Source organism: Perna viridis, chromosome 10, assembly GCF_037379345.1.
Source record: "Perna viridis isolate PV_CMFRI_1.1 ecotype Kerala chromosome 10, ASM3737934v1, whole genome shotgun sequence".
Classification (NCBI taxonomy): Eukaryota; Metazoa; Mollusca; class Bivalvia; order Mytilida; family Mytilidae; genus Perna; species Perna viridis.
The window spans coordinates 14931667-14986902 of NC_142454.1; the positions used below are offsets into that span (position 1 = coordinate 14931667).

General features: G+C 32.7%; 3 protein-coding genes across 10 annotated transcripts; 1 reads left to right on the plus strand and 2 right to left on the minus strand.

Annotated features, from left to right (window-relative positions):
• Window positions 1–19597: 19597 nt before the first annotated feature.
• On the minus strand, window positions 19598–25022 carry LOC148604679 (spermatogenesis-associated protein 4-like). The gene is made up of 6 exons (XM_088549678.1): window positions 24874–25022; window positions 23999–24128; window positions 23688–23806; window positions 23219–23378; window positions 22733–22925; window positions 19598–22300 (listed from the first exon to the last, which is right to left on the minus strand). Exons 1-6 carry the CDS (start codon window positions 24948–24950, stop codon window positions 22197–22199), a joined length of 783 nt encoding a protein of 260 aa, XP_088405804.1. The 5' UTR covers window positions 24951–25022; the 3' UTR covers window positions 19598–22196.
• A 2487-nt stretch (window positions 25023–27509) lies between these two features.
• LOC148604680 (histidine--tRNA ligase, cytoplasmic-like) lies at window positions 27510–42799 on the minus strand. Of its 4 annotated transcripts, none has more exons than XM_088548237.1 (13): window positions 42660–42799; window positions 39421–39510; window positions 38380–38499; window positions 37639–37734; window positions 37033–37158; window positions 35379–35486; window positions 34380–34478; window positions 33631–33852; window positions 32365–32437; window positions 30511–30692; window positions 29860–29976; window positions 29046–29192; window positions 27510–28593 (listed from the first exon to the last, which is right to left on the minus strand). In XM_088548237.1, the coding sequence occupies exons 1-13, from the start codon at window positions 42756–42758 to the stop codon at window positions 28504–28506; spliced, it is 1569 nt and encodes a 522-aa protein (XP_088404363.1). In that variant the 5' UTR covers window positions 42759–42799; the 3' UTR covers window positions 27510–28503. The 4 variants fall into 4 exon arrangements, with proteins under 4 accessions (XP_088404363.1, XP_088404365.1, XP_088404362.1 ...); XM_088548239.1 differs by lacking the exon at window positions 42660–42799 and adding an exon at window positions 42025–42135; XM_088548236.1 differs by lacking the exon at window positions 42660–42799 and adding an exon at window positions 40985–41205.
• LOC148604681 (18S rRNA (guanine-N(7))-methyltransferase-like) lies at window positions 41215–49741 on the plus strand. 5 transcript variants are annotated; one of them, XR_015915832.1, is made up of 3 exons: window positions 41215–41310; window positions 44661–44758; window positions 49081–49741. XR_015915832.1 is itself a non-coding variant. In XM_088548242.1 (2 exons), exon 2 carries the CDS (start codon window positions 43651–43653, stop codon window positions 44407–44409), a length of 759 nt encoding a protein of 252 aa, XP_088404368.1. In that variant the 5' UTR covers window positions 41243–41310; window positions 43516–43650; the 3' UTR covers window positions 44410–44513. The 5 variants fall into 5 exon arrangements, 2 of the variants coding, with proteins under 2 accessions (XP_088404368.1, XP_088404367.1); XR_015915831.1 differs by lacking the exon at window positions 44661–44758 and having other exon boundaries at window positions 41229–41310; XM_088548242.1 differs by lacking the exons at window positions 44661–44758; window positions 49081–49741 and adding an exon at window positions 43516–44513 and having other exon boundaries at window positions 41243–41310.
• Window positions 49742–55236: the final 5495 nt, after the last annotated feature.

Genomic DNA, 55236 nt, shown 5'->3' on the forward strand with positions numbered 1-55236 from the left:
CATTGAATATTGTGAAATTAGCATAGAAGCCTATGGAAAGTGGAATTGGTGGTTTTTAGCCTTAAGTTGAAGCAATGGCAAAATGAAAAGTTTCTTGAAATAGCTTTAAACTACTTGAAGATCTTGTTAACTTTGCCATGAGAGGAATACACTACAAAAATCCTTCAAAATATGCATTTTTTTAAGTTATAGGTCCAAATTATGGAAAATTGGTCTTTTTGGCTTATTTTCATGTCCTATCTTGTAAAAAGTGTAGAAAATTTAGTAAAAATATCAAATATTAAACTTTGAGGGCTATATTTACCTAAATATGGTGGTAATAAGCACTTGAAATCAAGTTTTGTGTAGATTTGAGCAAAAATTAGGTTAGAAATGAGGAAAAACTCACTTTCATTACTGCGGTTAAGGCCATATCAGCATTCCCCTATGGCAACATGGAAAATCCATTACTGAGAACTTTTTTTGCTTTAGGTGCCCTTTACTGGTCATGTTTTAATGTGAAAACACTGTATTTACAAATGTAAAGCCAAATATATCACCTTTTGTGAAAATTTAAAGATTTAGGATTTTTGACATGTGATCAAGAAAAAGGGGGAGGCATGTCAGAAATAAATTTTTAAAAATAGACCAATTTCTCAGAAAATGATTACTTTTAAAACTATTTCTTCATTAATATTGTTAAAAAACAAGTTGTGATTGATATTTTTTATTTGAAAAGTCAGAAAAAGTTCTTTGCAAATATTTAATGCATTTAAGTATGGTAGAATATTGTCACTTTTTTGCTCGCACAACTTGGTTACCCTATATTTAAAAATCAAATATTTAAAAAAGTGCTTGTCACATTTCACTGAAACTTTGCAAATGCATTCAGTATGTGTGTAGGAAGAAACCTGTATAGTTATTTATTTTTTCTAAGACAAAAAGTGACTCTTAAGTTGAAGCAATGGCAAAATGAAAAGTTTCTTGAAATAGCTTTAAACTACTTGAAGATCTTGTTAACTTTGCCATGAGAGGAATACACTACAAAAATCCTTCAAAATATGCATTTTTTTAAGTTATAGGTCCAAATTATGGAAAATTGGTCTTTTTGGCTTATTTTCATGTCCTATCTTGTAAAAAGTGTAGAAAATTTAGTAAAAATATCAAATATTAAACTTTGAGGGCTATATTTACCTAAATATGGTGGTAATAAGCACTTGAAATCAAGTTTTGTGTAGATTTGAGCAAAAATTAGGTTAGAAATGAGGAAAAACTCACTTTCATTACTGCGGTTAAGGCCATATCAGCATTCCCCTATGGCAACATGGAAAATCCATTACTGAGAACTTTTTTTGCTTTAGGTGCCCTTTACTGGTCATGTTTTAATGTGAAAACACTGTATTTACAAATGTAAAGCCAAATATATCACCTTTTGTGAAAATTTAAAGATTTAGGATTTTTGACATGTGATCAAGAAAAAGGGGGAGGCATGTCAGAAATAAATTTTTAAAAATAGACCAATTTCTCAGAAAATGATTACTTTTAAAACTATTTCTTCATTAATATTGTTAAAAAACAAGTTGTGATTGATATTTTTTATTTGAAAAGTCAGAAAAAGTTCTTTGCAAATATTTAATGCATTTAAGTATGGTAGAATATTGTCACTTTTTTGCTCGCACAACTTGGTTACCCTATATTTAAAAATCAAATATTTAAAAAAGTGCTTGTCACATTTCACTGAAACTTTGCAAATGCATTCAGTGTGTGTGTAGGAAGAAACCTGTATAGTTATTTATTTTTTCTAAGACAAAAAGTGACTCTTTATAAAGGTTACAGACCACCAATTCAACCAATGAGCATTTGGAACGTACGCAAAAATAGTCCTACGCAGAAATTACCCCTGTTCCTCATAGTGCTGTGAAAAAAGTTCTCATCTTATTTAAAAAATTTAAACAGTTTCTGAAAGGAAAAACATTTCTGTACATTTTATAGGTGCATTTTGCTTCTTGTGATGTGAGGCCTAATCTCCATAATGATTTTTAAATATACCCCTATCTTGTGAAAACACTGGGATTTCCCATGCTATTTATAGACCCTTCACTTCTGGTGACCAGTACTGCACTGCAAGTCTGCTAACCCCACATGCCATTCTGAGGATTGTGAGCTGACATATGTAGAATCATGCTGATATATAGTCCTCTGCAGGTTAAAGTTAAGGTAAAGTCCAGAGAAGCCATTGAATATTGTGAAATTAGCATAGAAGCCTATGGAAAGTGGAATTGGTGGTTTTTAGCCTTAAGTTGAAGCAATGGCAAAATGAAAAGTTTCTTGAAATAGCTTTAAACTACTTGAAGATCTTGTTAACTTTGCCATGAGAGGAATACACTACAAAAATCCTTCAAAATATGCATTTTTTTAAGTTATAGGTCCAAATTATGGAAAATTGGTCTTTTTGGCTTATTTTCATGTCCTATCTTGTAAAAAGTGTAGAAAATTTAGTAAAAATATCAAATATTAAACTTTGAGGGCTATATTTACCTAAATATGGTGGTAATAAGCACTTGAAATCAAGTTTTGTGTAGATTTGAGCAAAAATTAGGTTAGAAATGAGGAAAAACTCACTTTCATTACTGCGGTTAAGGCCATATCAGCATTCCCCTATGGCAACATGGAAAATCCATTACTGAGAACTTTTTTTGCTTTAGGTGCCCTTTACTGGTCATGTTTTAATGTGAAAACACTGTATTTACAAATGTAAAGCCAAATATATCACCTTTTGTGAAAATTTAAAGATTTAGGATTTTTGACATGTGATCAAGAAAAAGGGGGAGGCATGTCAGAAATAAATTTTTAAAAATAGACCAATTTCTCAGAAAATGATTACTTTTAAAACTATTTCTTCATTAATATTGTTAAAAAACAAGTTGTGATTGATATTTTTTATTTGAAAAGTCAGAAAAAGTTCTTTGCAAATATTTAATGCATTTAAGTATGGTAGAATATTGTCACTTTTTTGCTCGCACAACTTGGTTACCCTATATTTAAAAATCAAATATTTAAAAAAGTGCTTGTCACATTTCACTGAAACTTTGCAAATGCATTCAGTATGTGTGTAGGAAGAAACCTGTATAGTTATTTATTTTTTCTAAGACAAAAAGTGACTCTTAAGTTGAAGCAATGGCAAAATGAAAAGTTTCTTGAAATAGCTTTAAACTACTTGAAGATCTTGTTAACTTTGCCATGAGAGGAATACACTACAAAAATCCTTCAAAATATGCATTTTTTTAAGTTATAGGTCCAAATTATGGAAAATTGGTCTTTTTGGCTTATTTTCATGTCCTATCTTGTAAAAAGTGTAGAAAATTTAGTAAAAATATCAAATATTAAACTTTGAGGGCTATATTTACCTAAATATGGTGGTAATAAGCACTTGAAATCAAGTTTTGTGTAGATTTGAGCAAAAATTAGGTTAGAAATGAGGAAAAACTCACTTTCATTACTGCGGTTAAGGCCATATCAGCATTCCCCTATGGCAACATGGAAAATCCATTACTGAGAACTTTTTTTGCTTTAGGTGCCCTTTACTGGTCATGTTTTAATGTGAAAACACTGTATTTACAAATGTAAAGCCAAATATATCACCTTTTGTGAAAATTTAAAGATTTAGGATTTTTGACATGTGATCAAGAAAAAGGGGGAGGCATGTCAGAAATAAATTTTTAAAAATAGACCAATTTCTCAGAAAATGATTACTTTTAAAACTATTTCTTCATTAATATTGTTAAAAAACAAGTTGTGATTGATATTTTTTATTTGAAAAGTCAGAAAAAGTTCTTTGCAAATATTTAATGCATTTAAGTATGGTAGAATATTGTCACTTTTTTGCTCGCACAACTTGGTTACCCTATATTTAAAAATCAAATATTTAAAAAAGTGCTTGTCACATTTCACTGAAACTTTGCAAATGCATTCAGTGTGTGTGTAGGAAGAAACCTGTATAGTTATTTATTTTTTCTAAGACAAAAAGTGACTCTTTATAAAGGTTACAGACCACCAATTCAACCAATGAGCATTTGGAACGTACGCAAAAATAGTCCTACGCAGAAATTACCCCTGTTCCTCATAGTGCTGTGAAAAAAGTTCTCATCTTATTTAAAAAATTTAAACAGTTTCTGAAAGGAAAAACATTTCTGTACATTTTATAGGTGCATTTTGCTTCTTGTGATGTGAGGCCTAATCTCCATAATGATTTTTAAATATACCCCTATCTTGTGAAAACACTGGGATTTCCCATGCTATTTATAGACCCTTCACTTCTGGTGACCAGTACTGCACTGCAAGTCTGCTAACCCCACATGCCATTCTGAGGATTGTGAGCTGACATATGTAGAATCATGCTGATATATAGTCCTCTGCAGGTTAAAGTTAAGGTAAAGTCCAGAGAAGCCATTGAATATTGTGAAATTAGCATAGAAGCCTATGGAAAGTGGAATTGGTGGTTTTTAGCCTTAAGTTGAAGCAATGGCAAAATGAAAAGTTTCTTGAAATAGCTTTAAACTACTTGAAGATCTTGTTAACTTTGCCATGAGAGGAATACACTACAAAAATCCTTCAAAATATGCATTTTTTTAAGTTATAGGTCCAAATTATGGAAAATTGGTCTTTTTGGCTTATTTTCATGTCCTATCTTGTAAAAAGTGTAGAAAATTTAGTAAAAATATCAAATATTAAACTTTGAGGGCTATATTTACCTAAATATGGTGGTAATAAGCACTTGAAATCAAGTTTTGTGTAGATTTGAGCAAAAATTAGGTTAGAAATGAGGAAAAACTCACTTTCATTACTGCGGTTAAGGCCATATCAGCATTCCCCTATGGCAACATGGAAAATCCATTACTGAGAACTTTTTTTGCTTTAGGTGCCCTTTACTGGTCATGTTTTAATGTGAAAACACTGTATTTACAAATGTAAAGCCAAATATATCACCTTTTGTGAAAATTTAAAGATTTAGGATTTTTGACATGTGATCAAGAAAAAGGGGGAGGCATGTCAGAAATAAATTTTTAAAAATAGACCAATTTCTCAGAAAATGATTACTTTTAAAACTATTTCTTCATTAATATTGTTAAAAAACAAGTTGTGATTGATATTTTTTATTTGAAAAGTCAGAAAAAGTTCTTTGCAAATATTTAATGCATTTAAGTATGGTAGAATATTGTCACTTTTTTGCTCGCACAACTTGGTTACCCTATATTTAAAAATCAAATATTTAAAAAAGTGCTTGTCACATTTCACTGAAACTTTGCAAATGCATTCAGTATGTGTGTAGGAAGAAACCTGTATAGTTATTTATTTTTTCTAAGACAAAAAGTGACTCTTTATAAAGGTTACAGACCACCAATTCAACCAATGAGCATTTGGAACGTACGCAAAAATAGTCCTACGCAGAAATTACCCCTGTTCCTCATAGTGCTGTGAAAAAAGTTCTCATCTTATTTAAAAAATTTAAACAGTTTCTGAAAGGAAAAACATTTCTGTACATTTTATAGGTGCATTTTGCTTCTTGTGATGTGAGGCCTAATCTCCATAATGATTTTTAAATATACCCCTATCTTGTGAAAACACTGGGATTTCCCATGCTATTTATAGACCCTTCACTTCTGGTGACCAGTACTGCACTGCAAGTCTGCTAACCCCACATGCCATTCTGAGGATTGTGAGCTGACATATGTAGAATCATGCTGATATATAGTCCTCTGCAGGTTAAAGTTAAGGTAAAGTCCAGAGAAGCCATTGAATATTGTGAAATTAGCATAGAAGCCTATGGAAAGTGGAATTGGTGGTTTTTAGCCTTAAGTTGAAGCAATGGCAAAATGAAAAGTTTCTTGAAATAGCTTTAAACTACTTGAAGATCTTGTTAACTTTGCCATGAGAGGAATACACTACAAAAATCCTTCAAAATATGCATTTTTTTAAGTTATAGGTCCAAATTATGGAAAATTGGTCTTTTTGGCTTATTTTCATGTCCTATCTTGTAAAAAGTGTAGAAAATTTAGTAAAAATATCAAATATTAAACTTTGAGGGCTATATTTACCTAAATATGGTGGTAATAAGCACTTGAAATCAAGTTTTGTGTAGATTTGAGCAAAAATTAGGTTAGAAATGAGGAAAAACTCACTTTCATTACTGCGGTTAAGGCCATATCAGCATTCCCCTATGGCAACATGGAAAATCCATTACTGAGAACTTTTTTTGCTTTAGGTGCCCTTTACTGGTCATGTTTTAATGTGAAAACACTGTATTTACAAATGTAAAGCCAAATATATCACCTTTTGTGAAAATTTAAAGATTTAGGATTTTTGACATGTGATCAAGAAAAAGGGGGAGGCATGTCAGAAATAAATTTTTAAAAATAGACCAATTTCTCAGAAAATGATTACTTTTAAAACTATTTCTTCATTAATATTGTTAAAAAACAAGTTGTGATTGATATTTTTTATTTGAAAAGTCAGAAAAAGTTCTTTGCAAATATTTAATGCATTTAAGTATGGTAGAATATTGTCACTTTTTTGCTCGCACAACTTGGTTACCCTATATTTAAAAATCAAATATTTAAAAAAGTGCTTGTCACATTTCACTGAAACTTTGCAAATGCATTCAGTATGTGTGTAGGAAGAAACCTGTATAGTTATTTATTTTTTCTAAGACAAAAAGTGACTCTTTATAAAGGTTACAGACCACCAATTCAACCAATGAGCATTTGGAACGTACGCAAAAATAGTCCTACGCAGAAATTACCCCTGTTCCTCATAGTGCTGTGAAAAAAGTTCTCATCTTATTTAAAAAATTTAAACAGTTTCTGAAAGGAAAAACATTTCTGTACATTTTATAGGTGCATTTTGCTTCTTGTGATGTGAGGCCTAATCTCCATAATGATTTTTAAATATACCCCTATCTTGTGAAAACACTGGGATTTCCCATGCTATTTATAGACCCTTCACTTCTGGTGACCAGTACTGCACTGCAAGTCTGCTAACCCCACATGCCATTCTGAGGATTGTGAGCTGACATATGTAGAATCATGCTGATATATAGTCCTCTGCAGGTTAAAGTTAAGGTAAAGTCCAGAGAAGCCATTGAATATTGTGAAATTAGCATAGAAGCCTATGGAAAGTGGAATTGGTGGTTTTTAGCCTTAAGTTGAAGCAATGGCAAAATGAAAAGTTTCTTGAAATAGCTTTAAACTACTTGAAGATCTTGTTAACTTTGCCATGAGAGGAATACACTACAAAAATCCTTCAAAATATGCATTTTTTTAAGTTATAGGTCCAAATTATGGAAAATTGGTCTTTTTGGCTTATTTTCATGTCCTATCTTGTAAAAAGTGTAGAAAATTTAGTAAAAATATCAAATATTAAACTTTGAGGGCTATATTTACCTAAATATGGTGGTAATAAGCACTTGAAATCAAGTTTTGTGTAGATTTGAGCAAAAATTAGGTTAGAAATGAGGAAAAACTCACTTTCATTACTGCGGTTAAGGCCATATCAGCATTCCCCTATGGCAACATGGAAAATCCATTACTGAGAACTTTTTTTGCTTTAGGTGCCCTTTACTGGTCATGTTTTAATGTGAAAACACTGTATTTACAAATGTAAAGCCAAATATATCACCTTTTGTGAAAATTTAAAGATTTAGGATTTTTGACATGTGATCAAGAAAAAGGGGGAGGCATGTCAGAAATAAATTTTTAAAAATAGACCAATTTCTCAGAAAATGATTACTTTTAAAACTATTTCTTCATTAATATTGTTAAAAAACAAGTTGTGATTGATATTTTTTATTTGAAAAGTCAGAAAAAGTTCTTTGCAAATATTTAATGCATTTAAGTATGGTAGAATATTGTCACTTTTTTGCTCGCACAACTTGGTTACCCTATATTTAAAAATCAAATATTTAAAAAAGTGCTTGTCACATTTCACTGAAACTTTGCAAATGCATTCAGTATGTGTGTAGGAAGAAACCTGTATAGTTATTTATTTTTTCTAAGACAAAAAGTGACTCTTAAGTTGAAGCAATGGCAAAATGAAAAGTTTCTTGAAATAGCTTTAAACTACTTGAAGATCTTGTTAACTTTGCCATGAGAGGAATACACTACAAAAATCCTTCAAAATATGCATTTTTTTAAGTTATAGGTCCAAATTATGGAAAATTGGTCTTTTTGGCTTATTTTCATGTCCTATCTTGTAAAAAGTGTAGAAAATTTAGTAAAAATATCAAATATTAAACTTTGAGGGCTATATTTACCTAAATATGGTGGTAATAAGCACTTGAAATCAAGTTTTGTGTAGATTTGAGCAAAAATTAGGTTAGAAATGAGGAAAAACTCACTTTCATTACTGCGGTTAAGGCCATATCAGCATTCCCCTATGGCAACATGGAAAATCCATTACTGAGAACTTTTTTTGCTTTAGGTGCCCTTTACTGGTCATGTTTTAATGTGAAAACACTGTATTTACAAATGTAAAGCCAAATATATCACCTTTTGTGAAAATTTAAAGATTTAGGATTTTTGACATGTGATCAAGAAAAAGGGGGAGGCATGTCAGAAATAAATTTTTAAAAATAGACCAATTTCTCAGAAAATGATTACTTTTAAAACTATTTCTTCATTAATATTGTTAAAAAACAAGTTGTGATTGATATTTTTTATTTGAAAAGTCAGAAAAAGTTCTTTGCAAATATTTAATGCATTTAAGTATGGTAGAATATTGTCACTTTTTTGCTCGCACAACTTGGTTACCCTATATTTAAAAATCAAATATTTAAAAAAGTGCTTGTCACATTTCACTGAAACTTTGCAAATGCATTCAGTATGTGTGTAGGAAGAAACCTGTATAGTTATTTATTTTTTCTAAGACAAAAAGTGACTCTTTATAAAGGTTACAGACCACCAATTCAACCAATGAGCATTTGGAACGTACGCAAAAATAGTCCTACGCAGAAATTACCCCTGTTCCTCATAGTGCTGTGAAAAAAGTTCTCATCTTATTTAAAAAATTTAAACAGTTTCTGAAAGGAAAAACATTTCTGTACATTTTATAGGTGCATTTTGCTTCTTGTGATGTGAGGCCTAATCTCCATAATGATTTTTAAATATACCCCTATCTTGTGAAAACACTGGGATTTCCCATGCTATTTATAGACCCTTCACTTCTGGTGACCAGTACTGCACTGCAAGTCTGCTAACCCCACATGCCATTCTGAGGATTGTGAGCTGACATATGTAGAATCATGCTGATATATAGTCCTCTGCAGGTTAAAGTTAAGGTAAAGTCCAGAGAAGCCATTGAATATTGTGAAATTAGCATAGAAGCCTATGGAAAGTGGAATTGGTGGTTTTTAGCCTTAAGTTGAAGCAATGGCAAAATGAAAAGTTTCTTGAAATAGCTTTAAACTACTTGAAGATCTTGTTAACTTTGCCATGAGAGGAATACACTACAAAAATCCTTCAAAATATGCATTTTTTTAAGTTATAGGTCCAAATTATGGAAAATTGGTCTTTTTGGCTTATTTTCATGTCCTATCTTGTAAAAAGTGTAGAAAATTTAGTAAAAATATCAAATATTAAACTTTGAGGGCTATATTTACCTAAATATGGTGGTAATAAGCACTTGAAATCAAGTTTTGTGTAGATTTGAGCAAAAATTAGGTTAGAAATGAGGAAAAACTCACTTTCATTACTGCGGTTAAGGCCATATCAGCATTCCCCTATGGCAACATGGAAAATCCATTACTGAGAACTTTTTTTGCTTTAGGTGCCCTTTACTGGTCATGTTTTAATGTGAAAACACTGTATTTACAAATGTAAAGCCAAATATATCACCTTTTGTGAAAATTTAAAGATTTAGGATTTTTGACATGTGATCAAGAAAAAGGGGGAGGCATGTCAGAAATAAATTTTTAAAAATAGACCAATTTCTCAGAAAATGATTACTTTTAAAACTATTTCTTCATTAATATTGTTAAAAAACAAGTTGTGATTGATATTTTTTATTTGAAAAGTCAGAAAAAGTTCTTTGCAAATATTTAATGCATTTAAGTATGGTAGAATATTGTCACTTTTTTGCTCGCACAACTTGGTTACCCTATATTTAAAAATCAAATATTTAAAAAAGTGCTTGTCACATTTCACTGAAACTTTGCAAATGCATTCAGTATGTGTGTAGGAAGAAACCTGTATAGTTATTTATTTTTTCTAAGACAAAAAGTGACTCTTTATAAAGGTTACAGACCACCAATTCAACCAATGAGCATTTGGAACGTACGCAAAAATAGTCCTACGCAGAAATTACCCCTGTTCCTCATAGTGCTGTGAAAAAAGTTCTCATCTTATTTAAAAAATTTAAACAGTTTCTGAAAGGAAAAACATTTCTGTACATTTTATAGGTGCATTTTGCTTCTTGTGATGTGAGGCCTAATCTCCATAATGATTTTTAAATATACCCCTATCTTGTGAAAACACTGGGATTTCCCATGCTATTTATAGACCCTTCACTTCTGGTGACCAGTACTGCACTGCAAGTCTGCTAACCCCACATGCCATTCTGAGGATTGTGAGCTGACATATGTAGAATCATGCTGATATATAGTCCTCTGCAGGTTAAAGTTAAGGTAAAGTCCAGAGAAGCCATTGAATATTGTGAAATTAGCATAGAAGCCTATGGAAAGTGGAATTGGTGGTTTTTAGCCTTAAGTTGAAGCAATGGCAAAATGAAAAGTTTCTTGAAATAGCTTTAAACTACTTGAAGATCTTGTTAACTTTGCCATGAGAGGAATACACTACAAAAATCCTTCAAAATATGCATTTTTTTAAGTTATAGGTCCAAATTATGGAAAATTGGTCTTTTTGGCTTATTTTCATGTCCTATCTTGTAAAAAGTGTAGAAAATTTAGTAAAAATATCAAATATTAAACTTTGAGGGCTATATTTACCTAAATATGGTGGTAATAAGCACTTGAAATCAAGTTTTGTGTAGATTTGAGCAAAAATTAGGTTAGAAATGAGGAAAAACTCACTTTCATTACTGCGGTTAAGGCCATATCAGCATTCCCCTATGGCAACATGGAAAATCCATTACTGAGAACTTTTTTTGCTTTAGGTGCCCTTTACTGGTCATGTTTTAATGTGAAAACACTGTATTTACAAATGTAAAGCCAAATATATCACCTTTTGTGAAAATTTAAAGATTTAGGATTTTTGACATGTGATCAAGAAAAAGGGGGAGGCATGTCAGAAATAAATTTTTAAAAATAGACCAATTTCTCAGAAAATGATTACTTTTAAAACTATTTCTTCATTAATATTGTTAAAAAACAAGTTGTGATTGATATTTTTTATTTGAAAAGTCAGAAAAAGTTCTTTGCAAATATTTAATGCATTTAAGTATGGTAGAATATTGTCACTTTTTTGCTCGCACAACTTGGTTACCCTATATTTAAAAATCAAATATTTAAAAAAGTGCTTGTCACATTTCACTGAAACTTTGCAAATGCATTCAGTATGTGTGTAGGAAGAAACCTGTATAGTTATTTATTTTTTCTAAGACAAAAAGTGACTCTTTAGGTTACAGACCACCAATTCAACCAATGAGCATTTGGAACGTACGCAAAAATAGTCCTACGCAGAAATTACCCCTGTTCCTCATAGTGCTGTGAAAAAAGTTCTCATCTTATTTAAAAAATTTAAACAGTTTCTGAAAGGAAAAACATTTCTGTACATTTTATAGGTGCATTTTGCTTCTTGTGATGTGAGGCCTAATCTCCATAATGATTTTTAAATATACCCCTATCTTGTGAAAACACTGGGATTTCCCATGCTATTTATAGACCCTTCACTTCTGGTGACCAGTACTGCACTGCAAGTCTGCTAACCCCACATGCCATTCTGAGGATTGTGAGCTGACATATGTAGAATCATGCTGATATATAGTCCTCTGCAGGTTAAAGTTAAGGTAAAGTCCAGAGAAGCCATTGAATATTGTGAAATTAGCATAGAAGCCTATGGAAAGTGGAATTGGTGGTTTTTAGCCTTTTAAGTGTAGTTATGAAGGATGGTCTCCAGTCCTACCACGACATTTGTTACTACTGTGGTGGTATTAAGTAGCAGTCTTTCTAAAAATCAGACTGAAGGTGATTCATGCAAGTCAAAAACCAACCGCATTCAGTATTATAAAAAAATCTTGTGCAGAAACAGTTACTGATCACATAACCAGTCTGAGTTTTTTTATTTGGTTGTTGCATTTTTGTGATAAAAATTATATAGATTGAACATGAAAGTGACACGTTACAAAAGTTACCGTTCTTGGTTTGATTTCATTTGATTGATTTTAGTGGAAGATGAGTGTATGATTTTCTAACAAGTGCTGATCTGAATTAATGCAGAAATGATTACCGTTATGTGAAAGTATTAGCATATGTAGACTGAAAAAGCATCCTTTGTTTGGTGGATTTTTCTTCATCATGAATCACTTTACCATCGGCAGTGTCTGAATTTTATGTTGACTGGTACTTTTAAAATTTAATGTGGATCATGAAAAATTCGAAAAATCTTCTGAAAACCCTTAATTCAAGATTATTATAATAATACAATAGCATTAAAACCTATGATTTTTCAGCTCTTTATACTTTTATTCCCCACACTCAGTTAAAATCCCGACTCAAAAACATTACACATCGTTGCTACTCCAAAACAAAACTGTACACCTAGACACAGATATGTAGTACTTGCTAGTACATTCTTTGTAAAAAACGATTGCATAGCATCTTCCAAATATACTGAAGTTGTTTTCAAAATGCTGGATTTTTTTATCGACAACATATTTGTCCAGGTGGTGGACGCGTTTTTCAACATATGATCGGCATTCCAAAGAGAACAAATTGTGCTCCTCTACTCGCTGACCTATTCCTTTATTCTTATGAGGTTGACGTTATAGCTAATCTAATCCAAAGGAAGGAACATCGTTTTGCCAGATCCTTTGATCTCAGTTTCCGCTAAACATATGCCGTATTATCGTTAAACAATTCTAGTTTTGGGGATTTTATACATCGCATCTAGCTCAAAGAACTTGAGATAAAGGATACTACAGATACTGTGAAGTCAGCCTCATATCTTGACCTACACTCAGAGATCGATGGTAATGGAAAACATTTGACCAAACTATACGGCAAACACGATGACTTTTCATTCCGTATTGTCAACTTTCCTTTCATTTGTGGCATCATCCTTTTAGCACCCGCATGTGGAGTTTTCATATAACAGGGTTATGATGCTACAAGATTGAATTCATCACTACAGAAGTTTTATGGTCGTCATTATGAACTCGTGGATCGTTGCGGTGTATCATCTGCGCTATGAGAACCAATTCGTTCAACGTGTCATAGTTTTCCTTTCATCTTTCGTCTATCCCGGATTTGACTTTTTATTAGCAGCTCTGCAGGTGTTTCAAGAGAAGCAGATTTTATCGGTGTAACTGGTCCATGCTCCCAGTTTTTAGTGGAGTCCGAGTTGCTCAATTACTTTTGTTGCTTTGAAAGTATTTTGGTTATTTTGTTATTTTTTTTTGTGCGTGTCTGTTTTCCATGTCTTCTCTTTGTTCCTGGATTACATTCGTTTGATTTCCGCTAGAATCTTGGTTCCATTTATTACTCGTGTACAAATATGTTTATACGATCTTTAATACCTACTTGACTTAGTTAAGAAATAATTGAAGGAGGAAAACCTTTTGTTCCATAACTCCGACCTCTTAGTCTACGGGTGGAACAGTTGTCTGACCACTCGTATGATCATCACCATGAGCTTGCCAACGTCTGTGTTACGTCCGGTGTCGGATCTAGGGACAGGGTTGGACACCCTATGTGTTAGACAGTTTTGTAAATTTGGGTAAATGTGAACAATTATGATAGCCTGGACCCCACTCCCGACTTTCTGTTTAAATTTCTGCATCGGCCCTTGACGTCAGGACTATTTCCCCTTTGTCATTAGTTCTCTTCTTGGTGCAAGCAACTTGGCGGATCGGGATTTTTAGACAATGAAGTCGCATGCCCTATCGGTGCATCTTGTCCATGCTTCCAGTCTTAAAAGAGGAACATGGGTTAGTAATTAATTAATTTCCGTTTTATTTTCTTTCGGTTTATGCGTTATTCATTAACTGTTTCTCGGTTTTCAAAAGATGAAATGTAATTGTTCCTTGACTTTCGAGTTGTTTTAGCTATAATCGTTGTGGCTACTCTTAGTTCTACCTAAATATTTGAGCTTCTAGAATGTCCTACCATTACAACCCAATGGCGACTGCTAAATCATGTTTATCATTGGCTTTTCTGTCCGTGATTGAATATGTACTTAAACTTCAATAGGAACTTGGTCATTTAAAGAAAATTTAGCGACATCAGTTTGCTTCACAAGCAAATGTACATGGTTACAGCCTGTAATCAGAGTTTGCAAATCATTTATATTATTATTATGATTACTGTTTGTGCTTTTATTTGATTATATAGTCGATTGTAAAGTTGGAATCCATCGACTTTGATATTGGAATTTACCACTTTAATGTCGGAATAATCGACTATAAAGTTGGAATTCCTAATTCTAAGTTGAAATTTTCTACACTATTATCGAAATTGTCGATTAAATCAAAAGTATTTTATTCCTTACCATGGAACACACGGAGCGAAATGATTCGATACGTGATTTCTTTTTAGTGGGGATTTATAAATGTATAGTTATTATTTTTTCTTGTAATTTCACCCCTCAAAATTAAATGCTCAACTCTCTGGAATTTTTAATCGACAATATATTTGTCCAGTGTGGTGGACGTGTCTTTCAACAAATGGTCGGCATTCCAGTGGGAACAAATTGTGCTCCTTTACTTGCTGACCTATTCCTACACTCATATAAGGCTGACTTTATAGCTAATCTGATCCGGAAGAAAGAATATCGTTTAGCTAGATCCTTTAATCTCAGTTTCCGCTATGTAGATGACGTATTATCTTTAAACAATCCTAATTTCGGGGATTTGATACATCGCATCTGCCCTAAGGAACTTGAGATAAAGGATACTACAGACACAGTGAAGTCAGCCTCATATCTTGACTTACACTTAGAAATCGATGGTAAAGGAAAACTATTGACCAAACTTTACGACAAACGTGGTGACTTTTCATTCAGAATTGTCAACTTTCCCTTCACCTGTGGCAACATCCCTTCAGCACCTGCGTATAGAGTGTTCATATCACAACTCATACGTTATGCCAGAGCATGCCGAAACTACGCAGACTTTTTGTATCGCGCTAGAACTCTAACAAATAGGCTTCTGGGACAGGGTTATGTTGCTACAAGATTGAAGTCATCACTACAGAAGTTTAATGGTCGTCATCATGAACTCGTGGATCGTTATGGTGTATTCATCTGCACCATGAAAACTGTTTTATTCAACGGGTCATAGTTTTCCTTTCCTCGTTTGTCTACCCCGGACTTGACTTTTTATGAGCAACTCGGCGAGTGTTTCTAGAAAAAGCAGAGGACGCTTACCCTCCTGGTGCACCTGGTCCATGCTCCCAGTTTTTAGTGGAGTCCGAGTCGCTCATTTGCTTTTGTTACTTTGTATGTATGATTTTAGTTACTTTATGTTCTTTGTTATGTATGTCTGTTTTCCATGTCTGGTCTTTGTCCCTGGATTACATTCTTTTGATTGCCGTTATAACATTGGTTCCCTTGATTACTCTTTCCTTAAGGTTATACATGTACCTGTAGTTCATGGGTTGGGCGGTTGTTTTTGTACACCTAAGTCTTCAACCAAATTACGATTTAGGCACCTTTATAACCTCTATTAGCGAATCAGCTTTTGAGGGATGAGCCTGGAAAATTTTTAAAATAAGTATTTATAAATCAGAAATAAAAAAAAATCCTTATCAAATCATTTTGCTCCGTATGCTCCACAGTAGGCAATAAAATACTTACGATGACATCGACAATTCCGATAAAAGTGTTAATTGATAATTCCAACTTTAAAGTCGATAATTGAAACATTCAAAAATTAAACGTTGAGGTCGGAAATTCCAACATTGAAGTTAAAAGTCGACACTTGAAAAAAAAAAAAACAGCTATTGGCCATATAACGCTCCGTATAGGATGGATACATCTTTAGAGGGGGTCTAGAACTCCAGCAAGTCTCCGGTGTATGTTTCCATGTTGATAACAATCTAGCCCGAGCAGGTCCGGGTTTCAAAAGAATAGGCCTCCAGCAGCGCTAATCTTGTCGAAAAGGCGACTAAATAGTGCTTAGAAACCTAGCCGGGGGCTAGGCGCTCTGCCCATAGAGCAACTGGGATATGTGCCCCAGGTGGTGGAATGAGATACCCCTGGCGTGTTACATGCTGGAGTTGTCAGGATATAATACGGAAAACCTGACCGCAAACTATATTGGTGCACCGTGTTGGGAAAGGTGCCACGTTCCTCGCACGTTAAAGAACCTTGCTGTGGTATTCGATAGGAGTAGGAACCATTGCGCTCCACCACAGGAGGCTAAATTGCCCAACCTTACCCATCGCTCCTTTTTCTAGTGGCAATCCAAATGTGTCGACCCTGTTGCCCTTGTGTCCCATCCCTTTTTTATTTCATCATCATTTCATGTTCATTTTATCATCCATTTCATGTTCATCGTCTGAATATAGCTGAAATATTGCTGCTCGGACGTTAAACCCCAACAATCTACTTCATCTTATCTATCTCAAAGATCTCTATAATATCATCTTGAAACTGACAAAAAGGATAACTAACTTTGATGTTCTTATTACTATTCAGTCCTACGTAGTAACTTTAAAGCGTCTCACAACTCGCACATTTTGCTATATAGGTTGCGCTCATTATACCGAATTCTAGACAGGGCTCTACGACTTAAAGAATTGTTACTTGTGCTATTTATTCTCTTCGAAATCAAATTTGTTGTAGATTCGTCGCCATGCAACGATCGGTTTTTGAACGATTGATCTCCTCTTTCACCGAACATGACCTCCAACGAGCAGCATTGTGCCTTGTATTAAGCAGGAACTAACCATTCTTCCATATCACTTAAGTTTCAGTTTTTCATGGGGGTCGGTCTCTGTGTGTACCTGTTGATTCATTTGTGTTGTGTGTAACATGCTCTTTGCCTGTCGTCTTTTCGTAGTTCCCGGCTTTACTTTGTGCACACTATTATCTTTATCCGATACTCCGATATTCCCACCCTTTCATCCAGTCATGAGTGATCTATAGTATATCATTTTTTATCGGATTTTCGTTAATTTTACTTCAGGAGTTATCAAAACAAAAACAATCGTACTAGTTGGTGTAAAATGTACCCATTACATTTCTAGTTTGAAATTTTCAAACTGAGTCGTATTAGAAAGATTTGAAGAAAATAAGATTTAACACATAGAAAAACATACTAATAGAAAAGACAACATTAGCAATATTAGATAGCTTTTTTTGCATTTAGTTTTAGAAGAAAAGTTTGTGTTTTTAAAACAGAATTTTCCAAGTCAAGAACTTGTCTGCAGACAACATTTTCCTTCTATATGTTCCACAAAGTTCTCTTAAACCGAAGAGGTTTCCTTCATTTAACAAAGTTACAATAAAGTCCGTCTCTGCGCTCTCGGAATTCTTTCTGTGTTTCCCGTGAATCTCCACTCGCCTAGGAGAGGCGACATGAAGGTATCCCGAAGAGGACGAAAATCTAACTTCTTCTTGGTTGTCTACGGTAAGTTCTTTTTCGGTAACTTTGATATCATTTTCATATACACCATCTTCGAACTCGATTCCTAGAGTTCTACTTGATCTTACTAAATTTGAAATTTCTGCGCAATCAATTCTCATGCGTACCAAATCTTCGCTCTCCACCAAAAATGTCGGCTTCAGGTTGTAAACGCCTCCTTGGAATCCAAAAAGAAAACCAGGAACACCGATTACCCGTTCCATATACATCTCGAATAACTTAACTTTATCTGGCGGTGTTGGTTTGTGCTTTCTTACTTCTAGTTCTTCAACCAACTTCTTTGACCTTTCAATGGCCGTTTTGCTTAAGTTCATTGTTCTATCTAAACGCTTCTCGATTTCCTCATCTTCTTTCAACTCGGCTCGTGATAAATGTAGCGTTTTTGTCTGTTCATATAGATCACACATTCTAGTCTTCATGAAATTAAATCCATCAAATGTATTTTTCTTATCCCCTTCATCTTCAGCAATCGTAGCTAAACATTTTGGAAGTGAGCGATGACGGAAGCTGAAGTCCGAAAGACTATCTACCAAAGCTTCTAGAGAAGTCTGTGAGTATTTCACTGGCTTCTCTTGTTTATTCTGGGGAGTCGGAAGTCGACTCGCTGGTATTCCAGTTTTCCTACTTTTGCCTTTGCGTCTTCCCATTAGCAACATTTTTAAATGTTTCTACATGAATATCAAATACATTGACGCTGTAAAATTGATAAATTCATGACGTAATTTTCAACGTAATATTAGTATAACTATGACGTCAAACTGTTTTCCCAAAACAGAGACGAGCATCTATAAATGTGTCCTTATAAGAATCAGAGATCGAATGATTCTGGGTTGCTTTAATTTTGCTGATGATCTGCAAAACAACTAAAACCAAGTTTCGAATTCCATACTTAAAAGAGAAGCATAATCCTATGACTACACGGTTTAGGTAGATCATATTAAATAATTTTGCAAGATAACCTTGAATGAACCTCGTACCACTTCCTATATATAATGTGATAGGGTACCATTTTCCAGCTTGCAAATATATGTGAATAGGAAGGGAAAATAAATATGATGTCAAAAAAGATTACATTACTAATTATTGTCAAAACAATCTTTGTCCTATCATCTTAAATTATTTTCGTACTTGTAGAATAAATGCATAATAAATATTGTTATTATATGAAGTAATGTATCATGATATAGGGAACACTTGTATATATTTGTTCTCTGACAAAATATATGAAACATACAAAATCTCAGCGGCACCGCTATCGAAGTATTTGAGCCTACAAATAAACGTCTTTGTCATATTTTCTGCGACTGTCTTAAAAATTTACACTCACTTGGCGAGTAACAGCAACAACACAGTGACAAACTGCCACTAGCTAGAGGACTACTTATTTTAAGGAAGGGGACGCGTGTACTCGTGTCTAGTACCACATTCAATAACATAAGAGTGTGCTTTGACTACTTACTATGATATATAGTGTTCGGTATAATTCAAGGGCGTAGAAAAGGCGTACACGTCCACACCGTTTTGTGAAAAAGAGATTAAAAAATGAAAGCAGGAAAAAAGGTACCAGTAACAGTATTAGTAACAGTGTTAACTTAATAGAATGGAAGTAGTTCAACCCGTCCCTCTAATACGTAAAAGGGAAGAGGGCGTCGACTTCCCTTAGAAGGCAAAATTGCTTGTCAGCCAATCTCTAGCATTACCGGAATATATTGTAGACTTGTGAGTACATCTTTCGAAAACACTTTAAGGGATCAAACCGCAATTATGACAAGAAAGAGGTACACACTTAGTCAAGACAATAAGAATATGTATTACAACATTTAATAAGAGCACGCGATTAATATGATTCCATATACAACAAAGATTCTAATAACAACAAAGAATTTTAGGGTATAGAAACCTTCAGCATATTACAAAATGTTTGGCGTTTTGAAAAAAATATTAAACTTGAGAAAATTATTTAGCAATTTTAATTGACAAAGCAAACATGAATAAATCTCACAGCATTTATAGTTTAATGATTAAAATGGTTGTATCCTTAGAGATATTATAGTCAGTTTATTTAAGTTATTAGAACGGTAGTACTTGAGAAATGTTGGCAATGAACTGCATTATTTTCAAAACAGAATCCCTTTGTTTGCCCTAAATACATTTAACTCATAAATAACTGGACACAATGTACTGATATTATATTGGTTTAGTTACTTATTAGGTATAGTTGATAGTTGCAACCTAATGAATTGTCGGTAAATCGGACAATGTAATGTATACGTGGAAAAAATGGGAAATGTCAATTAAAGTGAAAGAGTTTTTATTGACAACACCTGATATTATCTAAACATATCATATAGTACGGGAACAAATAGGTAAATTTTGAAAATTAATAGAACTGAAATACCACATGGCTGAATTTGGCATCACTTGTAGGTATTTAAAAAGGACACTTCGAATAGGTTTTCCGAACATTACGAAGTCGAAGATCAACAACAAAGGCTCTTTAAACTTACAACATTTGTGTATTTTTGTCATTTTCTTTGAAACCTTTTGACTTTTGACGAAATTTGAACCTAGCTCTACCATGGTATCAAAATAGTCGAATATCATATTTTGTCTTTTTCATTGTCAAAATATGCCCTTTTCTAGAAGACCCAAGAAACTCAGAAATTTAAAAAAAATCAACATTTTGGTTTTACATTTGTAATGTAAACAGTTGTATATCAAGATACTTTGTGGAGAGTTTGAATGAAATCACCCAAATAACATTAACAAAGTGACAAGAGTGTGTCAAAATTAACCATATTATAACATCTTAAACCAAAATAAAAATGTCGCTATCTTGCAATTGATGATAATTATCTTAATGTAAACATGTTGACATGGGTAAGCAATATGCAACAACTATAAAGATATCTTATACAATCCTTTCATTGTTAATTTTGTGTCGATAACGGATTTATACCTCTGTTTTGACCGTCCATGAATGATATATAAGTATATATTATGTTAATGATGTCAACATTAAGAATAGTTTTTTTTTGCACAATGTGACATAATATGACTTTTTACTTAGGTACATTGAGAAATATTGCACTCGAATGAAACTCTTGATAACATAAATATTTTTGATTTCATTGTCACAGAAATAACTTTCTAATGTAAACTAAAATTATCACAAGTTCTATGCGCCTACCATCACTGCTAAGAAAGGACTAGAACTATTGATTATACTCCTGTGATGAAAGAAACTTTGTTATCCAGGGCATTACACATTTTATTTTGAAAATTAAAAATTATCTTAGTAAAAGCAATGGAACGAGAAACTTTCAGGAGACTACCTTTCAAGGTCAGTTCAGCTTGATAAGAGAACAGAGTTATACCTGTTATCGTGTTATCTTATATGAATGATATGGTGCAGAGCATGGAAAGTTTGTTGTGACAAGTAAAACATAAAATAGAAATTTTCCATCTAAGGCTAGTTGAAAACAATTTTAAGAATGTTGATGCAATCAGTATAGCAAGAAGCTCTTAATGAAAAGCATGACACATAAAGAAGCATCGTTAATAAACTATTGCCCCTATTTCTCAGAATCGTCTAACAAACAAGGTCTGTATTACTTACCATCACTTAAAAGATGACCAGATCATGGAGGGTTACACAGAATGGTACTTAAATACTCTAAAATGATACCAAATTCAGCCGTGTGGTATTTTGGTTTATTAAACTCTTAAAAAAAGTGACTTTTTGGGAATATTTCCTCCACTTATATATAAATATATAAAAATAAGTATTTATAATGACAGTTGAATTTTATAATTGTAACTTCAAGCTAATTCTAACTTCATGGTTGAAATAGCAAGCTTGAAACCTACCAAATAACCTGCCATACGATTTTTGTTTAATATTTAAATTGTGATAACAAATATAGACCAGGGTAAAGATATTGTAACATACTTTTTAAATCCTGAACTATGAAAATTCTTCACATTATAAATAAAAATTGAACCCAAATTAATAAGTATATAAATGTATTTTACAGAACTACACAAGTTTAATGCATTTTAACATTACATGATTTTCATAAAGATTAAACCAAGAACAAGGTATCATTTGAATTTGGAATTATTTTAAATCCAAAATAATTCCAAATTCAAATAATACCTTGTTCAAAATGTATTTATATAACACATATATTTAGGAACCCTGTCAGAACACTATGATCAAATTCTGGTACTATACAATGTAGATTTGTCAATTTAATCCAGAACTTGAAAGAAAATGTATACAGTCCAACATTGGCAACCCTGTAAAGGTATGTATAAAATAATTCCCTGTATGTTCAGTATCCCTGGATTGGCATGCAGTGTTGAAGACGTGACACAAGAAAACATTTCATATCTATGTTAGTTCAGTATCCCTGGATTGGCATATTGTATAAGGCAGATTTGTCCATTTGATTGACTTCAATCTCTTTGAATTGTACACTTGCTTCTCTTGACATTGATGGTAAATCTAGAAAAAAAATGTTTTAAACATTTTAATCAGAAAACTTTTCAGGAAAAAAATAATAAGATCTTGGTAGTCTAAAATGTAGAAATAATAAAATGGTGGCAATGTATGCTAGCGAGTGTATGTTTCAGTTCAAACTTTGATCAATATAGCAAAGCATAAGAGTTTTAGTGTTTATAATTGATAAGTATATAAATGTTATCATAAAATTCTCTGATAGATAAAAATTATCAATATAGAAATGGCAGAATAGTAACAATTTGAGGGATTGTTCTTCAGCAAATGCTGGCTGTAAATGGTTAAATCACCTATCATTGAACTACTGATCATGTCACTGTGCCTATTCACAAAATTTTGTCTCTTTATGTACACAATGAATATTTTCTAAGCACAGTATCATGACTTATAGGCAGACAAAAAAAGACAAAAACAAACCTTCAGGATTAGCTTGACTAGTTGTTGGAGGGTTATCTAGCAGGGTACTGTCTTCGAATGTTGGTTGTGCTGGTGCTGGTGGTGGGCGTCGTACACACTGTTCACCAAGTGTTGGTTTGACCTGAAATCTATCTGGATTCTGGTACCTCTCCTGTCTCCTGTGCTCTATGTGGTCATTTATTATTCTTTGCGCCTATAAAGAACCCAAGAATTTTAAACATTTCAGTAAAAAGGATAAGTTAGATCTATTGATATGAATTCTTAATGAAAATGTACTCCCTGGAATTTAGAAAAGAATAGACATCTTTTATTGAAAATCATCCCACAAAATGAATGGAATATATTTCCCTAAATGCACCTGGATGGTAAATTTTGGCTAGAAAAAAAAACGCACTTGACCTGTAGGTGTATTGTTTTAATGTTTAAAAAGTAAATTTTCATCAGATTGAAAGAATATTGTTTTAATTCTAGAGCACATTTACATACCTTTTGTGCACTAAGTATAAGATTAGGGTCTGCCATTGTTTCTGTGATTCTGAGATTATTTTTCACTGCCTTTGATGCTGTAGATCTGGCATGCATGGGAAGTTTCTCTTGATACAGTTTGTCTGTGAAGTCTGGCTCTTCTGTTTCAGGCTTCCTTACTCTAAAGGGGAAGAAAAGGATCAAAATATTAAAAATTATATGTAGTATTGGTAAAAGAGAGAAAAAATGGTTCTTAAGATGATTTACCTCCATTGATTTCTTCAATAATTTTAATTAAGTGATTATCGTATACAGCTGTAACTTTTTTTTTAAGTGAACAATATGCACATTTAAATGCATAAAAATACTACTACTTCTTTGGATTCTCTCATACTGCATAGGAATAAAATACTTTTAGTACATCCTCAATCATTCTCTCTTTAAGCCCACAAACTTCATATTAAGTGAACAGCTATGGTAATATTTTTACCTTCTGTTGGTCAGTAATTCATAAATCCTCTGTATCAGCAATGCTGCAGCTCCCTCTTTGCAATGAATGGTCCCTTCAATTAACTCCTCTGGTATGTCTAGTGAATGTCTTTTTATAAACTACAAAAAAAAAAAAACAACATTTAGACAGTTGGTACTTAATGCATTAAGTATAGATTTTCTTATTTAATTTTCAGTGTTTAAAAATGTTAAAAAGTATAAGCATTTTAGTGAAAAAAAATCTAACTTTAAATAAAATCTAAAAAACCATTCAACTTCAGGATGAAGCAGACACCTCATTCATTAACTCACCAATCTCAATAAATACCAATTTTTCTGTTTTGAGTCTAGTGATGTTCCATTATTGTAAGAGTGCATCTGAATGTCTTGTGGGAAGTACCAAGAGAAGATTTCTGCAATCAAATATCCATTTGTAAGATCCCTACAACATAAGAGACAACAACTTTAACAAATGTGTCTATATATATTGCAAGCTATTACATGAAAATTGTGAACACAAAATATCCACTGCAATGCTGACGATGGCAAATATATCAAGAAGACACGAACTTGGTTCGTTGATAACAATTAAATTTGTTTTGTAATTAGATCCCTTACTTGTGTGACCATTAATTTATAGGTCAAGGCATTTAAGGTTTGAGGATATGATTGACATTCAAGAGTGCTGCAAATGGACTTTGTCATAAAATATACAAGAAATTATAACAAAATATGGTACAGTTTATTATTAAAATCCCTTTGCCTTGGGATTTAGTGTCCAAAGCTATTTTCAGATTTAGCAGATGGTGGACAAAAGGGTCCTAGGAAAAATACTTATTGATGGTCAACATACGTGCAAGAGAGGATCACATGGTTGTAAATAAAGTGTAGAGTTTTAAGTGTCTTCAATGTACAGCAGTCATTTTCTGTTACTTAAATTAAAACTGAAAAAGCATAGTGTATCCTATGTACATAATTCAAGGCACTTCTAGGAGAGTCTCGACAAGTTTATCCATTTTTCAATCAAATTTACTGTGAAACTCATCTTCAAACTCTATGATGCTTAAAAGACAGAATGGTCAACAAAATGCCTGTGGTCACAGTAGTTATGACAATTTAGTCATTGGTGCATGCAGTCTTTTATTAATATTAGCGAACTTTTAAGGTATATCTCTATATGAACATACCATTTTGAAGTTTTGACCTGCCACGTCAAATCTAAGCTCTGAATCCACTTGAGAACTTCTCTCGGTAATCCTGACATCTTTCTGAAAAATTTTCTCCTTGTTGTCCCGAGCAACGTCTAAACAAATCGGTGTCAATAAAACGCTTTACCTGTAAGCTCCCATGCAAAAAGCAATCTATTGATCTAGACTTAAAATACTAAAATTAAATCTGATTCGGAGAAGGAGACAATAAATGTCCGGATTATTTTTGTAAAGCATTTTAGTTGACATATTAAAAAAATAGTCTTCTCAACTTTCTTTTGACATTGTCTCATGTGGGAGAGTTTGCCCTCAAAGCATTTTTATGTAAAAATTCAATTACTTAGTATTTTTTTCACAGAAATTATGATAAATTTAACCCAAAACCTCAGTCACAGAAATCTTACATTTTTTCAGGGATATAATCTAAGTGTTTCATTAATTTTGTGGGAGTCCCCCTTATATCATGGGTTAACATGCATGGATTTTGAACAAAGAAAATTCAGAATTTGACAAATGAAGAGAAAAAATATGATTCAAATAAAACTGCTGAAGAAAAAAATTGGCTTGCTAGATAAAAAATTTCCAACCGATATCCCTGGCCACCCCTCAAAAAAGAGGATGTTTTGTGCCATATGTTGAAGAGAACAGAATGCAAACTCCATGCAAAATTTGTTAATGAGGAAAGTGTGGTAAACTTGAGTCTGCACTAATTGTCCAAGTCCAAGGGTCATAACTCAGCAAAAATCAATTGACCATAGGTCTCACTAACCACTTCCGGGTCAAATGGCCATCCCCCTATGTAGTACCAAAAACACACTGAACCTAGACATATGCATTGTAAGTGCATTATTTGTGTGCATTATGATTAAAAGAAGTCAAAATAAAGCTGAGAATGTGTACTTTAAAATCATATATGTAATTAACTACAAAAGTGTATGAATATTGTTTACATGTGTGAGTAATACGCCTCCATGCTGTCAGTTAGCAGAACAGGTAAAAATGTGGATTTTCAGTATTATTTATTCAATTAAATTTTGTGAAGAATTTCTTCTATCATCGTACCATTAGCATAATGATTTTGGAAGCCTTATTTTCCAAGCTTCGCAACGGTATGCAGCTTTAAGATGTCATTTGTCCTGGGAATTCACAGTGAGACTTTGAAAATTACTTTTTTAACATGTAAAATAATGGAAACGTTAGAAGTGGTTAGTGAGACCATAACAAAATTGGAACTCGTTATGTAACTTGCCATGGTTAAGCAATGTATGAAATATCAATTGTTTATCTGCAAGTGTGACGAAAATAGTAGGGAAAACTAATTTGCAGGACTGATGGATGGATAGAGTGCAAACCTAGTCCCCCTAGTTCCCTACAGCCACAGTTGTCAGTAGGGGACTAATAACTCTTTCACAGGTACTTGGATCCAGTATATATATATATATATATATTAATTTAATTTCAGAACTTGTTAATTATGGTAAAAAATGGTAAATTTTCAAGTTTTCTGGAAATAAAAAAAAAATCCTGGACCCAAGTGCCTGTGAGCAATGATTAATACTTTGTGATTATTTAACTTGAAATCTATCAATTTCTTCAGTTTTATCCTCAAGCTGAAAATACTGTATTTTGTATTTTGATACATGACGGTTGTACACAGTACATTTTTTTCAAATTTTGTTGAACATTTATTTTTGGTAGCTTATTGTCAAGTGTCTACTCCCTGTGGAGGACTAGAAAGTACCCTAACTATTAATTTTTGCTACTAAGGTCGTTCGTTTTTAATGTTTTCCTCATATGTTAACTGTAAGAAAATTCTAAGTAGAAGATAATTCTCATAATTTTTTTTTTAAAAATCTAAGGTACAAACCAGTATTGACAAAATCAGTTTTAATTAGTAGCCTCACTTAATGATTTACAGGTAATAGTTAATACATGATTTAATTTAAAAATGCTTGTATCATAGTATTTGTTTACAATTACATCAAAACCTCATTGGAAGTGAGTTCATATGCACTTTAGGTTCATGAGATGCAGAAAGCTCTAGAACCCATTTCCTGTGCAGTAAATAATTTGTAAAGATTTCTATTATGCCATGGGAATGTTAATTTCCATTTCAAACTTCTCCATGTAAAGCAAAAAATTTCTAAAATTCTACAGCACTGCTGAGATATTGATTTAAGTTACAGTTTTTTGGTGTGAACTATGTTATAGTACAATAAATATTGTATTTTTAATTTTACTTACTTATTTGATTGAGTACATTGAAATTGCGTACTCAATTTTAGCCACTGACAAAATTCAAAAGATAAAGAAAATCATGACATCATTTAACAACAAAATTAAATTTGTTGTTGTTGAGTGATTCACAAACTGGCTAGTATGAGGAAATTATCAAATGTCATAAGACTGGTGTATCCATACAAATCTCAATGGCCAGTGATATCAATTAAAGGATTTTCTATATAGATATTACTGACCATTAAGTGGAATGTTTTCAGACCAACAATGGTTTTAATCAGAAAGACTGTTTAAAGGTACTGTAATTGTTTGTAAACTTTGAGAAAGTAACCTTTGCTAATTTCTAAAGGGTTACATTAAGAAACAAACAGCAAAAGTAAATGGTAAATGGTTTTATTTCAATACTGAAATGATTTCAAAGTTGTAAACAGTTATCATAGAAACTGTCTCAGTATATTATACCAAAAGCTTTCATAAGCAGTAATTATACTATATTTGGTCACACATAAAATATATTTCAGTGTACGTTTTTGAAAGAATCTGGCAAAATGGGAAAAATCTGAAACACGCATGTCAAAATCCCACCAATCTGACAATACAATTTCACTCAAAGATGCTTTCTCTATTTGAAGATCATAGTTTGATCTCTGCACCACTGGATTTGCTCAGAAAATTTTCAATAGAATGTTAGAAAAATGAGGTTTTCCACAGAATTCTTTGCCCTTGAAATGTTCATTTCAGAGCATTTCAAAGACGTTATAACTCAATTTATCAAAATGATATAGAAAATCTTGTCTGTTTTCCTTGGTTCTGAAGATGCAATTTAATAGTAAAATTAACATTCAAAATGGTGGGTTTTCCATACCATTTTCACCCACTGCCCAATTTTACAGAGACTGACACATAATATTTATAAGTTACAAAAACGTCAGAGGCAAATTTTGGAAAGAAAAAAAAATTCAACGAGCCTGGAAAAAAGTCTTAAAATTGAATACCCAGTACCATTACAGAAAATACAAGGATTTTATCCTCAACAAGGGAATCTGTTTCAAACATTTTTTTTTTCATTCACACAATAACACTGATGCACTTTCAAATGAACCATAATACTGTTACAAAGTCCAGTTTTGTTTGGTAAAATAAATTTTAAATAGTCCTCTTGAAAATCTACTGAACTTTAATTATACAAGTTGTAGCTATCACAATAAGCCTGTAAAAATACCCTAACTACACGTAAAAAAAAAACAGATCACTTCTACATGTATCTATTTGGTGGGCAGCACTTATCCATTGCACTAATCAATGATGGAATTTTATGATGAATCCAGGAATGAAATAATGAATAAATTAGTGTATCTAATTCATCATATGTTAAGAGGAGTTTTGAACAGTTTGTTGTTGTGATAATCTGTCAAGGGTTGATCTGATTTCTTCTACCATCTTCTCTCTTGGTACCTCTTTCTGTAAATGAAAAACAAGTATTATGAACAACTCTTATCATTGTATATTAAGCATGCATGTTTCCATGTTTTACGGATATCAGTTCATTTTGTTATTTAATTCCACAAGCTACATTCTAAAACATATTAAAAAATGAAGGTGTTTACCTGTGGAAATTTATTTTCATGTTTTTTTTAACTAGCTTCAAAAGAAATTAAATATTAATTAAAAACTCTTAAGTGAAGTACAGACAAATAGATGTATTGGCATCCCTACCACTTCCCAAGCAGGGTATAAAAACAAATTCAGTCTTCCTTATCAAAAATAAGAAGAGGTTTTTATCTCTGTTTTATATAATAAAATAATATAAATAGTATATATCACAACACTTTATAATTTTTAATTAACAAAAGATTGTGCCAATTTAAATAAATTCTAAATTTCAAACTCTTCTGAAAATGTTAAGTACAAACCTCTTCCCTAGTTTCTACAATTCTGAGTGTGACAACATTTCTCTGTAGTTCTCCTGTACCTATGATTAGAGCTATAGGTATACCATTACTCTCACAGTACTGGAACTGACTCAGAGACTTAGGGTTCCTCTTATAAGATTGTTCTGTCTACAATGTTTCAGTAACTAGTGAATTAAATACAGTTGAGGTACCAATTTTCGTGGTGTTCATGGTATTTGTTGATTGTTCAGATCATGAGTCCATATAATTACAATTTTTTAACTAATTTTTAGTTACAAATACTGCATTTTCTTAAATTTTTAAATGAAATATTTTAAAGAGTTCCATTCAAGTTTTTACCATCTATGAATACATTGATAGTGAGATGTTAATAAACGACCTAACTATCTATCTATGATTGAAATGAAAATTCTAAATTAGAAAATAAGAGGCTCTAATGAAAACCATGTATTAAAAAAGCCACTTAACTTACAATAAGGAATTTTAGATTGTAAGCTAGCAGTTAGTTGATAAAGAGGTTACTAAACACATGTATCATTTTTTTAATTGGAAACTTTCCCAACTGGCTGACATCTATATATCTGAAGTGTCTAACTGAATCTTAATATCATCATAGCATCAACTTTTCCCTGGCATTCTCACTCTAAACTTTACAAAATAATGTTTCCCCTTTTGACACACAGGTATTGGTAATTTCAATGTAAACAGACAGCGTTTACTCTTGAAGTTACCATGCAGCCAATGCTAAGTGAAACTAATGTGAACAGAATTTTAAGTCACACAAGTTTTCTTGCCCATATGCTGAAAATCTTACTTTAACATTAGCATCCCATAATTCTTTACACAGTTTCATTCTTTCTTCTACCAGATTATTTTGCGCTGAGACAACAAACACCTCTGTTTCTGTTGTTCTTATCTTAGAATTAGATGCCTGAAAAATAATACACATACAAAAATTGGGCATCTAATGGGACATTAAATAATACCCTATCACATAATACCTTGCCACTTTCCGATAAAAAAAAAAAATCATTACTGCTATTTAAAAAAAACTAATTCTGAAAGTCTGAATATGTAATTGTGTTAGTCTCATTTTGAAAAAAAAATGCAAATTCATTTTAAGTGATGTTAATTCCAAAATACAAGTCTTCAGTAATATGATTACAAAATGTTGCACATTTTTGCCTCAAGTAACAACATCCTGCTTATTCTAGTACAAATGTATCAAATTTACAGTGTATAATTTCACTTGTATTGTTTTTCAGATATGTCTCATAAAAAAATGCAAAAGTTGATTCAGGTGATTTTGACTTCTTTGAAAAGTACAAAGTCTAGGTTCCTACACTTTAGAAGGGTGGTAAACAATTAAAAGAAGCAAATATCATAAAAAAAAAATAATGATAATAAAAAAACAAATTTTAGAAAGGAAGGAATTTAAAGAAATTTAGGCACTACTAAAGCCTACCATTGCTCTGGATTCCAGTATAGAGAAGACCCTTTCTATACCAATACTAACACCAACACAGGGAACCATCTTGCCTTTAGGATCAAACATACCAACCAGACCATCGTAACGTCCTCCACCAGCTACACTACCAACACTGACACTCTCCTCCTCAGAACCAGCAACTGGCTTGTGAGCAAAACCTGTACAAAAGAAGTATAAATGTACATAAAAAAATAAACTGCTACAAATTAAATACAAAATATATACTAATTAAAATATAAGCTACACGTTTATAACTGAGGCTGTAAAAGTGATAAATAATCATATGACTACATCTTCCAGGAGAAAATCTAAATGTAAAACTGTAATATGACAGAAAACCAATGCATATATTAACATTTTCATACATATGTTGGCAAAACATAAATATCTCTAAATGTATGCAAGATACTGTTGGTTGTACTTCAGCACAAAGACATATTTATAAATAACAAAATGTGTTTCACATAAAAAAATATAATAGGGCTTTAATGGAACATTTAATTGATACCCCACCATGTTATAATGAAAAAAGGGAGATGGCAAAATGTTCAAAATGACCTATTAACTTGAAAACTACATTCTATATTTTGCTGGAAATGGAACTGAATATGTATTTTATTAACAACTGTGCAAGGTTTAAATAATAAAAAAAAAAGATCCCTTCTCAAGTCATCATCTGGAAATCATAAGGGGATGGATGAAAATGTGGCAAGGTATAAAAATTAAAATAATAATGAATAAGTGAACAACAACCACTTTTAAAAGGTAAAATGGAACTACAGTGAAACTTCTCCAAACCGGCCACCAATGGGACAAGAAATAATGGCCGGTTTTGTGAAAAATAGCAATGCATTTTAAGAGCTGTTTCCATTAATGTGTTCTTGTCATTTTATTGGTCGAGACATGTTTAATGTCAATTCAAAACTTTTGGCCTTTTATTACATTTCAAAGCTTGCATCATTTGTAAATGATTTGATTTTACAAGTGGTACTGCCGACAAAATAATGTACACGGTTTTGAAAGAATGTGTATTAAAGATCAAAGGGCTATTGATGGTAATTAATTATTCGTATTGTTTTCTTAATTACCTATCAACAAAGTCTAAAAATTTCACCCCTATGCTGTTTTGGCTTGGGCACATACCACATTAATTGACAATTAAAAGATCGTAAAGATCATACTATTAAATAACCCTGGTTGCCTGACCGGTATACAAACCAATTAACAGCCAACCAGTGACAAAATGTAATGTCTGGATTAAATTTGTTGTTTAAACTACTGTCCCCTTAAATTATCATCTGTCCACTGCAAACCGGTCAGTGAATGAATTATTATGTAATATTACATAATCATTTACAGTTTTGACACATTTATTACAGGTGAACAATGACCGGGCGGCCGGAATTGAGAGGTTGTTTTTATTTGAAATATGTAACTATAACTGTGAAAAACCAGCTGATATACGGTTTTAGGGGGTGGCTGGTCTATTGAAGACAAAACACACAGGTTTTAAGGTATATTGGCCGGGACTTTTGAATACAGCAGGTTTGAAGGGAAGACCGGTTTTCTGAGGGTCCGGTTTGAAGAAATATCAAGAATATGGGCCCAATCTTATTCAATCTTAGGGGTTAAAAGTATTGAATAGAGGACTGATAACTGCCGACCCACACCACCTTTTTACCTTTTGAACTAAGCTATTGTTCACTTATTCATTATTTTTATTCATGTTTAATCTAAACCACATCACAACATGTATTATTTTTGTAAAAAATTAAAGCCAGTTTGTTCAAGTTTAATCAAGGGTTATTAGTGTTTCTAAACAGAACCTACCTTGTAAAACAGCTTCATAAATAACACCAGTGTAATAATCTAAACCTCTGGCTAAACTCAAGTCAAAGGATACCTGGAACACACGAATACAAGTAATGAAATAGACTGGTTCCATGTCCAGTATCAACTCACAATTAGGTGTTCTAATGATGGACATGACTTTCTGACTGACAGAAAATTGGAAATGCTGTGATCAGAACATTTCTTTAATAGCATTAAAGTTATCTATTAGTACGCCCCTATACTGAATATATGAAACATTTGTTACAATGTAGACATAAATGAGATTACTCATTTGTAAAATGGGAAACCAATACTCACTTAGAAGTATTAAAAAAAAAATTTACTTTTCATCACATGAGAGAAAGTGAAAAATACATTAAAACAGTTCAGTCACCTCTTAAAATACAGTGCAATAACTCCTTAACATCATACTGTATCTCAAGTTCCAACTAATTTACCTATAACACCACACCTTTCCTAATGCCATACAATTACCCAGGAATACCATACTTTGCCTAAAATATCATACAATTACTTTCTCACATCATACATTGCCTAAAATACCATAAAATTACTCCCTCAAACCATACATTGCCTAAAATACCATAAAATTACTCTCTAACACCTTACATTACCTAAAATTCCATAAAATTACTCTCTCACACCATACATTGCCTAAAATACCATAAAATTACTTTCTCACACCATACATTGCCTAAAATACCATAAAAATACTTTCTCCCAACATACATTGCCTAAAATTCCATAAAATTACTCTCTCACACCATACTTCGCCTAAAATACCATAAAATTACCCTCTCACACCTTACAATGCCTAAAATTCAATAAAATTACTTTCTCACACCATACATTGCCTAAAATACCATAAAAATACTTTCTCACACCATACATTGCCTGAAATACCACAAAAATTACATTCTCACACCATACTTAGCCTAAAATACCATAAAAATACTTTCTCACACCATTCATTGCCTGAAATACCACAAAATTACATTCTTACACCATACTTTGCCTGAAATACCATAAAAATACTTTCTCACACCATATATTGCCTGAAATACCACAAAAATAACATTCTCACACCATACTTTGCCTGAAATACCATACGATTACTCTCTAACACCATACATTGCTTAAATGCCATACACCTTAATGCCAAACTTTGTCTTAAATAGTACAAAATTACCACCTTACGCCATACCCTGTCAAAAATTCCATATAATTACCCCTACACCATACCTTGTCTAAAATACCATATAATTCACAGTATTTCAACAACAGTTTCAGATCTTGTAGTCCTTCCATGGCTGATTTTTGTTTCATCAAATCCTCATCTGCCAATAAAGCATCTATTAGATCCTGTCCTCCTTTTAATTTGACATAGGTACCAATTCTGTCAGCAGCAGCTGGGTCCAGTTTCTTCTCATCGATCATCTCAGATCTTACATCCTCCCAAAAGGTCTGAAAATTTACAATCATTTATTTCAAATGATTTAGATAGTAATATAAAAGAGGAATACTCTCCACAATAGGTTTAAAATTGTAAATTAGAGTAAAAAGAAAATTAAATCATTGAACATAGCTGTAAGGGACTTTAAATAGTTAAATTTGCAACTGTAATACTGCAAAATACTGGATACCACTTGATCACTATTATATGATGATTTTGTCCTGGAATACTTCTTTGACCACGAAAATGTTTAACTGATCATCAAAATATGCTGCTTTCCAACTGAGCTTATTCTTACTTGCAGTAATATCAGTATATCATTGTTTTCAGATTCAAATTGATTATACACTTCTGTCAGCTAGCACATTAAAAATCCTGCTCAAAACGTCAGACTAGCATGTGCAGGGTGTGTTCCTGATTGATCATAGGTTCTCATCCTAAAATGCATGACACATCTGCCATTGAACATTAAACTTCAATCAATCAATCCACATAAATTTAGAAGTTGTATACAGAGTCAGATTAGGGATTAAGTTACCTTATCAAGTTTATCTACTGAAGAACAAATTGTTCTAAATTTATCATCGGGTACTCCACATGCTGCAAACATACCATCTAATAACTTTCTGTGGTTAACCTGAGGAATAAAGAAATAAAAGTTCAAGAAAAAGTCTTTAATGGATGTGCACACGTTTAAGAATTCCTAATTTGGGTCTGGTCTTGTGCATAACAATAATATTGCCAAGAAGTTATTCACTTTTTTGTTTTATGGTTTATATAGGCTGATGCATTAGTTTCATTTTACCATACCCATTTTCATAATCAGAATTGTGACTTAGACTTCAAGGAATGCATATTTGTTCATATACATGTAGGACATGTATATCTGTTTTTTAGTTCTAATTATGATAGTTGGCATCATTGTTTCATATTGGGCTTTTTAACTGGTAATAAAATCATATTCTTCATTTAACAGAATTAACATGGTTCAGAGATTAGTACAATTAATATTAAAGACATATACTCCCAACATAATTTATGAATCAACAGTAAATTAGGAAACATCTTGTACACTTTGCCAATTTCATGTTTGAAACACTTAACATTTGCAGAATGATGTTTCTTCACTTTCATATAAGTTCGTTATAGTTTCTTTAATAATATGAATTGTCATTACTCAGTATACATTTACATGTGAATAATGAGTGAGAAAGCTTACCCTACCTGTGCACCTGGTCCATGCTCCCAGTTTTTAGTGGAGTGCGAGTTCCTCATTTGCTTTTGTTATTCTGTATGTATGATTTTAGTTACTTTATGTTCTTTGTTGTGTATGTCTGTTTTCCACGTCTGGTCTTTGTCCCTGGATTGCATTCTTTTGATTACCACTATAACCTTGGTTCCCTTGATTACTCGTTCAGTATACATTTACATGCGAGTAATGACTTGCAAAGCTTTCTTACTTCATTTTAAGTGTAACAATGCTTTACTACAGTACTTTTAACTTATCTTGCTCACCTGTCTCAGATTTTTTTCATACCTTAACAACAAAGTCTCCTAACTCTAACTGTGATAAAATCTCTACAACAATTTTAACACATTCTGCATCAGGGATCATGGCATCAAACTGTCCTGCTATATCAAAATCCTATAACAAAAATTTGTACTATAACATAAAAATCATTTCTAGTGTAGCAAGAAGATAATTCTGTGAAAGTATCAGATGTATAACTCTACCAAACCATTTTTTGTAATTCTAAGAAAAACTATATCTACCAAGAACGGTATTAACCATACATGGATACCAGACGAGTCCTTTTTTTATTATTTCAAAATAACCTGATCTAATTGCTTATTTCTCATTGGGGCAAGATAAGTTATTTTCCACAAACTAACTTGATACTGTGACATCTTTAACGTCGATTGATCTGCAGTCCACAATGCAAATAATTCCAAACAAAATAGTGCTTTGATGAAGTGACAAATCTTAATTTGACTTAAATCTATTAAAAATTAAATTATAAGGATTGTTTTTAATTTTTGACCAGATATGCTCGCATCACCTGGTGAAAAATTAAAAACAATCCTTAAATAATAAATCTCAAAGTAAACAAGGACTGTACTACAGATGCACCAGACAGGAATAATTAAAAATCATCAATCAATCAATAAAAATAAATTTATTTCAAAACATTCATATAATATACAACTGATACACATAACACATAAGTCATAAGTGTAACACACATCATATATTCAATGAAATGACACCATTCTCTTACATGTTAATCAATATAATCAATGACCTAGGATTCTACTTTCCCGTCATCTGGGGCAAGTGCAATTTTGGTGTGGGAAAGTTGATTAATATGACTGATTGATTCCTGGTATTTAATGCCAAAACAGCAATATTTCAGTTATATCAGGGCAATGCACATGAAATGATGATGAAATGCAATATGAATGGGTTGATAAATTTTCATTGCCACTGGAAATAGGGAGGGGGGTAGGGTCAGGCAATTTAGCCTCCCGCAGCAGAGTGCAAAGATTCCTACTCATATCGAATACCACAGCAGGGTTCTTTAATGTACGAGAAACATTGCATCTTTCCCAACACTTTGCACCATTAGGTTTTCTGTATTATGGCCTGAGAACCCCACCATGTACCATGCCAGGGTTACCTCATTCCACCATAAGGGGCAAACATCCCAGTTGCTCTGTGGGCAGAGCACCCTAGCCCATAGCCGGGGTTCTGAGCACTATTTAGCTGCCCTTTTGCTGCTACAGGCCTATACTTTTGACACCTAGACCTGCACAGGGTTGATTAATATTCTCCACTTTCCCTTTGGCAAGTAGAAAGCTTAAATTTTTTAAATGATTCTGCTAAGTTTAGAAAGCAAACTTTAAGTGTGGATAAGTTAATCTCTATTTAGAGTTCCTGTGGAAACCTAAAATTTTATAAAACCCTAGAACACAGTTAATAACCGAATACTATGTACAATCCCTTTTTTTACATCAGATAATAGTTACAGATGAGTGTAAGAAATTCCAACAGAACAAAATACCTGTATACAGGATAAGAAAGGTTATCTTACAAAACAAACTAGTCAAATGGCAGTTGAACATTGATAGTAGCAATGCCTTGGAGAAGTTCACTGCCTATAGCCAGTACCTAAAATAAGATGTGTACTTACACATTGGTAAAACTCCCTGAATCTCCCTCTGGTCATGGCTGGGTTATCTCGTCTGTATACTTTCGATATGTGGTACCTTTTTATATTAGTTATTTTATTCATAGCTAAATACCTTGCAAATGGTACCTAACATGAGTTAAGGAATATAAAAATGCAGAGTACCAGGTAACTCCTTAGATAGGGAACAGAAAGGACTTTATTTTCCTTGGATCAAGATGAAGAAAGGGCATTAAGACAAATAAATGGGTCAATATTGCAATTTAGTGAAGTCTGTAGGGTACATTTGGAAGGTATTTTGGCCCCTTTTACCAAAATCTCACAGCCATAGGAGAAAGTAAAGGGACTATGGCCCTAAATCCACTCCCAAAGGAACCCTTATAGTACTGTAAATTACTTTCTACTTAAATGTACCTTATAAGTTTTTTGTTGTCAATATTGTATAGATGAAGATTATATATAAAAAAAATAGACAAGAATTGGTATTACTAAAACTAGGTTTCAAGGAATACCTTGCACTACATATTTTTTAAGCCACTCACTGACAGTTGGTACATGTAAAAACTGTCATCTGTACTGGACATTCCCTAATTACCCAACAAAGGATACAGTTAAATCATATCGAAGTGACAACAGTTCTCCCCCTTGATCTTCTAAATCATATATCAACTTTGAATCCTCTCCATACTTTCCTTTCAAGGTTTCCTAAAAATAAAAGGTTCAATTCAGTTATATTGTAATACACCAGAACCGGATTATACTCACTTGCAATATGGCAAGTGCCGCTGATGGAGCAGGACATGCTTACCCTTCGTAATGCATGGCTGTGATTTTGTAATGACTGGCTGTAGAAATTTCCGGTTCGCAATGACCAGCTGTCGAAATTTTCGGTTCATAAAGGATGGGCATTTCTATACATATTGTAGTAAGTTGGTTAATAAAATCCTGATAAGAACAAAAAAGATTCTAAATGGAGCTGCAATATCAAATTAAATTACAATTTGAGTCAACATGATGCCATAATAAAAAAAATACAACATATACTAGTAATTCTTTTTATTCAATTGCAGTGTATGTGCCACTGTTACCTCTTACCTAACATGAAACTGTATCAAGTGTATACAAACCTGAGGTTAACTTATATGTTGGTTGAATCTCTTCTGTTATCTAAAAATGACCCTTATAATACTGCCATATTGCCCCCCCACCTTTATTCTGGAAATGACCCCCTGTTTTGCTGTCAAGGGGGCCACTGCCCCTCCCCCCTTCGCAATTTTCTGGAATGAACACTGATTCTCTGTAAATGGCTTTATATTGAAATGCATCACATCATATATAAGGTCAACCTACTCTGAGTTCAAATACAGGTGTATCTATGGTTTCTGCTCCATGGCGTTTAAAACATCCAATAATGGTTTTAAATACTCCCTCTCTGATGGCCATCTGTGTGGGACTGTAATCTCTAGTCCCCTAAAAATACAAATCATACATATAAGAATAAAATAAAAAATGTATTTTTTATTCCTTCAAACTTAATATGATTGGATAAGCTATAAATCTGACAAATGGGCAATCTTTCACAAAGAACAATTTTATTAAGAAAAAAATAGGTAGCCTTCCTATGCCTATGCCTTTTTAAAGTTTCCTTACAAAAAGAATCAACAGGCACAATTATTTCACATGACTGTCACCTGAATTGACAAAATAAAATGTGGCAAGATTTGCCAGTGCACCGCTGATGTACGATTGTTTCTGTAATGGCTGATTTTTGTATAAGTCCTTATCTTAGGAAAATGACAACACCAGTAAAAACTCTTCTAATATTCAAATTTTACAGTCTCCACTGCAAAAAATTTAATACAGCTAAATATTTGTTCAAAGAGACTATTTTTTTCCAAATCACAGTTGTTCGGTTTAATGAATATATTTTAAGTAGTATTCCAGCTAAGAATCGTGCAAAATGTGATTCATGGTTGGAAAACCTACATATTTATATTTTTTATATTTTGTTTATAATGTTCTAATAAACAGAAAGTTACAATTGGCTTTCATATACCCTTGTTCATATGAGATATAAAATATATAGAATGTACTATAGAATTAAATACTAAGGGAGATAACTATGTACTTGACATTAAAATACTATAGAAACTAATGGATTTTCCATGTGGATTATCTCCTAAGAGCAGCCAGATTGGAATTAATAATTATACATTTCATCATACAGACCTGTAATGTAACTTAATAACAATAATAAAAATATGTAGTCTTTTTTGGATGTATCACATACATGCATTATATAATATGCATGATTCTTACAAAGACTGCTACTTAAAAACGTAACTAAACAATGTATCCTATAAGGATTTGTAAGACTGAACAATACATTACCTTGGGACATTTAAGGACAAATTTTCCTTTAGAACCATCATCTCCTAACTGTGCTTTCAGTTCTAATAACTTGGCTACTTCATCTTTAACCTAGAAAAAAAAATCCAAAGTACACTTTGTTGAATTTCATTGTCAAGTAAATGTGGTAATAATGTATGATAAATTTACCATTCAAAGTAGACCCTGCTTATATCTGCAAGGCATAATTTAAAGAATCTGAAGACATCACCTTACACACATGGACCTAAAAAACTGAGCAACATCCAAACAGAAATATTTCATAAAGCCAAAACCAACAACCCTGCACCCCATTCCTATTATTTGGTCATTAGACGCTCCTGACTAGATTATCTTATAAAGAAAAGTTTTTGTGAAACAAAAGGGACTCCACACTTGACTAAAAAATCACTATTTTTATCACATATGCCACCCTTTCAAGGCCCATACAAATTCAAATACAGCTTAAATAAATACATAACACACAGAGATGTCATTAAGGTCTTAAACCACAAGAACTTGTCAATCACCCATGTCATACATATATAAACCATATTACCCTTTATAGATAAAGAATATTTTGTTATAGACAAGTAACCATGTCTTAAACAAAGAATTAAGTGTTACCATATCACTGTTCCAGTATCTTTGTACCATTTTGATCATTCTTTAACACCTTGTATGAACAGTGGTAAGTTATTCATATGTAGAAAGATAAAGGTTGGTATTGTATGATGCAATGTTTCACATTTGCTGTTTATAAATACATGTACATGTATCAGTGGGTGGGTGAACAAGTACATTCATTCATGTATCCATATATTTACACATACCATACTAAAGACCACAATGACCAATGGACAGAAGAAATGTTTAAATATTAAGCTGTTGGATTTGTCATTCAAGCTTCCTCCTTACATACACGTAGTTCTTATTCTAAGCACTGTGTTGAAACATGTACACAAAGTGATAAAACATATACACAAATATGTTTTTTTTTGTTTTAAAAGTTTTGTAAACATGAATTTATTTTTTTCCTGTCAGAAGTACCGAAGTGTTGCAATATATCTGACTATTAATAGGATAAAATGTGCAATGTTCAAAATATTGTCATTTGGTATACTTGACAGAATTGTCTTAAATCATCATTCGAGATTCAACCTGAACATAATAAAACAAAATCCATCCCCTCCTCCAAAAGAGTTATACCCATGATCAAAAAGTGTTTGTTTAGAATCAAGCAAAATGTCTGAAACTGATTTTGACAGCTCTAGGTTTACAGTAAAAGATTCAAAAACTCCACCTACTTAGTTTCAGATCCTAAATCAAAAGCTCCACCTACAATGTACTTAGTTTCATACCCTAAATCAAAATGACAAAATTTTTGAGATTGACTTTTCCAACTACCGACAGTACATGCAGACGCTTGAGAAGTTTTAGACAAATTCTGTTTTGCATAATAGTCAAATCTCTTATTCAGATACTTAAAGTATATGTACATGTGTTAAATTCAAATGTATCCAGGAGGAGTTGGCTGATGTAATATAACATTTGTAATTTTCTCTACCTTCTTGGATCCTGATTTTGTCACCACAACACGTTTATGTATATCCCCACTACCTTCCACTTTCTCTATAGCTTCACGTTCAATTTCCATATGATTATTGTTGTTCATAATTTTTACTTTTTCAAAATCAAAGGGATCCAATTTTTTGATAAATCTTTAAATATCCATTTGAATTAGTTTTTACAACATAGATTTCCAAGGAGGTCAGAGTTCTAGTACACAATTGATAGATAAGGTTGGAAACATGACATGAAATTAGGTTATCTAACAGCATGAGACTCAAGTATGGTTTCCTGTCTGAGTAAGAAAGTCAACTACATGTACATGTATGTACAATTTCTATTATGTTCTTGTTCTTGCATTTACAGAAATATTTTTGTTCTGGAATTATATAAATAATTGTTGCACGATCAAACAATGAAAAATTCCATTAAATCAATATCCTCCTTCTAGGTCTAATCTAGACATGGATCACAGGGAGGAGTGTTAGTAAATTCTGTTTGAAAATATCATGAGATTTCTGTCTAAGTAATCTATCACAAAAATTCTCCCTGTCAAAGACAAATGGGAGAAGTGAGCGCAAACAAGGAGGATTTTTTGCCCATTTGTCCCTCTAGATTAAGCAATGCCCTCCTTACTAAAATAACTCTTGCCTAGACATTTGTAGAAAGGTCTGTTAGATACTGTTTAATACAAGTACCTGATTTTAGTCTGTCTATCAGGAATGATATAGACTTAATGGATTAAACTTAACTGAGATATCTTGAAGCTTATCAGTTTGACATTATGTTAAATTCTCACCACTCACAATTACTACTACTTCTAAATTATAATGGACCAATTCAGGACAAAAGCCCAATTAAATTCAGAATCTTATTTCTATAATTACATTAAGTAGTGGAAACTGTTTTAAGTGGATTGTCAAGGCCATATTTAAGTGGTAGGAGGATAAAAGTTGACAAAAATAAATATCAACCTAAATTCTTTAAAAGAAAATGACACATTTCTGAATTGGTCCATTCTATATGGATTTTACTGACCTTGCTATTGCTAATGTGACGATGTAGAAACTGCCAGGACCATTTCATGAAGATTTTACGATGGAATTGACACATAGGATACATAATGCAGTCTGGAATTCAGCAAATCTGGTAAATAGAATGAACCAATTCAGAAAACGGCATGCTGGGATACATGACTTAAAACTATATTTGTTTTTATATGATTTTAGTTCAAAGTACAATTTGTACTGTTTAGTTTACATGTTATTAATATAACAGTTCCCCATAACCTAAATTCAAATATCACCGTTTACGTATGGCTCATTTCAATTTGAATTATGAAATTATCAGATAAAATAACAAATAAGAGGGTTGTGCTTAACAAAAAGATTCTGTCAGTGCTCTAGGCCACAACTAGGGTAATCTTGATGTGATTATGAGACATATATAGGGCAAATACAGTAACCTAACTTATATTACACCTTTCATTAAAACATTCACAGTGGTAGCTAGACGAATTCATTATCTAGTAAACCACATATTTTCTTAAAAGAAGCTTCTATTCTGTCTTAACAAATAATAACAAGATAGAAAAACTGTAGGAATCACGGAATTGGTGTTTCGTGTGCTGTTCAAACCGGTTACCGGAATTTATTAATCATATAATTCAAGACCTTTTGTGTGTCTGCCTTTTCTAATTTCAGCTGTCTAACTCTTTCTCCTTGTATACGTATTTTTTCTTGAATATCAGCTCGAGAATTATCACCTTCCATGCCGCTGATGCAACCAAAAAATTTGTATTATGTAAAACGGAAGCTGGATAGGGAATCGAAAAATGATCTTAAAACCAAAAAGATTATCATGTACAACTACGTACCAATAACAGATTTTCCAGTCGACATTGTACTTATCCTCGTGTAAAACATATGTATGAGTTATTTTATCTACCATGTGTATAAACACGATCAAAACACGAAAATAAGAAACTTGTATATGGACGATCTACACAAACAATGTAGCCAGGGACTTCATATTAATAATTTTACAGTGCCGGATCCAGACACTCGGAAAAGGAGGCGTTCCAGCCGAGATTCCGCAGAAAAAAGGGGTACTAGGACATTATTTACAATTTTTGTCAATTATACACATGATAATGGCAAATTTTCCTATAAAAAGGGAGTGACAACCCCCTGAACCCCCAGATTCCACCACTGGTATTATATAGTCTCAGATATAGCTAACAAATTAAAATCAAAACCAATATTTATATATAAAAAAATGGAGAAAAGTAAAATAAAACATTACACAAATAAACTAGAGCACACGAATTCTCACAAAAAAGAGTAAAGAAATATATAAAACTGAGTGTTTATCAGAGGTGTTTATAATGGAATAAGTCCGTGGCTGTTAACTATAACAATATTTTTTCTTCTAGTTCAATGTTTTCATAAAGAAAGTTGTCTTAACATTTTAGCCAAAGGTTCGGATTTCCGAAAATCTTACGGAATTTTACTTCACATTCAATTTCAGAAGAAAAAAAAAACTATTACCATTGTTGCAGCTTCGGTGTACCATACTATCACGGAAAAGATTTTGTTGTTGTACCCGTCTTTTGTTCCCGATACTATGTGTCAATCTTAGCCGGTTAACCATGGAATTTAAAATATGGGGAAAGAACGATTTTTGTACTTGTTTAGGAACACGAGCTTTAACTATCTTAACAATATCGACAAAGCAGGATTTAAACTCATAAGTGATTTGCAAATGTTAAAGATAAGACACTTAAAAGGAGGTAAAGTGAGAAGACCGGAAGTTGCAGGTGCGAAAATGTATGAGGAACAAGAAGAACAAAAATACATAATGAATCTACGGAACGCTACCATACAACGAGATATGACAAAATTTGCAATGAAACTGTTAAATATTGGTATTGGGTGTTGTGAAAAGCACATTGTTCTCGACATAGGATGCGGATGTGGCGTTTCATCATTTGTAGTAGAATCAGCGGGTAATTTTGTTGTGGGGGTAGATATTAGCAAAAACCTCCTGTCACACGCAAGATTACAAAACACATTAAATGATTTTGTTATTACAGATATTACTAAGGGGATCATGTTCAAACCAGGTTCTTTTGATTTTGCAGTCAGTATTTCCGTGTTTCAGTGGTTTATGGATGAATATTCCTTATTGAGAATATTTAGTACATTAAAAGTAGTTCTCGCGTTACAAGGGAAAGCGGTGTTACAGTTTTACCCAAGGAACTATCATGACTTAGATTTGACACTTCGATGTGCTGAAAAATATTTCAAAGGATGTGTGATTTGTGATTATCCTAGTGAAAACAGGGGGAGAAAGTTATTTATTTATTTGCTAAATAGCAGTTCTGACGAAAACGAAAGGCATGTTCTTACACTGTGTACTTAAGAATAAGACTGGAGAATCTTCCAGTGGCTCTCTGCAGTCATATGGATTGATTTTACTGTAGGGAATTATTTAACTAAATACATGTAAATAATACAAACTTTTAACGTTGTTGTATGCACGCCTCAATTAAAAACCTGACTGATCATAACCAATCGCTCAATAGACAGTGCTTCCAGTTGAATATTACCTTTATAAGGTATATGCAAAAATAAAAGAAATCTCAGTGATCTTATTATTTTTCATGTCTAAAGGAACCTGACCAGGTTATATCGGCAAATCTGAGTTCTCATACACCAGACTAACCAATGCTGCTTGAAATAAGATATACATGCATGTATATTTTCATCTAGTAAGACAATTTAATATTTATTATGAAATATTACTATAAATTTTGGGAACGCTTTTTTTACTTACGAGGAAATTTATGATAATAATTGTTAATAAATTAGCATAATAATAAGTACACATTTTAAAAGTGGGACTACAAAAAAAAAAAAAACACGAAACAAAAAACAAAAAAAAAAAAAACACACACACACAAACTCTAAAACAAACAAGCAAACGAAACGAACAAAAAACGGAAAGCAGACTTTGTGTATAATGGCGACGATGACAATGTCTTCCAAACCTTAAGTTTCATGTGCAATTACGAATTACATCCGGAACACACCAAACTTTCAGAAAAGACCAAAATTTTTAGGAGCGAATTGAACTTAAAAACATAAAGCAAAAAAGATGAATACACGTACATTGGAACAAAGACATTAATAATTCTTTATAATGAATTTTTACCGTGATATTTGATTAACCGATGAATACCTACATTATGTACGATACCGATGGGCTATGGCAATATACGCATACACATATTAGTTAAAGGTATATCACGGAAACTCCGTTTTTTCATTGTTTTACCACTGCCGTGATTTATTTCGATTCTAATACGACTAGTTTCTTCATATTTTTAATACATGCAGCCTAGGAGTTGCATGGTTGTGGTCTTAAGAGCTTTGAAGCACGTCATATTAGAACCTGCATTTGAAAATAGCATTTGTCATTGCAAAGGCCATGGGCGTTATGACGAAAGTACACGTAAAGTTGAACCCATCAATGGCGGATCCAGAGGGGTGGGATGGGGTTGCAGGGGGTTGGTACCCACTTTTTATTGGAAAATTTGTCATTTTCATGTGTAATGTCGTAGCATCCCCTTTTTTCTGAGGAACCCCGACTGGCATGCACCTCTCCTTTTCAAAGTGTCTGGCCCTGCAACATCATGGACACTGTACGTCAAGATCATATAGCATGTAATTTTCCATTAGCATATAGGTTAAAAATATGCAGAGAAACAGGGACGCCAGCTTACCTACACTAGAAAAATATTCCGGACCATTGAGGTTTTAGGCACAAACATTTTTTATTCTGAGGGGATGGGGAATCTGGTATTTGCTGTTAGATCAGAATATTTTTCGCGCAAGCGCAAAATTTCTATTAATATATCGGCATTTTTTTTTAAAAAGATCCCAGCCCCCCCCCCCCCCCCACACACACACGCACATCGCTAATAGAATGGGTCGCTTTTAGATATTTTGTCCGATATTTTAATGGTCAATATGAAGACGGACTCAAGTGACATAGTCCTGCAGAAAAAAGGATAGCGTCCTATGTCTGAAATCTCTTTCTTGTGACTGCTTGGTAATGCATACTTAGACTAACTTTAATTTAAAAGTGATAAACATGTTGAGTTTTTGTCAATAAAGGTAATTGCTAAGGTGAGACCACCCAAATCCTGGTTTGTCTGTTTGACTTTCGTATAGTTTGAACATTTATACGTTTTATCCACTTAAATTTTACAATCCAAATTGAGTCCAGTTGGGGCCCATTCGACTCTCAGAAGTTTCCCAGCTTTTGAAATAGTCGCCCAATTTCTAGTGTTGGAAGATCGACGACTGAAGTTGTCTTTTGAAATTTGACAGTTAAAATACAAACTATTAAAAAGTTTTAATTGAATATTTCGTTAAAATGCGTTTTTATTTTACAATTTAACGAATAAAGTGATTGTTTGGTCATAAATAATTCATACACGGAATTTAAAACGACACTTGGATGTATTTTTTGTTGAGTAGTTTTGTCTATAAAAATAAACTTGACAGTTCCATGAAAAACAATAATTAAAACACATACTTGCACCTGAATTATAAATGGAAAATTAGTCCAAATTTCCTCTTACCTTCTAATCAGAAGAAGAAATTCGGACTAACAGAAAAATTCTTTCGTGTACGTATACATTTCCGTCGCGTTCTTCGTGTGTCGAAGTCCTAATTGCATACAATTGGCGATATGCAGTAAAAGTTAAGGTGGGCTGTATATATGATTATTTTAATTCACCCAGAGATTACAAATTACAACACAAAATAAAACAAACCAAAAAAAAAAAACAAACAAACAAACCAAAAACAAACAAACAAACAAACAAAAAAAACCAAAAAGAAACAAAAAGAAACAAAAAAAAAAACGAAGAAAAAAAAATACAAAAAATACACACAAGCAAAAAACAAACAAACAAATACACCATTAAAAACGCATTTATGATCTGTTCTAATTGTGGTCAATGTTTTTTTGGTTATTTATTTCATTTCTTAACATCACAATCTTTAAAAAATGTCTTGAAGAACACCTCAAAGGTATTTTTGTTAATAGAAATTAATTTAATCTTGAATGACATTTGCCACTGCTTTTAGAGTAGATACCGTCATCAAAGTGTTGTTTCGTTTTTGCCGACAGCTGTTCATTTTTATCTTTTTCACAGACGATGCGTTTTGCAACAAACTCTTGTCTCACAAATGGCATCGACTTCAAAAATGGAAAACTGCCAACAGTAAGAATGACATTTACTGTCTATCTGAGGTAGATCTCTTCGTGACAGTGTGTATGTGTCGGCCGGCGGGGTGGTCGTAACGTTCGGACAGAGCCAAGTGTTCATTCAGATAAATCTAGAGTAGGGGGACATTCGGGATCCAATCGAAACCTAAAGGGCAAGAGGTCTTATTTCAATTCATCAATCATTTCAATACTCGCCATTTAAGGTTACAAAAGTAGAAAAATTGTCGGCTCGGCAGGGAGTATATATGCCAGAATTTATTATTTTTTATTTTGTAGACAGTTGATGCAAGACTATTTATTCCCAATTATTTCCAGGCCGGTTAAGTTATTTATTTACAAAAACTGCCAGCCCCCTATCAGAATCGAACGGCCGTCTCCTTCGTGAACGCTAAACATATAATTGTTTTTTAATCATGTATTCTAATTTTCTGTTTTTTTTTTCTTTTCTAGTCATTCCCAAATGAGTGCGACATTAGATTGGATATTCTAAATGAGATCTTTGACTACTTCCTTAGGGGCGGATCAAGACATGCATTTTGAAGAGGAGGCGTGTCAGTCGAGGTTTCTCAAAAAAGGGAAGGGTGCTAGGACATTATTTGCCATGTTTTTGTCAAGTTTACACACGAAAATGACAAATTTTCCCATAAAAAGGGTGCCAACCCCCTGCATCCCCTCTTGATCCGCCACTGCTCCCTCCCTCGTGAATTGTGACTATTCACAAGCCTCAAGTAGCGAATATTGAAATGAATAATGAAAAAAAAATAATGGAAACTGAAAAAAGAAATACCAGAGTGTCAAAAGTAGGAAATTTTTGTCGGGGATACATTTAAGGAAAACTGACAAAGAAAGTCACATATATACAAACGAAAGAACTAGAAGATGTACACACAAACAAAATAATCAGAAACGAAAACAAAACAAAACATACGTACATTCAAACTGAAAAACAGAGAGCAAAATAGGACAAACAAAAACATACAAAATAAAACAAACAAAAATAAAACAAGATCCAAACAAAAACAAATAACGGGTAACTTTATGGGGAGTTAACTCGGTTGATCTGGGAGGGTAAATAGTTCCCTTCTTTGAAAGACACTGTACTCTCGTCATTTATCATGCTCAGTGCACCATTTCAAAACAGACAAATATTTCAACATTTTCAATCCTTCCCGAGTTGATCGTGTGTCACCCTTTCCCAACTATATGTTACCTTATATTGGCGAATATTGAAACAATGTTCAAACATAAGGAGAAATGCTCTGTCGAACATACATCACTGACAATAATTTGTAACAACTTTCATTTGAAAAATAGATGTGTATTTCCATTGAAGGAAAGATTTTTGATGTGTCCCTTGTACTAAATTACTAATTTTGATTCGAACTTTTGAAAGAGGTAAGAGAAAAAAAATTGCAAACAAAGAATCACAGTTACTATTTATAATAATGCTGCACATAACATATAGCAATTCAACGCAATGTTAAGTATGGTAGCTTGCAATTTCTTTGTACAACAGGTAACCCCTTTAACTGATATCAAAGACGTTGTAGCTGCCGACGCTGTAGGTATGGTAAACGGTTCGACCCTTTTTAACCTGTTCTTTGAAGTACGTGTAAAATTTACACATTTTTCTGTAATTTAGATAACTTATCAAAGGAACAATTTTCAGGTTCATTTACCAATAATACAACAATAACTAACAGAAAACTCGTAGGGATGTGTTTGTTTATAATATCTGAAGTACCGTTCGCTTTTTGTGAAGTTCCTCAACTGTATCAAATTCTCTTTCAGTTAAAGGTAACTGATAGACAAGAGGTAATCGTACAGTTCAGTATCAAATAGATTAAAGACCTTTGTAGAAACCAATATATACATGTGTAGCCACTGTAAAGGAAAAATATACCTGTAAACTTGGTGGTCGTGGAACAGAGTCAGTAAGCCACTTAACAGTACGAACATCTAACGTTTTAAGTTCTGTAGGGGTGGACATGTAATGAATAAAACCAAGTTAAGTTAATATGAGTGAAATTAAAGAAGACAATAAATAAATAAATTTACGTACTTGATTTTGATCTTCCAAGTAGAATATTATTTCAAGAATCACTGTACAATATCCATTATGGAGTAAAAACTTTTTTTTCCAATCAACACAGACTGCTTTTTGTTTTATATCTTTTTGATGTTGTCATGGTCATTTCCCTTTTGTTTAAGGAATGCCTTTCGACATCTCACTTCGCTTCCGGTACAGAAAACCGGATCGGGTTTTAACTAGATCTGCCTTTCCAGTTAAAATCTAAAAAGACGAAAATGCAATAATACTATAAAATGAATTCAACAGAACCATGAGTGCTAGAGAAAAATATTCTCTAAAATAAAAATGATATAAGAAAAAAAAAAAGAAACGAAGATGAAACGAAGACAGCAGATGGGCACAATTAATACCCCCCCCCCCAAAAAAAAAAAAAAAAAAAACCAAACAAACAAACAAAAGTACAACAGAAAAAAAAAATATATATATAAAAACTGACAATCATGCATGAATGATACTTATAACATGGAATAGTTTGGAAGTAACAGTCCTCTGCGTTTTTTTCTGGAGAAGACTGATTTGGATACAGCACCGAACAGATTTTTCGCTGATCGTAATCACATCGAATGTAATTGTTTTTATTTGAATTCGTTACACGTCACCCGCTGTATTGATGTCACTATTAAAATGTCTATGTCTGTAGAGTTAATGATGTGTTATATTGAATATGATTTAATAAGATTTATGAGTGGAATTGTAGCTGTATGTATAATTGTTCCTTCTAAGTCAGTCTGAACGACCACCTAGGCAAAATAGGTATAGTTTATACCACAAATTAACAATTAATGACAAGAGATAATTGACAATTAACCAGCGTTTCTATTATTTTCTTGACTTACCCATTGCACATCGACCAACCATGTAGCAGAGAGCAATGCGTAAACATTTTGTAAAAACATTGCAGGCAACAGAACAATTAGAGAAAACCACCTGGCGGGCAACAACTGGCCTATTATAATACAAAAATAAATGTCTTAATTAAAGGATCAAAAGTGCCATATTTATTATGCGTAGGTATAGGTTTAACAGGTGGTCCAATATATGCTGCCAAAATAGTATATGTGGTATTCTGAAGATATGACACAAGGTACCAACAAGTTAACTGAATATCTAGTAGTGACTGAAACTGTTATCACGATTCATGGCGCAATTCTCGACTTCAAGAAAGCTGATTTTGTAACCATAAAGCATTGCCAATACCACCTAGAAAATACTAGTCAAATGTTTGAATTTTCCCAATTCTGTGAAATTCACAAACTTTACAGTTGACCTTCAGTGCGTATTGGCATTATGGATGTTCTGTCTAGTTATTTGGATTGCCCTTTTGACATGTTTAGTTGTCAGTGCCAATATAAAAAAATATCATCACGCTAACGTAAGGTGTATTTTACAACAGTTCATCAGGTAATCGCACGAAGAATTACTAATGTATATATCATTTAATGAGTTGCAAAACATCCAGTTTTAACACTAGGAATGGGTTTTAATGAAATTATAAAAAAAAATAAAATTTGAAACAGTACCGATCCCATCATGACGCTGTATTTTGAACTGTTCAAAAGTGTACCCGAAACTACCCACAAGACAAACACAGATACTGGAAAGCTTCCCGTTATTAAAAGAATTATACCTGCAGATAGATGCGATCGAACTAAAGTAATCCCTATTTTACCTACCACGCGGCTGTATTTAATGGATTATATATTATTCTGACGTCATATTTTTGTCTAAATTCAAAAATAAATTAATTAGCGGTGAACTCGTCATTTCGATATAAATTATATACATTTTCTACTTGGCATATCTTTGCCGAAAGCACATTAATTCCCACTTATTCATCTTTCACTTATCTTAAAAAGGTGCTTATAGTATCAACATTTTTATCTATTTTAAAACTCTCACATCTAATAAAAGTAGCAGCGACTTGTGAGTTCCGGTATAAAATATGAATGAAATGGATTGCCCTCTGCACCGCAATTTGTATTGAAACAGCCGATCAGCGATAACAGGAAATCAAAACCAACATTAATGCTGCCTCCAACCTCACGCTCTCTTAAATAGCAACACAGTAAAATACTTTCTGGTATTCTGGTATTCTTTCAAAGCAGCTATCATTATTAGAAGGATCAACAACTGTGTTCAAAGTGTCCGTATTTAGTTAGTAGGGGAGTTCCGATTCAGAAATTTATTTGGGGGGGGGGGGGCGGGGCTGTATGAAGGCTACCATTTGCTCACTGCACAAAAAACTAACAAAGTTGCAACTATCGCCATGGTCTTTTTGATTTCATAATAAAAAAAACGTTGTTCAAGATATGTCTTCAGGTATACGATCAACTTATAATAGACTTGAATAATAGAATGGAAACTAAGGTTCTTACTAAGTGACTACGTTAATGTTGGTCAGTGTACCTTTGATCTGTATACACTCTGTTAGTAGCTTATGTTTGGCAGAAATCTCATACTTCACTCTTGTTCAATTTGTTAACTATCGACAGCTCTCTTTTATTTTACTCCTGACATGAACAAATAACTGATCTCTGTTCAACAGATTCATAATTGACCCAATAAAAATTCTCTGCTGAGGTAAATAAATTCACCAAATTCCTAACATGCCGGGAGGTTTGACCTATCAGGAGATGGGCAACGATATCAGCTCTTTATAGCGACAAAATGGTACAAAATTAGGATTTTTATTAATTCATCAAGTATACAGATAACATTTCTGACATATCTAGATTCTTCGTGGGATTTGATGATTTTAACAGTTTTACAGATTGACTGGAATCTTTACCCATCTAATCTATATTCAAACTGAAATGCGACTAAGCTTGTTTATGGAGAAAAAGAACAATGTTGCTACATTAAACAAGTTCAGCATTAACGGTATACAGCTTTGCATCAAAGAAAGTAAACTGTTCTGGTCTGGGTTTAATAAAAATAAAATCTGAGATTGAGATTTCTCAAGTCTTTGAGTTTGTTCTCAGATCTTCAATTTGAAGTAATTTGATTGGTCGAAATTTGAGTTGAGGAACGATTTAAGGAAAATCTCAATTTGATGATCAGGCACTGACAATATTGAGAATAGGTATAACATACACATGGTTTTTGGGGTTACTCAATTACTCGTCTTTGAGTATTGCTAATTCAAATGGGACAGAAACTACAGCAGTAACTAGCATAGTTTTAATACACCGAAATCTTTAGACTATCTATGATCAATGCCAGTGTTTTAAAAAAAAAACTCTGATTCTCTGTATATATTTTCTCTGTTTAATTCTTCAAAATGCAATGTACGAAATCTTCAATCGAACAAGTGAGATAAAGATTGATGTTACATCTATGAGATGATAAACCAAAAACGCAACCAATCAGAAGTGACATTACATCATTATAAACCAATCAACGTCAAGATATCGACGTTAACGACCATGTCACAAGTACTAAACGTGGAGATATAACGCTGAACAGTGGTAAATAAATCAATGTATTGTAATCAAGTCCTTTTATGAATTTGACAATGACTTTTTTTTTCGTAGTATTGAAAGCATGATAAGCATTAGGCCTAATCTGAAAGTGAAAAAAAATATCTTAAATTACTGGACAGAATGTAAAACTTCTTTTTGTTTTTACGCTGCTGCTATTCGCTCAAAAAGTTAATGTTCTGTCTTGAATGCCATGACTAAATCGATTGAAACCACTAAACATTTTCTTACAACAATAACTACTAAAATGATCGTTCGGCTTTTTTTCTGTTGGCCGATTTCATGCGTATCACACTAAATAACTAGATACGTCATCAACACTAATATCTTGACAATACTAGTAACTAAAATAACCAAACATTCAAATTTTCGAATACAGAATAAAGTATTGCAGACATTCCTTTGCCATCGGCTTTGATGACACTCATCCACGTTTACATCGAACAACTAGTTAGACATCTTTCAACAGTTTACGTCAGGACACCTGTATCTACCTGGTGCATATAGGTAAATATGCACTCACTGCAAATATTGTATGAAAGAGGCGCATCTATTTTGATACGGATGATTTTTTCATTGATAAAACTTGACCCCAGATGACCTTCAAAGGAATTTTACCTATCAACAGAGTTAAGTGTACATTTTTCTATCTAATTTCAACAATACAAAGAAATGTAAAAACACTTGTACGGAATTTGTAGGCATTTGTTCGATCTGCCAAGGTAATCCTGTTTTGCTAATGAGTGATTAAAGAGAGTTTCCAGGCTCAGCTGTTTTATACTTGTCAGTAGTATAGTAAAGGGTTTTCTATAGAACTTATTAGTTTTGTGAGCCTAGATACAACTAGGAAGGTGCACAGGATGTACATTTTAATTCATTAAAGTACTAAGTTTCCTTGAAGGTTTCGGTTTATGTATATGAAACTATAGATATTTGATAATTTACCTGTGGCATGTGACAATTTTACAGTAGTTTTTGTTCATAGGAAGTATGTTACCCAAACTCAAGTTCAAAATCTTGCAGAATGTCTGTCGTTTTGCATTGATTTATCATTATCTTAAATGACGAAATGCTTCTCAGTCTACATGTATCATTTTAAATATTTGTATATGTTTATTGAACATAATTTTAAACCATTAAATGAGCATAACATTATTCAACTTATCCATTTGTACTGGATCAATGCTTTTGTTCTGGTTTTCTTCAATTTTCTGTCAAATCAAATGAAGGGGAAATCAAAGGAACAAGGATTCAAAAGGTAATAAAAAAATACAAGAATAACGATCAGGCAATGCTAACACACACACACACACACACACACACACACACACACACGTAAAATAACCAAAATAACACGTGTAAAGAAAGTAAAGTAAATGAACACCCCGGATTCCACTAAAAACTGGGATCATACACCGGTTGAAAATCTCAAATAAAATCACAGAAACCGCATTTTTATATGTATATTTCTCAAACTTGATTGGCTTTTAGTAAGATCATGAATACCATTTAGTAAATGACTTTTAATATGGATAAAATATAGCGACGACGATGAAAATCTTCTGAAACAGAGTATAACCTGCTTGTTTTGTAAATAATATCTTCTTCCTTATGCCAGCTGTACGTTATCATCGAATTAAATATTTAAACATTTTTGTAAAAACTGTCAATGCATATATCTCAAGTCTTTTACAAAAAGTCATAAGTTTGAGATGGTGTTTTTCATTGAACAATTTACCATTTAGTAAGTATCCCAATCGCATTCATCTCAAAAAACATGTGAGGAAAGACACATTAGATAATATGAAATCTGCTTCATATCCTAATTCACGCTTAAAAGGAAGAACTTGATGCCTACAATATATGATAAACAAGATTATATTTTTCATTTCATATCATAAGTATTCCATTTCTTTGTGGCTAAATCCTGGTTCACATCTAAACTCGTATCTTCAAAAATTTCAATTTAAATTTTAATGAAATCTCAACATTTCAGGGATCACAACCCATAATTGTATATTTTTTTTTATAAAGAAATGGAATTGTAATGATCACAAAAGACGAAAAATATGATTAAAACAATGGTACATAAATTGAGCAACCTAAAATAATACCATTTAACACTTTGCACATGAAGACACCAAATCCATATCACAGTTATTAGAATGAAGTCAACATAGTTGCATCAACTTAAAGTAAATATAATGTAGGTTACAACAGTTCCGAAAAGTATGAAATGAAAATAGTGTCAAGTCATGAACTTAAAAACATTAGGAAACATCAAGAACAAATACAAAAAATACCAATCACACATATTGTAAATTTGGATATGCTGTTCACGTGTTTCAAAGAGTAACCTCTCATCAGCAGCATTAA

Coding starts and splice junctions, on each gene's coding strand:
- LOC148604681 (XM_088548242.1), top strand. CDS start 43,651: ATGGGGAAAGAACGATTTTTGTACTTGTTTAGGAACACGAGCTTTAAC.
- LOC148604680 (XM_088548236.1), bottom strand. CDS start 41,092: ATGAACAACAATAATCATATGGAAATTGAACGTGAAGCTATAGAGAAA. Junction 38,500..39,420: donor TTGTCCTTAAATGTCCCAAG/GTAATGTATTGT, acceptor TTGTATTTTTAG/GGGACTAGAGATTACAGTCC. Junction 29,977..30,510: donor TACTGGAATCCAGAGCAATG/GTAGGCTTTAGT, acceptor ATTATTTTTCAG/GCATCTAATTCTAAGATAAG.
- LOC148604679 (XM_088549678.1), bottom strand. CDS start 24,950: ATGTCAGGATTACCGAGAGAAGTTCTCAAGTGGATTCAGAGCTTAGAT. Junction 22,926..23,218: donor TTATACTTAGTGCACAAAAG/GTATGTAAATGT, acceptor GGTTCTTTATAG/GCGCAAAGAATAATAAATGA. Junction 22,301..22,732: donor TAGTCAAGCTAATCCTGAAG/GTTTGTTTTTGT, acceptor TTTTTTTTCTAG/ATTTACCATCAATGTCAAGA.